At 44.1% G+C, this 70,675-nt stretch overlaps 4 protein-coding genes and 1 long non-coding RNA gene across 7 annotated transcripts; 3 read left to right on the top strand and 2 right to left on the bottom strand.

Moving 5' to 3' along the window:
• Window positions 1-1,987: 1,987 nt before the first annotated feature.
• LOC119167222 (arylsulfatase B) lies at window positions 1,988-22,724 on the bottom strand. Its single transcript, XM_037418669.2, has 10 exons — window positions 22,402-22,724; window positions 20,024-20,183; window positions 14,473-14,585; window positions 14,024-14,134; window positions 8,442-8,567; window positions 8,167-8,290; window positions 6,838-7,131; window positions 6,015-6,189; window positions 5,001-5,271; window positions 1,988-3,077 (listed from the first exon to the last, which is right to left on the bottom strand). Exons 1-10 carry the CDS (start codon window positions 22,609-22,611, stop codon window positions 2,952-2,954), a joined length of 1,710 nt encoding a protein of 569 aa, XP_037274566.2. The 5' UTR covers window positions 22,612-22,724; the 3' UTR covers window positions 1,988-2,951.
• Window positions 11,313-22,368, top strand: LOC142803922 (uncharacterized). Its single transcript, XR_012894369.1, has 2 exons — window positions 11,313-11,507; window positions 22,131-22,368. It is a non-coding gene; the product is annotated as an uncharacterized LOC142803922 (long non-coding RNA).
• A 3,670-nt stretch (window positions 22,725-26,394) lies between the features above and the next one.
• Window positions 26,395-31,262, bottom strand: LOC142769160 (uncharacterized). The gene is made up of 2 exons (XM_075872121.1): window positions 30,922-31,262; window positions 26,395-26,724 (listed from the first exon to the last, which is right to left on the bottom strand). The coding sequence occupies exons 1-2, from the start codon at window positions 31,196-31,198 to the stop codon at window positions 26,459-26,461; spliced, it is 543 nt and encodes a 180-aa protein (XP_075728236.1). The 5' UTR covers window positions 31,199-31,262; the 3' UTR covers window positions 26,395-26,458.
• A 9,574-nt stretch (window positions 31,263-40,836) lies between these two features.
• On the top strand, window positions 40,837-52,372 carry Rala (Ras-like protein A). 2 transcript variants are annotated; one of them, XM_075890246.1, is made up of 6 exons: window positions 40,837-41,026; window positions 42,433-42,493; window positions 44,351-44,480; window positions 45,585-45,793; window positions 47,423-47,597; window positions 51,105-52,372. In XM_075890246.1, exons 3-6 carry the CDS (start codon window positions 44,376-44,378, stop codon window positions 51,216-51,218), a joined length of 603 nt encoding a protein of 200 aa, XP_075746361.1. In that variant the 5' UTR covers window positions 40,837-41,026; window positions 42,433-42,493; window positions 44,351-44,375; the 3' UTR covers window positions 51,219-52,372. The 2 variants fall into 2 exon arrangements, with proteins under 2 accessions (XP_075746361.1, XP_037268465.1); XM_037412568.2 differs by lacking the exon at window positions 42,433-42,493 and having other exon boundaries at window positions 40,838-41,026.
• Window positions 52,373-55,898: 3,526 nt separating this feature from the next.
• Window positions 55,899-65,887, top strand: LOC119159728 (lanC-like protein 2). Of its 2 annotated transcripts, XM_037412569.2 has the most exons (10): window positions 55,899-56,034; window positions 56,372-56,451; window positions 56,640-56,760; window positions 57,781-57,988; window positions 58,723-58,870; window positions 60,308-60,448; window positions 61,410-61,592; window positions 63,305-63,481; window positions 65,480-65,552; window positions 65,618-65,830. In XM_037412569.2, the coding sequence occupies exons 2-10, from the start codon at window positions 56,374-56,376 to the stop codon at window positions 65,695-65,697; spliced, it is 1,209 nt and encodes a 402-aa protein (XP_037268466.2). In that variant the 5' UTR covers window positions 55,899-56,034; window positions 56,372-56,373; the 3' UTR covers window positions 65,698-65,830. The 2 variants fall into 2 exon arrangements, with proteins under 2 accessions (XP_037268466.2, XP_075746392.1); XM_075890277.1 differs by lacking the exon at window positions 65,480-65,552 and having other exon boundaries at window positions 65,618-65,887.
• Window positions 65,888-70,675: the final 4,788 nt, after the last annotated feature.

The raw sequence follows: 70,675 nt of genomic DNA on the forward strand, positions 1-70,675 counted from the left end.
CGCGCGATTCACAACAACATTCGCGTGCCTCAGAAACCAGTGGTATGCGCCATCGTACGGCGTCGGTGATTACGGAGGGCACGTTACAGTAAACTCTACAAATCTGTGTGGAATTTTTCGAGCGGCAGTACTTGTTCAATTGTTACGCTGCACAAATTATCGGTTAAGGCAAACCATGTTGACATAATAGCAGAGCGCTTCATCCATGTTCAGATGGAATTGTATAAGTCGGATCCGTCTCCTTCCTGTAAGTTTACTTATGACGTAGTTGCATAGATCCATACTAGCATTTTTCTAAGGGTTCAGGTACTTTAAAGAAGTTTCAGCCTGGCGATACTTCGTTTAATAAAGTTCACTTCCATTTAATTCAATCAGATTCGAAATGCGGCTGAATGCGCGCTTTCACGTTCTCGCGGACAAACAAAACAGACAGTAAGCTTGCATAATTGGTTACTTTCGCTGCACAACACGCATTTTCTTTTTCAAACTACCCGTATCTTGTGCAGGTGTCCAATTCTCGATAACTTCTATTTTTTTTCTATATTTTCATCATCTACGACTACTGGCGTATCCTGTCGTCTGAAGAACTGTGTCGTGCGAAAAATTTAACGCGGTAAACCACGTGTCGTCTGAGTGCGCTACCCAGCACATTTATAGATCTTGAAGCATTTTATCGCCTGAAAAGCGTGCACCACTGCGAAGTTATAGAAAGTGTGGCGAAGCTAACAAAAAAAAAAAAAGAACGGAGTAGACGGAATTTTTTGCGTGTGTGTGTGAAGTGTGGTTGTACGTCGGACCACCCATTTCGCAGCGAAGCTATATGTGCTAATGTATTGCCACGCGCTTATTCTTTTCATTTTCGTGTGGTTGAGTTTCATCCAAATAAAAAGAAAGAAAACTGATCGCACCATTCAGGGGAAGGCCGCGCAGCAATGTCTGGGATGCTTCGCGATTAGTTCAGATTGCTCCGTTAAGATCACTTGCAGAATGTGACTATTCGAGTTTATTCCAGAGCTTTCGCGAGTACCAGTGATAGCGCGGGAAGTTTCCACCACTGTATTGTATAAAACACGACGCGTTCCGGCGTTGATGCAGCTTACCGTGGCGGCGTGGTTCGGCAACTCTGACTGCCGCTATCACTTTACGACGTGTGTTGCTTGTACACTGACTTTTAATTTTCTGGGCACAAGTGCACCCAATCGTTTTTTTTTTTCTTTACCGGATGTGTTTGATTTTTTCACCGTCACACCCACGTGACAATATGATCGTTCTTCACGTTTTGTGAGATAGCCACATAAAATATCGTCCGCGATGAAGGCATCCGGGTCGATTGCAAATGAACCTAATGTATACACTACGATGGAACACTGCACGAGTATGGTGAGCATTGTGATGGGATTTATGTCGTATTATTAATTAAGCTGGTCATAATTTTGTCATGGTTCTGGCATATAAGCAACCCAGAACTAATTAGCGTCATGTTCTGCAAAAAAAATATCATAATACTGGTACTGAATCTACATTTCGGGCATGAGGTATTAACCAACGTGCTTATTAAAACAAGTTTAAGCAGTTGTAGTTTGTTTTTACTTTGTTAGAATTGCCGAGCCGTGATGGTCTAGTGGCTAACGTACTCGGCTGCTGATTCGCAGGTCGCGGGATCGAATCCCGGCTGCGGCTGCTGCTTAATTGATTGAGATTTGGGTGCAAGTTAAAGAACCCCAGGTGGTCGAAATTTCTGGAGTCCTCCACTACGGCGTCTCTCATAATCATATGGTGGTTTTGGGACGCTAAACCCCACGGACGTATTAACTCTGTTAGTATTTGTTTGTTTACACGTTTATGTTCATATAGCGCCATTACTTGGCAAGTTTAACCTTTTTTTTTTTTTTGCTCCAAAGTGTTGCTGCTGCTTCTGCTGCTAATCATCGCGGCTGCTTTCTAAGGAGGGGTGTTGCAGATGTATGAATCCTGCACCAGTCACACGGCAGAGTAAAGAGTGTAGATTTAATCTTCAAGAAAGTATACATGAACCACCAGATGTAACAGAACAATGAAATAAAGACAGACATGATAAGGTGTTGCTATTTAGGATCAGTTAGCCTTTTAGCAACTGGTAGTAATCATGGGGGAAGGAATGGGACACAGTTGTTTTTGCGTGCCTTTATTCGCATTACAAAGTCTTAAGCATCCATTTTCATTTTATGTCAACTTTTCGTTACAGCCTTTGTCTTTTAGAACTGAAACTGACGACGTGGGCTCGCAGACGGGTATACACAAGCACGAAATGAATTCTGGGAAGATGTTCCTTCTGATGCGTTAGTCTCGGCTGCTTGCGATAGTACAATGCGTCGTGGACGAACCGTAGCTGTCACTGTTACAAATTTACCCGCCATATGAGGGCCGAATCGTAGCGATTCAGTGCGGTAAACCGTCCACTATTGGTGCAGCAAGCTTGCCACGAAGTCTCTAACTCTTGGGTTTAACGAAAGAACGACAGTGCCTTTGTCTGTCATTTTCCGTCCATGTGTAGCGCTGTTTGTTCCCGTCTTAATCATGTACCAACCAGCCCAGTTAGGTGCCGTTCTTAAGACAATATCACGCGGCACCTTACGCTGTCATCATTAACGTCTTTGCTTCAGGAGTTACTTGACTGATCTAGTAATTGATTGTACGTTAAGTCCAACTGTCAGTCGGAACCGTAAATGTTAGAATCTTTACATTATCACCAGAATGGGACATCGTTGAACGGATGGTGATGCTGGCACGACGAAAAGAAAACGAGTGAAAGGGAGAAATCGATTTGGATCGCTCTCGGTGAATTTCTGCATGCGCAATTACGGTTTACACTAAGCGCAAACACAGCCAAAACAACTGTACTCCTCGGAGAAGAATAGACGACAAAAATGGCTTAATGAGAGCGGATAGGAAAGAGGCGCCCTCCAGCGTCGTCACTCCCAGGGAGCCCACACACCACCGTGCTGTTCGGGGAAGGCTTTCGGGTCAAGCGGTCTCAGCCTCGGTGACATGGACGTTGCTTCGTACTCTTCCAGCTTTCGCTTCAGCGATGCCAGCAGCTGCACGAATATGAAAAGGGGCAGTGAGAAGAGCGTTTTCGACGGCCAGCTTAATCGCGTGCATCGTGGTTCGCCGTCTCCACACTCTTCCTGGTAGCATTCTTTATTAGACTGAGCTTCGCTAGCTGCTGCCGCTGTTGTATACACCCATCACAGTTATTCTCTCGCTGCATTACGTACGCACAATTCTCAATATCTACAATAATGATCGCGTCACCAGTACTATCGTGAGCATAAAGATTGTGCTACAAGGTAATGAACCTCAGGTGAAAGATAGACGTGGTACATCGAGCACTCTGAAAGAAAAGCGATTAGGTTGCAATTCTGTCTGTTTTCGCTTCATTTATGTCCGCGTCGCGTCAAATCAAACTTTCTTTTCCTAGTTGAATCGCTATGCCAACAATCTCAATATTCGTTCGTGCTAAGTTTCATTGCAAAAAAAGAAGTGCTCCTGCCGATTGGCGAACACTACGACGTTTCAAAAACAACGAATGAACCAAGCGACAAGTTCATAATGCCTCGAACTCGTAACTAGCGTATTTCCCGTTTGCCAGCCGGCATCGCTATGTAGTGATATTTCCAGCATCAGGATGGGCTGAAACTCTATGTTATGAACTATTTCAACGTAAGGCATATCTGTGAATTTAAGCACACGGAATCGGATTTCACAAAGATCGTTTGGTTAGTAATTGTCCTTTTCCACTGGCCCACCACCCTTGCTTATGATATGTCCAGCATTACGACTGGTCGATCTCAACCGAACGTTACTAGCGTAATAAAGTCAGAGAAAAAAACATTTTGCAGGACCCCTAAGCTTCGCAAATAAGAGCGGAACGGGATGGCATGACCGGCACCTGTTTGGATCGCCTTAATGTTTTCATGACGTATTATTCACTCCTAAGTGGACACTGCAATTGTGCCGATAGAAAAGGAACGTCTGCGATCGTGACTTCGTAAGCTCTCCTTAGTTTGACCACTTCAAGTAGAGTCGCGAAATGCCCACTACGTCAAAATTTGTCACTTTGCAAATAAGCGCACTATTCATGGACTGCGCGTCCACGTATACGCAATCGGACTTTTTTTTTATGTTGCGGCTGAAGATATCTACGGCTGAGGGCTTTGTGATGGGAACTTTTTTTTTGTTTTTTCGAAACAGATTCAAGCACAGGCGTCGCTATGTGGTAGAATGCCTAGTTTTGATCTCGGCTCAAACCCCCTTGCCACCCCTTCCCCGCAATCTTTATTACTTCATTCTAAACAAAAAACATCGGATAAAAAGCCAGGTGCCTTTTTATCCCACAACAATATTGATCACCCGGCTTGCTTGCGCAATTCCTTTCTTGAAAACTCGATCGGTGCTGGCCAATTTCCTATCAAGAAAGCTAGGTCACGCTAATAACGCGCGTGTCGTTCGTGACCTGAACGTGCGAGACGCGTTGCGATAGTGCAAGGAAAGTAACGGCTATATATGGCTGTAGGGGGTGGGGGGGGGGGGGGAGTGCTTCTTTACTCGATCGTTTCTTTTAGTGTTGCCCCGCCGCGGTGGTCTAGTAACTAAGGTACTCGGCTGCTGACCCGCAGGTCGCGGGTTCGATTCCCGGCTGCGGCGGCTGCATTTCCGATGAAGGCGGAAATGTTGTAGGCCCGTGTGCTCAGATTTGGGCGCACGTTAAAGAACCCCAGCTGGTCGAAATTTCCGGAGCCCTCCACTACGGCGTCTCTCAGAATCATATGGTGGCTTTGGGACGTTAAACCCCACAAATCAATCAATCAAATCTTTTAGTGTTGGATTCACTGGGGTTTTCCGAGCCCTGAATTGGACATCGAGCTTTTCTCCGCCAACTTCGACACCGGAATTCCTGCGAAACGGGTTCTTCTAACGCTGTTGCGCTAATGTATGCTCCCCTCCTGTTCTTTTCTTACCTCTGTTTCGGTGTCCGCGAGGTTGTGCAGTTCGCAAGGGTCCCTGGACAAGTCGAAAAGGTAGGGCGGTGCCCCGCTGACGAAGTTGGAAGGTTCGCCTGATTCGTCACACAGCACCGACGCATTCTGGCGCCACTGGATGGACGCCACGGCGCTGCTGGCGTTGCTGTAGAGACGTCGCAGGGCATCGGATGCCTGGGAGCGTGACGTCAGATCGTCCAGGTCATCGTCGGACCTCGGACTGCCCGGAATCGGGGTGCGTTCGTCCGAGCTGCACGCAGGCGTGCACGTATCTCATTAGGCTCGAGTATAAAGGAATATATATATATTCAGTGACACTCTTTTGAAGATATATAATTGCTGGGCTCTACGTACCTAAACCACGAGATAGTCCGGATTAAGTTTGGCTAACTGGGGTTTCTTAACTAACAAGGGGGACAGGTGGTATACAGGCTGATCGTAAAGTATCGGCATTTTATGAAGCCAGATGAAGCCAGACTCCTACAGATGCTCTGGTGGCCAGCTGTATGTATTTCATTTTTTTCCACTCTACAAATTTAGGGCAAGGCACCAGACAGTCTGACGCCGTGTTAGTACGCATAATTATGTATTCATGTAGACCGTTGCCGGACCTTGCTCCATCGATATGTAGTCATTCAGAAGAGGCCCAGTGAGTAGACAGTCTAATAATACGTGAAATATGAGTCCGTTTTGGACACAGCATAATGAAAGGCCGTCGTCCCGGAGTCAGTTGGGATCCGCGTCCTCAGTGATCACGTGTGTCTAACTTGATGGAATTCAAAACGCAGTCTTGTATAAACCATCGCATAACAATGTCGTAACTACAACCGCCTGGCGAGCCATGTATACTGTGCTTTATCGCATCTCTATCACGTTACACTTCTGCGAGCAGGCACTTCGTTTTTTTTCCAGAATCATTTGCGTGGCATCTTCCCGGTACATAGTCAACATGATATTTTCATTTCTCTTTTGCTGTCGTGTGCATAGTTATACCTGCCAGCGGGCGGCGCTCCCAGCACGATCTTGTGGTCACCGTATCGCAGTGCAGCCGTGTTGCTCACGGGGTCGATGTTGTAGAGGATGTCGGTGCGCGGAGACGGAAGATCCTCAGACAGGTGCCTCCACATGTCGATGCCATCCAAGTGCTCCAGATTGGCTGCGTCACCGCCTACGTAGATGCGCGAAAGTAGGAGGATCACACTGCGCCGGAGTCGATGCGCTCGTAAACCACATCACAATTGCAGCACTGATTCAACCCTCGGGGCTGAACGATATTCGAAATGTCATTATTTTTTAAAATGTTATTATTATAATTTATTCGATACCCACAACGCCAGAGGCACTACAGTGGGGTAGGTATTTACAACACATTTGTACAGTCATATATTTTGTCATACATAAAGCATAAAAAAATGAAACGGTAATGATAGCTCGATAACATACGTTAATCAAGCAGTATACAATAAATGTGCGAAAACAATACAAGGCTGAGTCTCTTCAATAGGAATTGAAATCAGTTTTCTTCATAACGTGTAACGAAAGATAAGAACAAAACAGAAGCAGTACGCGTCACAAAAACGTGACAAATATACATGGGTCAGACAAAAATGAAAAAATAACAAACACAATAATTTGAGCAGGGCAAAAAAAGTAAACATGTAAATTAAACTGTCGCTTCAACCAGCGTTCCGGCAAGGCTGTCTTCGTCAGGACAGTGTCTTCGTCAGGGCAGGGTAACTCTGACGAAGACACCCTCGTCTTGATTGAGGCATTCCCCACTTCTATATACGTCATGGCATGCGTGCTAGATACACACCGGCGGCCGTGTAGAGCGTGGGCAGCCAGTCGGCGACGTGCATGAGCTGCTGGGACACCCTGCCGCGTGTGGCGAGCAGCGGCGACCAGAGGAAGGCGGCTGCCCTGGAGGCGCCCTCCCACAGGGTGCCCTTAGAGCCGCGCAGGGGCCAGTTGCAGCCGCGGCTGGCGTGAAGCCCCAGCGGGGCGCCACCGTTGTCGCTGCTGAACACGACCACCGTGTTTTCCAGCATAGCCGCCTCCTCGAGGGCTTCGACCACTGCGCCGACCGACTCGTCCAGCACGTCCACCATGGCTGCGACAGAAGAGAAATGATTCGATTTGCCCGTGTACATTCTTTGCCAATATGAGATTGGACGTTGAAATTGGATCTGGTTAAATGTCACAGAGGCTAAGTAGGCAGTTGGCATGTGCGAAAGCGTTCATGAAAATAAATGCTCAAGCGGGAAGGTAGCAGTCCAGCGCACGTCACATTCGCACCCGCAAATTGTAAGTAATCCTTGAATAAACACGAATGCAGTGTTCCTACTCATATTGCTCACGATAGATAGTACGTCTCCGCATACCGTGCGCTCGGCAACGTCTCTGTTCTTGTGGTTGGAAAATACTTTCAACTAAAGCTAGCTGTGAATTGTTCACAGAAATATTTGTGACAGGCTGAAAGGTCTTGCAATGGCAAGCTAATTTTTTTTTTTACGCTGCGTTGTGTCGTCAAACTTGCTCGTAAATGGCCGATTTAGCTGCAAGTAGGCGGATTTGCACTCTCAAGAGTGAAATGATTTGAACCCTCAAGAGTTGTAAAACTTTTAGACTTATTAATGAGGGTGTTAGCCATGGTATTTTCTACCAACTACTTCGTATAGATAAAACTCAGATAGTGATGTTTCTAATTACACTTCATACACGAGGGAGTAGAGCGTGTTCGAGGTATTTCTATGCACCTTAGTAAAGTAAAAAGAACTATAAGACACATTTTAAAGCAGTTGACTTGAGTAATGGCTAATGCCCTTGACTATTAATTAGTCACCGTAATAACATATTCATTGTTTCCCAGTTAACAGCGTTTGGCTAGGTACTTCCATTTATTTGTACCCTTTGCATATCAACTATGAGACACAGTTTAAAGCAGTCGACTTGAGAAATGGCTAATACCCTTGACTATTAATTAGACACCGTAATAACAGATTAATTGTTGCCCAGTTAACAGCGTTTGACTAGGTACTTTAAATTATTTCTGCCCTTTGCGTATCGTTCTTTCCTTGTTCGGTTGGTATACAGGCAGCGGCTTTTACAAAAGCTTGCGTATATTGCGACCGTTCGGAGGACTCACCAGCGTACACGGTGCGGTTCTCCTCTCCGATGTAGGAGAACTTGTCGATGTTCTCCTTGGGTGCAGCCAGTGGAACTTCGACGCCTCCGTGCGGCGCCTGGTGGCTCAGGTACATAAAGAAGGGCTGTACGCGTTATAGGCGAGATTGAACCTTCCTCAAACGTCGAAATCACAGTGTTCACAAATCATCATGCACGTGATCACGAACACGAGAGTGTCTGGATCTAAAATTTTCGCACACACGTTATTGTGACAACATCAACATAAAACCTCACCTCGGATGTGTTGTGAGCCTTGATCAGATTCACCGCCTTGTCCGTGAACAGAGTCGTGGAATAGCGGCCACTGTCGTTGTTTGAACTGCCGACGCCTTCCCAGAAGTCCAAACCGACGTGATCACCCTGTGCAAAGATGCATCAATACCGTAGCATTTTTGCGACGTGTGACGAAAGGCGATGAATCGATTTGTTATCTGTGTTTACTGCATTAAAGCAAGTTGTGAGGCGAACAGATGTAATTTTACTTCGTTTATCGCGTACATGGCGCACACCAATGTCTTCTTATGTATAGTCTTCTCTAGTATGTAAACAATATGAAAACTATAGTGATAGTTTTATCGCTATTATGAGATCACCACAAGGATCGCGCGCGCCGAAGATGTCCGCCGCCGTCGCCGGTGTCCGTAACAACTATCACGCAAAATAAGGGGAAGAGAGTAAGCAAATAAGATGCACCTGGGGCACAATAGAATTAAAAAAAAACGGGTCCCTTGCGTGCCAGCCCAGTATTCTACCACAGAACAACGCCGGTGCTTCAAAATCCGTGGCAAACTGACCCTATAGGCAGACTGGATGTCGGGATGGAATCGCGGTATAAGATGAATAATAAAACGTTTTGGAGCAACCAAGAAACAAACCGGCATCACACAATGTGGATTGCGTAACGAGTAGGTCTTCAAACGCTCAAACCTATCACAAAAGTTTTCATTGTCGTCAGCCACAGCATCGAAAATTTGCACAAAATTCCTTACAAGTGTGTAGAGGGTATACCACGCTTCTCCGAAGAATGATTGATTGATTGATTGATATGTGGTGTTTAACGTCCCAAAACCAGCATATGATTATGAGAGACGCCGCCGAAGAATGACTATAGGCATGGTGTGGTGGATGCCTTCCGACTACATTGGAATCACGATGAATATTGCTGTAGTGGGTACCCTGCAAGTGTGCTTGTAGCCGTTACCCAAAGAGCGTATAAAAAAGGGCTCTGAAAGGCCACCCTTCCAGCTTTCGCCGTGACTGTGCTGCGCGTTCCATGCAGGCCTGCATGGCGGCTTTTTCGTTCTGTCAAAGACAACACATGCTGCACTTACACGTGTACAAAAAACATGCACAATGCGCTATGAAGGACGCTATGTATAGCAGAAAGCAGGTTGAGCTAGTTGGAAGGGACTCATTGTGCGGCAAAACAGACGGGAATCAATTAGCCATCGTAAAAAAAAAGAAAAGGTCATGTTCAAACAGTTATTTCATAAATGTCCTACCTACACAAGAGGTACTCCGGCAACACATAACAAATACGAACGTGATCATGGGAGGTGTAGCCTGCCCTGGGAAGACAGCTGGCAATCCGCTGTGGCCTGTGAGGCCCCGTAAGAGGGACCCAACCCGCGATAAGCCACCCGACTGTTCTGTTTCATTAAAGTCAATTCTTTTTTCCGCACGTACACCCGCATGTGTGCCATTGGCGAGTGATTCTTCTATTCCTGAGCACGTGCAGTCAAGTTGTGTGTCTTATTCACCATAACGGTATTCACCATAATGTTTGCCATAACGCTATATTGCGTCATCGCCTACCATTTTCAAAGTCAAAGCTTAACGACAATTCTTGACTGTGGTGCACCCGAAAATTTCACTAATCACCTTGGGTGCTCCGATGTGCGCGAAATATTGAGATAACAAGAAACAGAGAGGACCCCAAGCATAAAGAAACCAAACAAAGTTTTAACTTCAGGCACGAAGTCCCTCCTTCATCTAGTAGGAATGCTTACAATGCTTGTAAAACAAGGTCTCTCTATGACGCCAGTGTTTGTCAACTGCACATTTGTTGGCTCTCGTTGGCACAGACGAGTGTGGGTAGTGCAGCTGGTCACTGTACCTGTTTAATTTCGCCGGAAATTTCCGGTTGCGCGTACTCTCGAGGCCCACAAAGCTGTGGACCGAAGACTAAAAAAAAAAAAAAAAGAACTCTCATTCTGTATAACGTCATGACGTAAAAGATCTCTCACTGCTATGATCGCAGTTATAATTCAAGCCGACGTCACTTCACCGAGGGAACATGTATGTAACTATTTTCTTGTTTCGCAGAAATTCGTGTGTCGGCGTCGTTAGTTATCAGCCAAAAATCATCTTATGCGTGACTAAAAAACCCGAGAGGGACGCTAATGAAAAAACCCTGTAGCAGAGTGCATGGGGACCAAACCAGGGTCACAGGTCTGTTGGGGTCTGAGTGGGTATCGAACCCGGGTCGTTTGCGTGGCAAGCGGATGTTCCACCCCACGGTCACGCCTCTTTTGTTATTGCTTTTTTTATTGAACACGGCCACGCCTTTGCTAGTGAAAACAGTGAAAAGAACTTCCTCTGCTTGGAAACGCAGTGAAAGTATCTTTTATGCCTCACAAACACACGCGTCCTGTGTACATGCTTCACATGCAACATGAAATATTGCAGTAATAATGCATGGTACAAGCGTCCGTTTCCAACGGGCGTCATAATATGTGATTATCATAATGGCTCCATGGTTGAAAGCCGGTGCCCCACTACAAAAGGCACACACGTAATGCGCCTATTCCCTTAAGACTACGTAGTGGATGCATATCAAATTCGAACAGGTTTCATGCACCAAGTGTTTGAAGTGCGCACTAAGAACAGTATGTCGCTACCGCGTTCAACTTCTGAAGGCGAAGCTTTAGGGCCCCCTAATTTTTGTTATTGAACTCCGAGGTCGAGAAACACGCACCGCTAGAACAATAGAGAGGGAGCCTGGAGGACGGCCAAATATCGGAGCACTCGTGGTGAAGTTATTTCCGCCCTGCCGCTGCAGGGGAGTCGACCGCGCCAGTTTATTTTCGCGGAAAGAACGCGAACAGACAGAAGCCACAACGTGCGAGGCAAGCGCAGCATGCAGCGCTCCGTGCAGGCGTTGATGTTTTCTCATTACCAAGGCGGCTACTCGAGAAGCGAAGGAAACGAACAAACTGCGTATATATATAGGCTCCATCGTCCGCCCATCGCGCAAGAAAGGAAACAGTGCCGCTGGCCCTTCGCGAAACACTAGCGCGCGTAAGTGCTTCGTTCGACTCTTTTCAGTATAAGTGGTTTCAGTATACCTTCCTTGGCATTATTGTCTGTTATATCTCATTAATATTGTGTACAACACGAAAAACGAGCCCTTAAATATACACGTGTTTCCCTTATTCATTAACGAGGGTCTCGTAATGGCAGATTTGGTGCCTCTAGGTTGTACACGGGGGACTATTGGTCAGCTGCCAGTTAGCAATAAGTTCACGTGCTACGTGACGCCAAACAGGCTCAAAAGAGTGTGCCACACTCGCCGCCATGGCCACTAGTGGCTCTGACTGACACTCCCACGTTTAAATTGACAAAGATACCCAATAAAGTGGCTGGGGGGGATAGCTGTCGTGGTAGCTCAGTGGTAGAGCATCGAACGCGTTATTCGAAGGTCGCAGGTTCGGATCCTGCCCACGGGAAGTTATATATATATATTTTCAGTGAAAGCTCGCTCCTGGATTACTTCACAGGGACGCAACGTAGTGTTTTCGGTACGCAAATGTTTTTAGTGATCGTGAAGTCGCGCTCGTTCAACGCGAGACTTCGTTTGATCACTGTTTCTCGTAAGGAGCAAGGATACGCGAATGTAAGCCGCAAAAAAAAAAACAAATAAGAAGTTTTTATTTTTTTTAAAATGTTTGCTCAGTCTACACCCAAATCGAACACTTATCGGGCGGTGCGGTGTGCAGGTGTGTGCGAGACGGTCCGGATTAGCATTACGTAAGGCAGCTGTGCTCAATGTATTGATCCGTGCAGCGTTGCAGGAGATAATCAAGGAGAACCATTTCTTTGAAAACCTTTTTTTTTTTTTGGAAGCACTGCTACAGTGACCGCGAGAGGCGTGGCCGTATACTCAGTTCATCCGTTATTCATGTATTCCTCCACGGAATTTAGACGTAAGAAAAAAAAAAACTTGGAGGACGCTTCAGCGTCCCCTTCAAGAGTAAAGCGAGATATATTGTAATCGGGATCGCCTTCTGCATTGCTAGCTTAGCTTACGTTTTCGTGCCTCAAAAGAAACCAGCGACTGGGCGAGTAACATTGGCCGTTTCAAAGTATACCTCAGAATGTCTACTGTCTGTAAGTGCAGTTTTAAGCGTCCACTACGCCATAAATATCCCTTTTGCGAATAAGCGAAAGGTGCACTTCGCGCACGTGAGGCAACCTGCAGACCTACGCAGGTGCTCACTCTGTTGATGATTTTGCAGCTGCTGAGGATGAAATGTGTGTAAGCGATTCGAAATAATGGGTGGGGCCTTAAAACTCAGTCGCACTCATTGCACATGTGTTGGCACGTGGCGTGATTCTACACGCATCTGCCACGCGAAATTATTCCATCCACTAAATAAAGCTCATATACTGTTTTTTTAAATAACTCTTGAGATAGCTTTGTGATATGACACCTACTTACCACACAGACGGCCGTGTTTGATCCTCACTCAAACCGAAAATTTATATTATTTATTTTATTTGCATCTTTCTCGATTTTTTTTTTTCGCTCACAACCAACGACACTGACAACAACACCGGAAGTTCGGCGAAATAAGCCCTTTAACACTATAAAGTTAAAAAGAAAGAAACAAAGAAACCGAGAAAGAAAGAACGAACGAACGAAAGAAAGAAAAAAAAGGAAGAAAGGAAGAGAGAAATAAATAAAGAAAGTTAGCCTGGCAAGCTACAGTGAGTTGGAAATAAGTGCGCATGATGCTTTCCGATGTGTTGAATAATCTGGCGTACGAAATCACTCGAATAATTATTTTCACTGAAGGTCTCCAATGCTGGTCTCCCCAGCTTGCACAAGCCGATGCAAAACAGTGCTAGTCTTGTCGTAGTGTTTTCTTGCTTCTTAATAGTTAGTCTAGTTAGTTAATTAGTTAGTTAGTTAATGATTTGTAGGATTTAACGTCCCAAAACCACCATATGATCATGAGAGACGCCGTGGTGGAGGGCTCCGGAAATTTCGACCTAGTTAGTTAGTTAGTTAGTTAGTTAGTTAGTTAGTTAGTTAGTTAGTTAGTTAGTTAGTTAGTTAGTTGAATCCTTCTGACTGTCCGTTCGACGGGATGGAACTTAACGCAAAATTAATGACACAAACCATTAAAAACAGTTCAATAGGAAATTTACGATTGATGACTAATTTATTCGAAACTGAACCTACATTTTGGTCATTTCAACGCATTTTTATCTGAAGGTATCGAGTGGCACTGCCACGGTGGTCAAGTTACTATAAGGTACTTGACTGCTGACCCGCTGGTCGTGGTATCGATTCCCCGCTGCGGCGGCTGCATTTTCGATGGAGGCGAAGATGCTGTAGGCCCGTGTGCCCTGATTTCGGTGCACGTTAAAGAACCCCAGGTGGTCGAAATTTCCGGAGCCCTCCACTACGGCGTCTCTCATAATCATTCGGTGGTTTTGGGACGTTAAATATCTCATATCAATCAACCATCTATAGCGGATTGATAATCCAGTGATGCAAAGCAGAAGGGAAAGTGCTGTATTGGTTATACCTCTCTGATGGTGTGGTTGAAGTAGTCCTCTTCGCCGTTGTAGTAGCCGTAGAAGCTGTCGAAGCCTCGGTACGTTGGGGTGTACTCGTCTTGCACGTAACCCAAGTGCCACTGCGAGTGCGTGCGAGAAGATACAGGCGCTTCTACACGTTGAATATATCCGGAGACAATGTCAATTTGACTCGCACGACGTTGGCTCGCCCTCATATTACTACGACAGGCCATCCTTAGCGATTAGAGAGATTTTGTTTGAAAAAAAAAATATTACGCTTTATATTGGGCTTACAATTTCAAATAGAGGTATAGGGGAAAAAAACTGAATTATCGATAGACCATCCTTTAACGGCGTTTTCACTATGACACTGATCCATAAAAGCGTATAAGCACGAGCGATGAAGTTTCTCTTCTAATACTTAGGTAATAAATTAAGCAAATGAAAACTCCCTCACCTTACCGACCATGTGAGTGGCGTAGCCGAGGTCTTTAAAGTACTGCGGCATCAGCTTGAACTGAAGCGGCAGACCCCAGGCTTCGGCCACCTGTATCACCAGGCTCTGCATCCCTGTGAGACGACACGACTATTTTCTCATATATCCAACTCACCGGCGGGCGGCATTAGCCGGGACGGCTAGCTTCTTTTATTTATCAAGGTGAAAACCTCAGATGCCTCGTAAAACGAAAAAAAGTGACGATAGGTGTCAACATAAGGGATGCGAAAAATCTTCATGCGTTGACGTCTCGCCTGCTACGTCATCGTGGCGTCACTTGTGGCCAAATTCTCTGACGTCATCATAAAATCGACTCAAACTGATCGAGAAAAAGAAAAAAGAGAAAATGGCTTTCACATTTCAGCCGTAACAGTCTTTCCACTTTTCCACTATAGATGACAAAAAAGTGTAGCCTACATTGGCATGAATATATATATATATATATAGATATATGATTGAAGAGAAGGACGCACGTACGAAATGTGGATTTATTAACGTTTCGGCTGGTGGACCAGCCTTCGTCAGAATGATTGCAGTATGTTACAGGCACTTAATATATAGGTAGGCGGATGTATACACAGGAACAGTGCACCACTGCCAGATGCTATGCGCAATGAAAGCAAGGTACATGCGCATGGTGGACACAACACCGCACTGTGACTCACAATCACAAAAACAAAGATATCGCGTAAAAAATAATAATAATCGCGTCACTGGCCAGTGAGATACCACGAGCACAGAACATATAAGAAATATAGGCAATGCGCCGAGCGTACATAGCACAAGATTGACTCTACAAAATAATAATAATAACGATACATAATGCACTTTTACGAAGGATTAAACATCCATTCACACACACACGAACGAGATAAGTCTGTCGCCGCATGAGGCCGAGCACGCACTGTATTCTACGCAATTATGCTAGCCAGTTTGCCCGCGTTTTCGTTTAAACCCCTAGAAGCCGTTCCGAACTTATGAATTAGAAATGATTCGCGTATCTCACGCTTATAATGCGACGTGAATCCCGCCTCCAATACAGTTGCCCTAAATGATTCAAAACTATGTCCGGTAGTGGCGACGTGCCTTGAAATCGGCAGATGAGGCATGGAGTGCACATGGGCCTTGTGATTGTTGAAACGGTAGCGAAATGAATTTTCAGTATGACCGATATACTGCAAGTGACAAAAGGAGCACTCAAGCAGGTAAACCGCATTATCTGTGTCACAGGTGAAATCGCCACGAATTTTTAAAGTGAAATTGTTTGCGGAGCTTTTAGCCACAGCGGTGGTTGTCATCTGTTTGCATAACTTGCATCGAGGTTTGCGGCATGGATGGCAACCAACGTGTGAAATGTAATTGTTAGTCCGTACTTTGGAGGACGTGAGGATGTCCTGCAAGTTCCTACAGCGACGAAACACGGCGCGGGGTGGCTCTGAAAAAACTTCTTTTAGGTGATCGCTTTGCGTCAATATGTTGTGATGTTTCCTAAGAATGGCTGCTACATTGGGTGCGGAAGCGCTATGCGTGAGTACTAGGTTAGCATTATTGAGGCTATGGGAATGTTTCTCTGCATTGATCAGTGTTTTTCGGTCAAGCATATCAGCACGTGCCACTGCGTCATCAATCATCGGTGCCGGGTATTTCTGCTTTAGAAGAGAAGCACGCAGTTTATCACAACTAGCGATGAAGTCTGCTTGCTCGGAGCAAAGGCGTTTAAAACGAACAGCTTGGCTATATGGTATGCTGGATTTACAATGTTTGGCGTGACTGCTGTTGAAATGTAGGTATTGTTGTCGGTCAGTAGGCTTTTGATAAAGCTTGGTGATTAGGTTGCCGTTTATTAGGCTAATAGATACGTCTAAGAAGTTTATGGTTTCAGTCGAGTAGACGTGCGTAAAAGAGATGGATGGGTGAACGTTATTGAAATCTGATATGAATGAGAGAAGGTGCGATTCACCATGAGGCCAAATAAAGAAAATATCGTCAATGAATCTTTTATAGCATAGCGGTTTTAATAGGCGACTGCGTAAAAACTCCTCTTCAAGCTTCCCCATAAAAATGTTGGCATAATTTGGCCCAATCTTAGTCCCCATCGAAGTGCCGCTGACCTGTACATAATGGACTTCATTGAATATAAAATTGTTCATGTGGAGAATCATTTCAAGTAGCACCGCAATGGTAGTGCTGTTTACTGGCTTATCATCGGAACATTTCTCATACGCTTCTACAACCGCGAAGATGCCATCCGAGTGAGGGATGTTTGTGTAGAGTGACGATACGTCCAGCGTTACCAGAAAGGAACCATTAGGCACGGTAATGTCGTTAACTACCGACAAAAAGTGGTTCGTGTCCCTCAAGAAAGACTGATACGTGGCGGGAAGGTGACGAATCAACGAGTCTACATAACAAGACAAGTCTTCTGTCACCGTTCCGTTTGCAGAGACTATGGGGCGGCCTGGGTTGTTCGGCTTATGAATTTTTGGCAGCATGTAAAATCGGCCAGCAGACGGACTTAGCGGGACTAGTGTTGTGGCTGCCTTATCACATATTTTTTTATCTCGCCAGAGTGCATATATCTTTTGTTTTAGAGTTTCTTTGAAGTCCATTGTGGGGTCTGCATCAAGTCGTTTGTAAAATGAAGTGTCATTGAGCTGCCGAAGAGCCTCCTTAATATAGTCTGCTGTGTTCATAACCACGATGGCACCACCCTTGTCGGCTGGCTTAATAGTGATGTCGTTGCGCTTCCTTAATAATTCGATCGCTTTCAGTTCTCCGTCGCGCAGATTTCGACGGAACGAAGTTTTCTGCCTATATGCTTGAATTACATCGCGCTGAACAGCATCAATATATAGATCAAGGTATTTATCGCGTTGTAATGGTGGTGTCCAACGTTTAGCTGACGGCAGCACCCCGGAAGCATGGCTACTGTTATTTCTACCGTGAAAGAACTCCCTCAATCTCAGGTTGCGTGCGAAATTATCTAAGTCACTGAGTAGCTGGAATTCATCGCAATGACCCGTTGCGGGGCAAAACTTCAAACCACGCGATAATACAGACATTTCATCTTTGGACAGACTACAGTTCGATATGTTGACTACGTTTGAAACATCATCCGAACGGGGTGTATTTTCGAAACGGGACGGCGCCGTACTTAAATTTTTAAGGAGTTGCGCGGGTGTGCAATGAGACATCACGCCGTCCCTGAGTAACTTCTTACATTTGACAGCACATATTTCATTGCGTTTCTTTTCTTCGAATATGCACAGCGAGTTAACCTCCAGAGTACTAAGCGGGGTTTGATTACACATATTCTTCTCTTCGTTCATCAGAGATTTCAAAGACGAGCGGTAATGATTAACAGTAATACGCAGAAGTTCTAGCGAAGACTTCTGTAGGGTGTCTTGCCACCTTTTTGCGTTATTATTTGACAATTGAGAAGTGGCAGGGCGTAGGAAAAGGTTCAGACCTTTTGGTGCAATAGAAGCAGCGAGGTAAGTTTCTAAAGTGGCAGTGTGTAGCTCGTAACGAACTCGTTTTTCCACTGCCCTTCTCATCTTTTGAAATCCCTTGGAACAAAGGTGCGAGGTAAAGTTCTCATTGGCATGCGTCGAAGCTAGTCAATTCTTCGAATTACTTTTTACAGCATCGGAAAATTTTTTTCGAAGTGGATACCTTGGGTGAGCAGTAGGACCAACTGCTTTCGTAGTGGGTCCTGCTTGGGTAGTGGCGATGTCTTCTGTAGCAGTTGATGCCGCGGCGCCAGTAAAGCGTCCCTCACTTTGTTGCAAAGAATGACCACGGCGGGACAGGATGACGGAAGAACTTGCAGTGGAACCACTCACGCGAGGGAGTGGTTCTATATATATATATATATATAGATATATATATATATATATATATATATATACACATATATATATATATATATATATATATATATATATATATATATATATATATATATATATATATATATATATATGTGTGTGTGTGTGTGTGTGTGTGTGTGTGTGTGTCTGTGTGTGAGCCAGACACATATTGTTCAGATTCAGAAAGTAGGAAAAGATTGTGTGTGCTGCTGATGTTGATGTCCGTGGGTGTCTCCTTCCTTAAGCCACTTAAAGCATCGTTAGATAGCACTCTGTCCCACTGCAACTTCCAGATTTGACATGCATCTATACCAGGTACTTAAAATGAACACGCTGCAAGTAGTCTTTTTACTTACGCTTCAATACACGTATAAATGCCACATGTGTACATACAAATGCATTAGAGGACTTGTATGTACACCCCTCCCGGCCTCCGCTCAGCATTTATGCAAGTAGGTCAGATGGGAGTAACATTTTATCGTTGGAAAGCAACAGAGAGACCAATATTGTCGCGACATGAAGACGGAGGAAGTATTTGAAGAAGCTGATAAAGCAGCAGTGGGTCGGTCTTTTTATTTACCGCGCGCCTGAGAGTTCCTCGTTTTCTCGTTGTTGCGTTCTGAATAAAATCGTGCAGATGCGCGTATGCACTCTCGCCTTCGTCGTTCTCGCAGGACGCATGTGACAGTTTGTTACGTGCCTTCCGTTAGTCCCCATTTAGGAAAGGAACTAACAACTAGTATAGTCAGTCTTTTTGTCGTTACCCTAAAATGAGTAATGGTCGTGGCAACGCTGTTACTTCCTCAAAGGAGGGATCCCTGCAACTCCTTTACTCTCTTTTAGCTTAGAGAGAATATATCCAGCTAATGTTATAGTGGTGATATTTCCTGTGTTTTTAACTTGGGGCGTTTGTTTCTGGTGCGTTCAGGTAACTTTTTTCATCATAGTCTTTTTCTTAATAATAAATATATTCTCTAAATAGAGCATTTAGCATTTTCATAGTTGTGGGCTTTTCATGTTTTCTTCGTTTAATATAGCAATAAATAGTCGCATCTTTACATTTTATTTTCTTGCATCCACCGTGTGCAGCGGAAGCTCTCACCCGCGCAGAGAAAAGGGGTATCGAGGATGCTCCTTTAGAGGAGTAACCAGCTCGCCACACCCATTGTGCCATTTCGGGTGTAACTGCGAAGGAGTAACCACGCTCTCGCAGTTTACTCTTCAAAGAAGCCACAGTTAGCAAAAGGGAAATCAGGTTTCGCTTGGCTTAGCCAACCTTTTGGAAGGCGTGCTGGCATTTGCCTAGACGCACACGATCGATGGGAAAGCATCACATTCAGAAGGAAATCTCAGAAAATTAGCAGCAAACACCCGGGATTCTAACTGCCGACCACTCAGTCAGCATGCGCGTACACTAACCCCTACACCACACCACGCTACGAAAGAAAAAAGTCTTGTGCAGGCATGGATCGGTCGTTTGCACACGGCGCGAACAATCCTGCAGTTTCTCAAAAAAACGGACGCTTTACTCCGCAAGGAGGAAAGCGCCCCTCCTTGCCGTGCCATGGAGGAGCAAAAAGGCCTTTTCGGGGGCAACTGCTCAGTTCCTCCACAAAGCTTGCGTACACATATACACGTACCGGTGTGTATGGGATAGAGTCCCGTCATCAGTGCTGCCCGCGACGGAGTGCACATGGGCTGGACGTAGTAGTTGTTCAGCACCACGCCGTCCGCAGCCAGGGCGTCCATATTGGGAGTCGGGATCTGGCTGGAGCCGTGGAAGCTCACGTCGGCCCAGCCCTGCAGAGAGGCGTAATTGCTCGGTCTATGAACCTCAGCTCGGCACTACTACCTCAGTGCCTGTTCTGCACAGACTCTCCTATGGACTAACCATGGCACTGCGCATACTTGATCGACTGACAGAATGAAATATCGTTATTGAGGTCCGTCTTGACGTGCTCCACAAAAAAATTGCTGTATTTCTACGTCCTTGAAGTGCCCGTTCTATTTTTTTATGTAACCGAAGAAATTAGGCTATAAATATCCCCCCCCCCAAACACACACACACTTTCCTGTCTCCAGGAAAAAAAACATTCGTGATTCTCCACCATTCTTAATGCGGGATGTGTTCTTTCAAAACTCGAAACAAGTGTAACTTTTGTTAAACTTGTTCAGACGTCTCCGTGTACAGTCTGCTCGTGTGGCATGGTATTGGTGGACGCGTAGATAATCACATACTCGGTATGTCACTCCTTTGTTACACCTGCACGTGCTTGCCGTCCGTCGCGGCTCACACAAACAAGGCACGATTGTGAGCTCTTAGGTCACTCGATAGACCTACAGCCTCACCATAAATTACTGATGTTACACGGCTGTATACGTCGCCGAAAATGAGCAAGTGTTTAGAACATATGTCCGACAATTTGTATATATAAAATACAATATATGGGAGAACAAGAAGATGGCCCAGGTGTACTGTTGTACCACAGAGACTAAAGGGGATGTTGCTTCAGAAGATGTGCTTAGTAACGATTAACAGTACTTTGTACACTACTACGGGAGGGTAGGGAGCCGTCCCACATAACGAATACTGTACTCGCAGTCACTACCATCACTGTGTGCAGAAAAAGTGGGTAACGATTTATAGTACATGGTACTATACAATGGGAGAGCATATAGCCGTCCCATGGGGCTATATTTAGACCATATTTAGAGTGCTTTGTACTCTGCTATGCGAGAGTTTGTTTATAAAAAGTGTTTAACGATTTAGAGTACTTTGTACTCCCCTATGGGAGAGCAGAAAGTCGTCCCGTGCACGTGCCACCTGTGTTTTCAAAAAGTGGTCAACGACTTAGAGTCGTTGACCACTTTTTCATTTCATTGCGTTTACCTTTGGGTTAGTCGCAATGAGTTTAGAAAAATTTGTTAACGATTTAGAGTACTTGGTACTCTACTATGGGAGAGCGTAAAGCCGTCCCGTGGGCAAGTGCAAAAATAACTGCAGTTCACTCGAGTATAACAGTTATCTCACGTTGACCGGCTGCGCTCAACATTCTGCTTGCATTCCCTACGTGGAAGAGCCTCCGCACATGCACTACCTTCTCTTCAGGTTTTGTCAGCGCATATAGCTTGGGACAATACCAACCACAGCATGAACCGCCAGCCTTGAAAACCTTTTCTGTGTGCTTAACATTCTCTAAGCGAACGTCACCAAATACAAAGTATGAAATGCACATTTTTTTTTAAAGATAAGGACCGAAAAATCGGAAGCCACAACAGAGGGCACTTCGATAAATCCCAGCCCGCGAAAAACAACGGAGCCGCATGTTTCAACTTCACCGATTAATCATCTGTACAAGATACTTGAGTGGTGAAGGCATTAAGGTTTTCTCCCCCTTACACTTTTTCAGCATTCACGTGATCGCACAGCGGCGCGCTCGGCGACGCTCCATCGTCAGACGTCTCGTTGCAGCAGTCGAGTCTGTCGGATGGTTCCCCCGCAGACGCGTCTCACATGTAGCCCGGTGACGATCCGCCCACACACGCAAAAAGGGAGACGCCCTCATCGCGTTCCATTCTGACCGACCCCGTCTCATAGGCTTTCGCCGAATACACTCTGGAATTTGCAAAGTGTCCTTCAATTTTGAACTGCTGTGTACAAGAGATGCGTTTACGTACAATAGAAAGCTGGTTAAGGAAAATGCGAGTGATGTGTACATAATTCGCTTTCTTTCGTTCGTTTTACAGGACATGGCACGATCTTCAGGCATCTCGATTCACCTCCGAGAACTGTGGGATATAACACCTATTCGCCAAAACATTCAATCAGTTAAGGGTGAGGCTCACGACGTTGTTGCGAGTGTGGCCTGAAAACAACGTTCCTGATCATGAGAGATACTGGTTACAACACAGGAGACGCTGAAAACTGCACACAAGTGCGAAGGAAAGAGACAAGACATCCAATAAAGAAACATCGTGGGGCGTATGTGGGTCTCAGTCAATATGTATACATACGCACCAAGTCGTCGGCGAGGATGAAGACAATGTTTGGTGGTTGACGTTGTACAGCGGCCACCTCCAGTGCAGCAAGGTGCAGGGCTGCCACGAGTGCTGTCACTATCTGTCGGAAAGACGACAGGTTAGAGCGGCCAACTCGCTGAACGGCATACGAATTAATTTTTGACACTGCCTCGATGCACGCTTCAAGATTACTTGATGGTGCCCACATGAACTTGAAGTAATAGGAGCAAAAATTGACCCCGGATTTCGCCTTCAAAATATTTTGCCAGGTCTCTTTTGATTAGTTCAGTGGAGAAAATGTTGCTTGATGAATGAAGGCTGAGCTATCCCTTAGTTTGAATTTCGCGCCAGCGCTGGTTCGACCTTCACTGTGACGCAGAGGAATTCAGTAGGTTCTTTCCGTATATGTGTGGTCTTTGCGCACGAAAAGTACTCGATTATTGCCGAGTTGAATGCTTCATTTGGTCATAATGGGATGTATCTTTTTCCTAATAAGCACGGTTTATAGTTACTGACGTCACTGAATGTCTCAGTTGGCGAGAGTACTGTACCACGGTAAAGCACCATGGTCGCCACTGTTGTTTCAAGTGTGAAGCACTATATGTGCTTCACACAGTGTGGCCAAGCTGTCACATGCTTTCTTATGCCGTCGTCGACACTTGGCATAGCGCAAGCAAAAGCACATGTAGCAGATTGAGCGCTCGCTCGCGCTAAAAAGAAGCCTTCTTCCACTCGTTCATCGAGCGCCTTCATGATGATACAAAGTGCGGACGTAACTTACCCGTCTATAGTTTACTCTTACATTACTTAATATATAGCTTACTCTACTATATAGCATCTCTGGACACAGCGATTCCTCGAAGATAGCTTGCACCCATCACTTCACCGTTATTGATAGCACACCCTGCTTCTAAGCATAAGATTTCCTGGTTATTAATGTCTTAATATACGCCCAGAGCAGTCTTTGCAAATGCGCACTTTTACTGGGCAAGCGGTATTACAAGTCCATCGTAAGGATGGTTTCCGCTCTCGGTGATGGAAAGTTGCGTGAGTCAGAGGAATAAAGTCTTCGCTGAGATTATATTTCTAACTTTCTTCGCCACCCTTCTACTCGCCACCCTTCTACTCAATCTCGGTCTTTTCTGCATATTGACGTACAACTGCTCACTTAGTCACCGGACGCAAAATAACGGCAATCGCAACCAGAAAAAAAATGAACGGCAGGTCAGTTTTTTTTTTTTTTACAAAAGATCTACCGTTAATTTATTCTCTTGTTTGCCAAGCATCTTTACAAGACAAAAAAGAAAAAAAGTTATTTTGCAATTTTATAACAGAAGTCATTCACGTGCTTGTGGCTCCACCTAATAATCCTCATTAGTGCCAATGTGATGCTTCAGCTGATGAGCGGCGTCCATTCACCTCTCAGTACCAAAACTAGGGTTAAATAACTGATTGCATTACACATGAGGAATGTGTGATAACTGCATGGCACGTCACAACAATGAACTGTGGGCAGATAATCTATTCAAGCATATAAACGCATTTGAACTCATGTTTTGAAAGTTGGAATATTATTATACGAACCTGGATCGATGCTGGCATGGTTGTCGTTTGAAAGATTCGTTCCCAAAACTCTGATCGTTCATCCGTAGGCTGCTTATATATACATTTACAGCGTCACTGCTCGCTCCCAGCTCTTGCAATGGATACGGTCACATGACTTGTCCCGTGGAGGTGACTGAACTCATCATTTGGCAAGCTCATATCTAAACACGAAATAATAGAAGCTCTGCAGCTTTGGCCCACCACGTGCTTATCTTACGAATGGACGCCGTGCTTCGTGTACGAGAAGACGGCGCCAGACTCGGTATTTACGGGTTCTGTACATTTCCCGATACGCAAAGCACTTCCGGGCTCTCCGTACAAGACCAAATTGGAAATCTGTTCAATTGCTATCGTCAGGGCATTTTTGGTTTGCTTTCGCTCCTCTTTTTTTTTTTTTCATTTTGAGAGGCCACCGGCACATGTTGGGACGTGCAAGTGGGCAGTGGGAAATGTACGAGTGACGCGAACTGGTGAGCGTCAAAACTAAGAGTGTACCTCAGTGATCGATCCCCTCCATGATCTTCAGAGTTGGCCACCCTTATATTAAATCAATATGGCCATGAGGTGAATATGGAACTGAAAATCTGGCACACTGTCAGCAGAAATCTCCAGAAAGCTCACTCGCTCACTCGCTCACTCACTCAATCAATCAATTCATCAATCAATGAATCAATCAATCATCAGAGACCAAATTTGTTTCATTATATTTTTTCTGTGACAGTAGTATTTGAGAATCTTGATGATCTTTGTGACTGTGTTACACCAGTGCTGCTAGGGTCGATGATTTGATTTATATGTGGGGTTTAACGTCCCAAAACCACCGTATGGTTATGAGAGATGCCGTAGTGGAGGGCTCCGGAAATCTCGACAAGTTGGAGTTCTTTAACGTGCACCCAAATCTGAGCACACGGGCCTACAGCATTTCCGCCTCCATCGGAAATGCAGCCTCCGCAGCCGGGATTCGATCCCGCTATGTGCGGGTCAGCAGCCGAGTACCTTAGCCACTAGACCACCGCAGCGAGGCGCTGCTCTTGTCGAGATTTACCACGTGTCGCCATAATTAACCTGTACGCGTGCTCATCGTCCCCTATGATAGAAGACGAGAGGACGACTGCAGAGAGAAGACAGAAAGGCACTAATTGAAAGGAAAAAGAACAAGTGAAGAAAGAAAAGAAAAATAGGGAGAGACAGACACTAAAAATATAGAAAAAAAAAGAGATCATGCATAGCCACGTATAACACAGTAAAGCAAAGGTTGGGAGAGAGAGAGGGTGGAGGTCTAGCCAAGCCAGGACCAGCTAGGCGCCCACCTAGCCTTGCGTGTAAAGCATCTAAAGAGCGTGACGAAAGCGAGGACGTCTTTCTTTTTTTTTTTTTTTTACGGCACGCTTTCAAAGTAGGGAAGCCATGTATGCAACGCGAGGTCGTTGCTCTTTGAACCATGACGTCGAACAATGTAAAAATAACACACAGTCAACAATAACGACCACGACGAGCAAGTGGCACTACATACAGTGATCAGGAATCGAGAATCTTTTTTTTTTCACCCTTTACACCTTTCAGGTACTGCTAAACTTCTATATCTCTCTCTCCACGGTTTTTTTTTTTTTTTGCAATCGCCATCTCTCTCACACACAGACACACGCACACATGCCATGGAGGGCTCCGAAAATTTCGTTCGCCTAAGCACATGGATATTTTCACCTACAACGATAATGCGGCGCCTAGCCGGCGCCCGTCATGTCATCTAAACAAATCACAGTTGCATTTAATTAAAAAAGTCGTAAGCACCGTTCCTTGACGGGGGGCCGCTCCAGCTGGAAAAAAAAAGAGATAGGCAAGAAGTTCTTGCAGAACTAAATACAGCTCGCTTTCATGCGAACAATTTTACTCGGTGATCTCATTCGTTTGCGCTAGCCTTCGTTGATGTCTCTTGTATAGGTGTGTACGTGTCACCGGAAGAAACGCGTACGCATCGGTGATATAGTCAAGCCACTTTGTATTGACCTGCAGATGGCGGGATGTTAGGCAGTCGAGATGACAATAGGCTTGCATCACGCTCACAGATACGAGTTGCGGCGTGGCTGCCCACAAATGGAGGAAGATAGAACAAAGGCTACGTTCGAAAGTTATAGCGCGAGAACAAAACGACGACACAGAGACAAGAAGGACACGAAAGACACGACGTGTCCTTCTTGTCTCTGTGTCGTCGTTTTGTTCTCGCGCTATAACTATCGTCATGCCATACCAACTAGCCCAAGCTGCCACACTTTTACGTTGGAAAGCTTTAAGCATCGTTATTAATACTCAGTAATTTATGTTAAGTGTATATTACGTGCAAGTCTTTGCAGTACACGTTCCTTTCCTCGCGAATGAACGAAGTAGACAGAGTGTCATCGCTCTTTATTGTTCACGCGTGGTTTGCAGGCGTCCTGCCCATCACGGCTCCTTCAACCATCTTGCGCTGCCGCGCCCTTTCCGTCCCGCGGTGACTCGTCGAATTTGCCGGCCGGGCCGCCGGCTTGCGGCAGCGGTGACGTGTGGACGAATTCCCTGTCGACGGAGCGCAGCAGTCGCAGCGTGGCCACACACAGCGCGGCCACGAGCAGCGCGAGCACGGCGATGGTCAGGCACGCCTGGCAAGTGCTCAGCTCGCTCGGCGGAAGGGTCCCTGGTACGCTCCGCGATGACTCAGCCGGGGAAGGTGTCATGGTGCCTGCGGCGTATGAAAGTATGTGGCGCAACTCTTAAGTATTAGGAGTACCATGATGGGACCAAGGAGGATTAAAGAAAAAATTGCTGGAGTGGAAGCTCCCGCAATGCCTTGCCAGCAGAAGTGGAGCCACCTTTCGCCACTGCCAAGATGGCGGAAACGTGCTCTTTTCCGGTAGTGCACACTTAAAGATCAAGTGGCTTCGATATGTTATGTAAATGCTACGTTAGTTCTATATTAAAGTATAGTTGTTCCCGACGAAACAACACACGAAAACGAGTATGGATGACTGAATCTTCAAAGAACTTTGCCTCCAATTATAGGCTCACTAAGATGGCCACCAAAGTCGCCATCTTGCCAGAGGAACGGCTTCACTTCTGCGCAATCATTTCCACTCCAGCAATTTCTTTAATCCTCATTGGATGGGACTACCGCATGGAGTGTTGCGGCGCGTGTCTCGCACTTGACTGATTCGATTTGGAACGGCCAGGAATGGACGCGCTGTAAGTGTGCTCCGGCCAATAAAGTCGCCCCGATTCCATCGAGTAGGCTTACTTTCTTCTACAACAAGTTCGCCGTTGCTTTGCCGAAGCTCGGTTTTCAGGCTACAGTGAGGCCATAACGCTACAAGAGAGTGCCGTGTGTCGTCGTCCCTGTAAAGTGTTTATAATATTTGTCCTCTTTGCGCTACGAAAGTATGCATTATTAATTGCCACAGCTTTGCCGAGCACTCGTCGTAAAGCATAACAGTAAGGTATTGTTTTGGTTAGCGTGAACCGTGAGTACACACGGCAGAGGTGTAACTGATAATTGTCCGCGCGGGCACTGATCTAGAAGGAAAAACAGGGCGGTATGTGAAGTGAAGCCTACAACACAAAAGACCTGTAGTCATCGCGTGCTTCTTACAGGGCATTAATAAATGTTATTCCATCCAATCATACCACTTGAAAAATATTTGTGTCCATAGTGCATACCACGCCTGCAAGGTCCGTCATTTCAGTGCATCTTATGTCTCTTGAACAGAGAAACCCTTAGTGATGGAAGTTAAAGGCTAAGATACGGTAGATCCTGATTTGCTGCCATCCAGGCAAGCCAATCGGAATCTTGCCTCGCTCGAAGCGATGACTATGACGATGATTATGATGATGAGTTATACATTATTGTCACCATCATAATCATCGTCAGTCATACAAGAACTGGATGCCGGAATTGTTTATCAACTGATTCGCTGTACATGAACTAGCTTTAAACATACTACCGTTATCCCAGATATATAAATTTTGCTTGGCAACAATGATCTTCTGTGAAAACAAACACGATTATAACGCCTTCTCAAATATTTAACCAGACAATTAAGGGGCAAATAATCTACGCACATCATCACTGACGGTATCAAGACCGAGGACTAACTACGACACCAAAACTTTAGATTATCAAAAACCTTTATTCTGTTGCATACTCATCCTTAATCAAACTGGTCAATAAAAACACGCATATTTCTCGTTTAAAAAACAAGCTACTTCTCTTTTTTCGTTTGAAAAACCAGTAGAGCTATATCTCTTGTCTCCTCAAACGTGTAATACATTTTCAATGATGTATCATAACATTCTAATGTTTACCTTTTGCTTTATATTGTGCATCCTTCATCTGCAAAGACTATTACTTCCACTATTATAGTTTTTATCAACTCTTCTCTTATATTAACACTTTCAGACGCTATGTACACACTTTTGTACACCACTCGTTTTCGTTATTTGCATCAAGTAGAGGCTAAGAAAGAGCAAGATATATCGTTCATTAGATGAATTGCACCTCTTGCATGATTGATTCGTCCTCATTTAACCTCATTTTGCAGTGAACTGATAAATATGATCATTTTTCTGAAGGCGCTATACAACGTTTGACGAGTCGTGCGCTGTGCCGCTTCCTGCAATCAATGCGAAAAGCAGAAATTTTCCTTGCTCACAATTGACATAACCAAAAATAAATTTGCACTATATTTCTAGTTTGAGACTAGATTCTATTTATGCCAAAAGTAAGAATCGATGACTTCAGGACAAATAGATATTTAATTGCAACTTAATTAGAACGAGTTACTATGACACACATATATTCAACAATTATCTCGTTATTTTTGTTGCAATAGAATATTGAGTACCTTGAAGTAAAACATTGTAGTGATTTGACACATTTGCAGACATTTCTTAATAGTTGGCGCCTGAAAGGGTTAATGACAAAGTGCTTCTTTTTATTTTTATTCTTATTTGCTGAATGTGTAATAAACAGTGTAATTATATTTGAAATGGTCTCACTCGTTGTACTCCTGCAGTGCTGTCGGACATGTAAGTTCAGGTTAAAGGCATTGTCAGTAAACATGAGTGTTCTTTTTTTACCTTACCTCATGGACATATTTCACACTGGGAACTGTGTACATATGCGTGAAATGAGCAAGCAATTGAAATCGAAATGAATTTATTTTGAAATGCTGTATAATTATGGAAGAAAAGGCGAACAGGACAACGTCCTTTGTTTCTGAAGCTGACGCATATATGCCTCTGCTGACAGCGCTTTCTCACGGAACTTGTTAATTCCGTCACTGTGTGTACCACCGCTTGTAGCGTCTTGCGTCATTACACAGCTTTTTACACGACTTGCTCAGCTTATTTTTAATTGGCTACTTTGTTAGGCACGATGCGATTTGGGAATGACCGTTTTAAGTTGTATATACATCTTTGCTTCGTAAAGCCAGAATCAATCCATTATGACTTTTTGACGCGACCAACAGAAATGAGGGGAAGAGGGTAACAAGGTCACCTTACCGAAAAAAAAAAAACATTTTGTCATTTATCCTGCAGTAACATAAACAAATTTACGACTCAGTGAGCGCGAGATGATTCGCTCTTTGAGGTTATTAAGGTGGAAGCGTGTTGTGGCAGCCAGCTGTTCACTTTCGTTTACAGCAGCTGCGACTTTGTCCCGTGACTTCACAGTCGACCGTGTGTGCGGCGAGTGGATGCAAGGATCGGATGTCTTGACGGCCAGCCCTCCGCGTGGAACCCAAACACACGATTCTGTTGCAAGCGCGTTATACGAACGTACATGTAAGCAACACGCGATGCACGAGAGCCCCCGCGGGTTGGCATCACGTGGTACGTCTACGAGGTTCTCTTAGTCCTGCGCCTGGTACTGTGGTCGTGCTTCCGTCTTTTACAATGCCTTCAAGATATCACTCCACTCATTCGCGCTGTCTTGCACTGTCTTGTGATAATTAGTTCATATAGCGTGTCGATCAGATGCATATATTGTCAATCGGCCCGCCGCTTATACGCTGTACAGTACTCACGGTTGAAAGAGGGCAATTCAATGATAACTAACCCACATGATTTCGCTTTCATTGTCTTTAGTACGGGTCATATTGACTTAATTTCGTCTCAAACACGTTGATCAGAGCCAACATTATCTCTGCAGAGACCAGATTCATCGCCACATAACATGGTTACTACGAGCAATTGTGCGTACCATTCGTAATACTATAAAATTTGATGTCCAATTTGAATTCGTGAGTACTGTACTGCACATGTAAACACAAAGATGGGCCAATATTCGATGCTTATTCGCAGCCATGCGATTATCAACTTTAATAGAGCCTATAGTTTGCGTGGCCACTGGACACTCGGACAAGTTCAGGCCAGAAAAAAAATACTGCATGAAAAGATAAATAGAATAAACTACACCAGGAATGTAACTGGTGTCTATTATCATGGTAATGCAGACGGCTCAGTATGGTGACTCGAAAGCTTTCCACCATCGTTGCCGAAAATGTGCTGGCTTGTTTAAAGAGATTATCGAGGATCGGCGTTGTGGAAAATGCGCCAAGTTTTCGAACCCACGTGCTTGCACGCGGGGTACGATACCTGGTGAGAAATGCTACGGTATATGAAACTATATCACATTAATGTTAAAAAATCGCCAGTTCTTTTCTTGTCTTTCGGTATATCTATAGGCACTGCAGAGCTCGAATTCTGCCATCGGAACATTTTTATATTTTGCAGTCAGAACGCATATGCGCTGTGCTTACGTCATTCGTGTCCGAAAGCGTGTGACATCATCGATTAGACAGGCATTACCCGTCCACAAGTCATTCAGCAAGCTTAACGATTTCTCTTTGTACTGTTAATTAAGCGAGTAGAATGAGTTTACCGCTCGGGTTCTCTTCGCAGCCGGGCAGCGCCGGCGGCCTGGCATCCGAAGCAGCGCGTTCGTGGACGTTGTTTTGGTCACAGCGGTCGGTAGTGACCACCTCCCGCTCGGGTGAGGAGCCGGACGACGTTATCGCGACCGGCCGTCCGGGCTCGTCGTGCGAGTCCCGCCCGGCACCACTTGGAGATTCGGGGAGGTCTCCACTCTGAACGAGAGGGAGACTCGATGGCCGACCAGTGAAGGCAACGTCGATGCGATGCTCGCCGCCTTGCTCCATTTCTTCTTCTCCTAATCGCGCGAGGCAGAAATGTCCATTGTCGTTGTTTCCCGGGAAAATGGCACAACACACCACTAGAAAGAGACAGGGAGAAAATCTTTTATTCCTGCCAGGGATCGGCAGTAGAACTTGTGAAAAAAAAAGAAAAAAAAAGGGGGGGGGGATATGCGATATGCATCTACGCTCGGAATCACCCACGCATCGTAACTCATTTTTAGCGCACACGGACAAAGAGAGGGAACAGCACCAGTGCTACTATCAACTGAAGGCTTTATTCAGAAAAGGAACACATGTATATCAATGTTGCCACCCGCTGCCCATGCACACCGTCGTACACTTTCAAATCCATGTCTATCGTACCGTATCTTGGTTGGTTGGTTGGTTCCTCAACACCTTGGGGCAACCCACCTAGGGGGATAGGCCATGAATGGGACGATGCCTTGCTTTTTAAATTAATTCACTTCTTGAAAGAGAGGGTTGGATTAATTAGGTAATATTGGTAATAATAAGAAGGTGTTAAATTTCTAAACAAAAAAACCTTGAAAAGAAAACATAATAAACATACAAAAAGAAAAAAATATACATAAAACAACTGAACTTACTTATCTTATGCGTTCATTATTTGCTTTACCAGCAACACTTCTTTTTGCAAAATTGTCACTGATGGGTGGCTGATACAGGATGATTGCCTAATGTGAAAAGTCTCCGCGATCTCTCGTGCGGTGCGATCATGGTGCCTAAACAAAACGATATGTATTTTAAAAGCGTACCACGCATCCACACTTTGCACAATGTACGGTCAAATGCGTCAGCGGCCTGCTCTTTAAAGATGACTGGTGCTTCTTTAAGCGAATGTCTATGCAGCGACCATGCAGTCTGCCCCACATAAACTCGTCGACATGTCAGAAAAACACAGTAAACAAGGTTAAACGCACATGTAACAAAACAAACCTTGTGCTTAATCTTGCAAGTTTGTGCGCCTCCTCGTCTGACAGCATCCAGCTTTTTTCCTAACCATGGGACAGAGCTTAGCCAGTTTATTCTTGGCCATGAAAACAACATTTAGCCCATACCTATGGGCGGTCTTTTTCATTCGGTGTGATAGCGCATGTATACGTACAGTATCACCGCTAACCTGTCACGTTCACGTTCGTGCTGGCTGGTTGTATACTTTGATATCATCTTCAATTACTGTAATTTACTTTTTGCCATCTCTCAGTTCATTGTTAACTACCCTAAATCAGTTCTTACTTCACTTAACGTCCACTTCATCAGCAGTCGTTAAGCGTAATGAATGGCGCGCGTCCAAAAGTTTCACCATCCATCGTCTTTTTGTATTTTGTATTGTCTGTGCTCACGCTTATAGTTACGCCACTATCAGTTGGGGGTGTAGCTCAGATGGCAGAGCGCTCGCTTAGCATGCGAGAGGTACGGGGATCGGCACCTCCACTAACTTTCTTTTTTTTTTTTGGTAACAAATCAAATGTTATTAAAGGAACCGTCAGCGTTATGCGATATGCTTCATTAGTAAATAAAAAGAAACACGCATCTCCACTCCATGTGTGAATCGTGACGAGAGAGCGAAGCACCTATCGTTCGATGCATGTTATTGTAAATCACATCGTGACATGGCACACTCGCGCACGTAGATGAGTGACAACGCGATCGGTCGAGTTCTATAGATTCCACTTTCCCTTCATTATTACTGCTTAGTGGTCCGTGAAATAGGGGGCCAACGGTTCTTCGAGTGGTCCTATAGGCAATTAATATGTTGCTGTTATCTCTTAAAGTTGTCTGAATGCTGCTAATATTTTCCTGGAATCTCGTTGGAGCAATGTTTCCAAGAGATATTGTCACAATCCTAGCATTGCGCAACATATTTTTTTGTAATCGGGCAATGTTGTCACCATGTGCGCATCTATAATGTCCAATTGAATTGAGAAATAATGGCGGCAGAGAAACGAGGCTCAAACGTGCTGTGTTTGACATCCGGCTTCAATAGGCCGCTTTTAACTGCTCCCAATTCTCCCCTTCCTGCAACGTGTATATCTGCGCAATCAATGCAAGACATCGACAGTAATTATGCTAGACCTTCACTCCCGGGAAAAACTTCAGCGGTGACGGCCAGCCAGTGCTTTTGTTGGTTGGCAGTCGTATAATGATCAATCGAAGTTTAATGGTAAATATTCGTACCTTAATTAGTAAACCAGTGAAGGACCATAGTACGTCACATATATCTACAATTAAGTAAAACGTTCTTTCCAAAATGTATTTCTAGTTAACGCGAAGGAACCCATATGGTTTCTTGGTAACAGGGGTGGCGCGAGGATAAATACCCAACAAAGGTGGCACGGGAGCGCCCCCTGTCGCTACTTCATTAAAGAATCAGATGCATAATTCAAAAGTTGGCATCCCAGCGACAAGAGGGATGCGCTTTTGCCCCCAATTCAAGCTTTCAGTATTGGTCATATTATTTACGGACTGTAGTTAAAAAAAAAACAATCATGAAGTATCTATGCTTTCCTTGGCTTGGTTGATTTTCTAACAGGAAAAAAAAAAGAACCTCCCGAACGATATTTTTCTTATAAAGAATGTTGGTCGAAAAAGCTTCGGAGGAAATTTTCGTTAAAAAAATTTGGCAGGTCACACGCACCTGGGAATCAACGTTATGCGAAGCGTGTGGAGGTAAGGTGACCGTGTTGCAATTTTATTGTGTGACACGTCATGAAATGACGCTAAATATATGTGCAAACGTTGCACGCACAGACATATGTTGAAAAGTTGCAGACGTTTATATAATCAGTTATTCACACTTACGCAACAATGCCAACTGGAACATACGTATTAGCAACACCAAAAGCTGCCCCGCCGCGGTGGTCTAGTGGCTATTACTCGAAAAATTAAATTGCTGCACAAACTTGAAGAAAAAAAACACAAGGGAGACAGGAAAGAGCGCAGTCCTGTCTCCCTTGTGTTTTTTTCTTCAAGTTTGTGCAGCAATTAAATTTTTCAAGTATGAACCAACTAGTCTGCAAAAAAGTATTGCTTCGGCTATTACTCGGCTGCTGACCCGCAAGTCGAGGGATCAAATCCCGGCTTCGGCGGCTGCTTTTCCGATGGAGGCGTAAATGCCGTAGGCCCGTGTGCTCAGATTTAGGCACACGTTAAAGAACCCCAGGTCGTCGAAATTTCTGGAGCCCTCCACTACGGCGTTTCTCAAAATCATAAAGTGGTTTTGGGACGTTACACCTCATGTGCAGATATCAATCAATCAACCCCGAAAGCTTATATGAAGCGCTGATACTCGCAAGGATGCTGGTCTTGAACATTGCCAAATAAATCAACTTAAGCGTATGGCAACTAACCACAATTGACGTTAACCCGACGTGACAGATATATGTGTAATGTTTATAAAATTGGGTAGGCAGCACTGCAAGCACTATTGACGTTTCACGAAGATTAACGTCTATTTGAAAAGTAGTTCCGAGAACTGGCATAGCTCTGTGGTAAAATGCTTCATTGCCACGCAGAATGTTTGAGTTCGATTCCAGCTGGGACCCCTGTCATTTATTCTTTGCATTCGTGGGGTCGACGCTACCGATTTTGGATATTTCTTAACGCTCGCGCGTTAAATTTGCCCATGTGGGTTCTCGTCGTTCTTGGGTATAGATACTAAGTGTCTGTAACTTGTGGCACATAACAACATACCAGCGGCACATAGTCGCCTCGTGGGTATGTGCCACTGTCTGGCGGGACGTGTTTGACGACGTACGTGACGGAATTGTGACTTTATTGACGTCTTGAGCAGCGCGTCTTATTCGTCAAGCCGTCTTACCCTCCCATGCTAATTTTGGTTCACGTCAAGTTAAGGGGGTGACCACGAGAGCATCCAAACGTAAGCGGCTAGATAGATAGATAGACAGATAGATAGATACGCTCAAAATTGCCGAAGTTCGCTAAGAAATGCTTCGCATTTAAAATCGCGGGTTTTACGTGCCATAAACTCACAGGCCAAAACAACCCGGAACACGCTGGAACAATTGCATTTCTGCGACTTGAGAGGCTTATTATCCGACCGAGATGGGACGTTCGGTGGATCACGTGACTGCAGCGGGACTGAATGTCTAACGACACGGAATGTCCAACCGAGGCTCTCTGCCTAACGAGTCTGAATGTCCAACCGAGACGGAATGTCCAAACAGCCTGAATGCCCACTGTTGGACGTTCCGTCTTTGTGGACATTCAGTCTCGTTAGACATACAGGCCGCAAGCACCTAGACAGAGGTATACACAAGACTACTCAGGTAGACAAGACTACCTGAGTAGTCTTGTCTACCTCTGTTTTCGCTTCGCCAGTGCACGTGAGCGAGGGACTTTTGAGGGGAAACATCCCCTCCAGCTAACGTCATGAGGCACAGCCTTTAACCCCCGAGTATTTATGGGAGCGAAGCAGTAGACGACACTGAAGAGAGGACGAGCCTGTTCATGATGGTGATAATTTTTCTATCTATACGACACACGGCCGACCTCGAGAATGACAGCTCTGCTGCAAGGACTTCTAGCGCGCGCCTTGAAAGCGTTGCAGGCGGATGTTGGTTTTTTCGGCATTTGAAAGCGCGGGTGTGCTATACCGAATATACCCCAAGAGCGCTCTGTATACAGTTCAAGCATAACTGACACGGAAGTTCCTCAAGTTTTTTGTAAAATAATTTGGAACCATGCAATGTGGTCAAAGTACGAAATATCTGCAATCCAAGACGCATAATGAGGGTTAAACCAGTTGTAGCGAAGCCTTTGAACTTAGGGATGGGTTTCACTCTCGAGCGCCTTCACACTTTAACGCAGTTTACACTTTAAGGCGTGTTTGTCGGGTCAATAACTAAAATTCTTAACCATAATAGTGTTTTCGCCGATCAAAACACCCATAGCAGTGTGCTGCCAACACTCTAAAAATCGAGTACTTGGGGAGTATTTCTGCCACGCAACAATAACCGACATCTACTTCGCGTAATTTCCTCGCGTCATCGCCACGGTTCCGGCAGTTCGCGGTCAGGAATTAACGGTGCACGTGTCATCAGTGTGACATAGTATTCTTGATAGGAAAGTGGCGAGCGCCGCTTTTTTCAAGGAAACGCGAGCAGGTCAGAGGACGATTATTGTGGTGGGCAGAACTACTCCTCAATTACCCCAATTTTTTTTCAGAGTGAATGGCGTAAACTTTCTTTTTACTTCAATACCGTAAAGATAAAGTAGACCCGTCAGGCAACCTGATGACATCAGCATAGAGGGCGCACGTGGCACTCAGCGAACTTTTAAGCAGGAAATTGCCAAAGAAAGGATCTATGATAATACTCGGGGTAGTTCTCTACTGTTTGAGGCCAGGACGGGAGTATTGCGAACCAAGACATATCGGGCCAAATACGAAGGGGTAGACACAGAATGCAGTGCGTGTGGAGAGGAAGAAGAAACTGCCGAACACTTGATAATGTTCTGTAAAGGGCTTCCCCCTATAGTTCAGGACGATTGCGCAGAGTTTTTCAAAGCACTGGGGTTTAGGGACAGGGAGGGCAAAATAGTCTTTAAGCGGGTAGACTTAACTAGAAGGAGGTTATCTGATTTGTGGCAAAAGTCAAGGCACGAGGGAAAATTAAACCCTTCACTGAAAAGTACCCGTCCAACTTTACTATTTAAATGAAAAAAAAAGAGATAAATCTAGTGGTTAGTTCACTAAGTATTACGGCTAGGTGGCGTTAGCCGCCGCCCGATCTTTAGTGTACAGCCACATACATCCATCCGTCCATCCATACACACAACATAGCATATAGTAATGCTAAATTCCAATGGCAGATCGCGAGTGCTGGGCCGGATTGCGAATGGAGCGTGCAGATCCGAGTGGGACTGCTCTCGTCAAATCTGCGATTGGAACGCGCGCGTCTCGACGGGAGCTGAAGGTGAGCGGAAATCCAGCGAGGGAGCACGAGAGGGTGCGAGGGAGTGCAAAGCGTTTTCTGGTCATGCATCGGTGATTGGATGAAAGGCGGGCGCACAGAATACGTCACTTGAACTTCCGGTCGAATCCGCCGATTTTGGCGGAGCAAGAATTGTTGCTCCACGGAGCAATCCGTGATCTGCGGTTGCTCTCAATTAGCCACTGGAACACACAATTCACGTTTCCAATCCGCCATTGGAATGTGGTTGCTCCACTCAGAGCCGAAAAACTTGAACTGGATCTGCCATTGGAATTCAACATAAAATACCTGGTAGACCGGTGTGTAGCGGCGGCGCGCTCGTGCATCATTTGGTATACTATACAACGCCGGTGGGGATATATGTATTGCTGTTCCTAATAGAAACACATCAAACATTAACAGGACACACATAAATATATGATGTGCTTGTATATAGGTGTTCCTAAAGTAGGCATCTTTCAATCTAAACTCGCCTAAAATCTAACAACTGATTGAATTAGCGAGTACCCATTACCATCTTGTACGTTGTTTTATGGCCCACATGTGTTTCGAGAAGACAACAAGCAGGCTTAGCTCCTGAAGAGTGTGTTGGGAAGGAAAGTGCCTATAACGAAACACTTCAACCTTTTAATTATATCTTTCAATCACGAACCAATGATGGCGAAATTCAGCCACTATAGATCTCAAAGAATAATTCGATAGTCGATTGATTCGCACCGCTGAGAATCAGCCAGGGCGCCACAAATGGCCGCCCCAGAAGCAACCGCCACCCAAGCCGAGCGAACGCGAAACCCCTAGATCGAGGGTATCAACACGTCTCCGCCATAATATTTTTTAAAAATTATTCTGCAGCCCCGAAATTCAGTCTCCGGTGGGCCGGTATGGTGAAGCAAGATGCCAGCTAGGGTTGCTACTTGACAGAAGGCGTTTATCTTATCTAAAAAAAAAAAATAGGGTTGATCGCTGACATGAAAAGAACTTGAAGTCGGGTTTCGAGAAGCATACCGATACTGACCTTCACAATGCTTGAAATCTGAAGGACGAATCTGATATATTAGCTCAGACATATTTATTATTATAAAAATATTTTAAAATGATATAAAGGCTGTTACGTGCGGGCCAGCCCGCATACGTGTTTGAGATCCCTGATTTTTCATGCTAAATAACGTTACTCTATATATGTAGAAGGAAGGTCTTCCAAAACCGCACGCAAAGCGGCCTGAGAGAGATGGTATATATGGGGCCTCTTACGAAAGGAAGATGACATTTTATAGGTGTGGACGATATCGTCTATCGTGTGGGGACACCTCAAAAAGTAAGAAAGACCAACGCGTCAGTGTTCGCTGAGCATGCAAATGACCTCGCGCTTTCCCAAGCGTCCCTAATAAAGTTGTTTAATGTAATACATTTTGTTTTAAAAAATTAAGCAGCTTCGCAGTAGGGATATGAAGACTCAACCGTGCAGGGTAGCCTGTTTATCTTCAGTTTTCTTTTTCCATCCTTTCTTTTCTTCTTATCTTTTCCCTTTCTCTCTCTATTTCACGCTACTTCCTCTCTTTTTATATTCGTACGTGGTTTTGTGCCTGCGTTACGCCAAACACAGTAGTTTTCTTTTTTTTTTGCTGGTGCGCATAAGTAATTACCATAAAGACGCTCGAAGAAGAAGAGGAACAAGACTTCGCTTTTTTTTTGTGTGTGTGAGCGGGCGCTCCCTTATCATCAAGATGCTCGAAGAACAAGGAAACAACAACAACAAAAAAAAAGACTTCTTGGCGCGAGCGCACGCTCGATGTGTTACACACGGAGCGTGACGCCAAGCGACGATGACAGCATACTGCAGCACACACACGACAGCGTACAACGGCCCGGCCCACTGAAGTGCTCCGCACTTACCAAAGATGTTCTGTGACCGAGTGACTCATATCGAGAGGTCTTGAACGTGGTCTCAAGTCCAAAGAGTCGTTCAAGTCGTGCAATTTACCGGTCAGGTCTACCAGACCACAAAAATTGTAACCCCGCCTGTGCCAACACCACATCACCACCACCATTGAATCCAGGCGGAAGCCAAATTAGTACGCCAAGGCGAGGGGCATAGTTCCCTGTAGGCGAGGGGAGATCATGACGCCTAATCGGACTGCGGCGCCGAGGAGGGACGTGTAACTGGCCCGACTACGGAAAGGGCATACCGATATATTCATTTCTGTGTCCAATGACTGTAAATTTTTTTCAGGATACTTTCTCCTGATGCAAAATGCACGAAAAAAAAAATGAAGACATCTACAATTGCTTCTTAAGGGCTGTGGGCGCGAAGGCATCGTATCAAACGTCATTTGAACACCTGAATCAGCAAGCAGCAGCCTGCTCTGCGAACACCGTTAACACTCGACGTTTTGCCAGGACGGGAGCGTCATGCCAGATGAAGCAGCAGCGCAAGGTGACGAAGGCCGGCATGCGCGCAGCAGCGATGTGCCTGAGTGGGAACTTCACAGCCTGCACCAGACTTGGACTCTAAGCGCACCCAGAAATTTGTTCCTCAATTTTTAATGCTAACACTGCGCGACGATAGCGGAAGTCTCTGTGGCCAACCTTTATCCATTCCGATACATTCTGTTTTTAAGCGTAGGTAAATATTTATTCGTAGCGAACACCGAGGCGAATTGTTAGAACGCTAGCGAGAGTTTGCGCGAACAAGGAAGACCCCGATGACAGAGGCGCGCCAAGGGGTGACGTAGAGTGCCTCGATGCTCGGGTGACGTGGAGCAGCGCGGCGGGGCCCTCTCCCATCACGCAACCCCTGGTGCGCGCCAGCGTTTCCTTCCTCGCCCAGAAAACATTTGTGGCAGCGAACAGTGGGCTAGAAAAGGAAGCAAACAAGGTCAAACGCTGCCCTTCCCTCTCTATCTTGTCGGGCCCGTTGACGATTTTCTTTTTTCACAAGGAATTATGCTTAGTTTCACACTTTCACAATGAATACATCGAAACTGTCTTTGTAATGATTGAACTATGAAGTTTGAGATAGAACTGGAGAAAATTTCTGAAAGTGTCCGCACCATGCAAGTATACGCGGTGTGGTCTTGGGAGTAACCACGCCACATCGATAGCACGCATTCCACGAGGTTTGCAATCCATGATTTGATTGTTGGAATACATTAACAACGTGTTTGGCATAATATTTTGAAATTTATTCATCAATGAGCCTGCATTTCCGTAGAGTACACGTGTCAGGACACCTCGATGAAATATTTTCTTTAGACAGTGGATGTGGTGAGCGGTGATACGTAGAGGCGCTCAGGCGCATACAACGAAGTTCAATATGTAAAATCTTCATACTATACAAACATATTCAGCAGAATGCAAACAGCGAATTTTATTCCAATAGCAATTGCACGTAAGGCTGAAATTTTTAGACAACCACAGCATGTGAATAATATGAGGGAAAGCGTAGTTGCAAGTCAGGGCTGTTTCCGTAGAATTTTTCTTCCTGTTTACGGTGCTTCTTTATTTTAATCCTAAATATGGTACTAACCACCACAGCAGCATAATTAGCAGCGCGCCTGATTATACCCCTGTTATGATGGCTAGAACTTCTTGCTTGCAACATTGGCTGCGACGACAGCGCCACAACTTTCTACCGACCGTCGCGCTCTCTGCTGTGGACAATCGCAACGCCTGCAATCTCCCATGATTCATAGTGCCCGTAACGTTCGCGGTTAATGGCGTGCAGTGTCAAAGGTATGTCGTTTGACACGCTGAATCTGCCGGCAGCTTAACACTCCTCCGAAGAAGCCCTTGACCGACTATGCGCTTACTGCCGTCACCAACGCACCTGTGATTTCTAACGCCGCTGAGGAGTTTGAAGGTACGTTTTGTTTCGAAGGTTTTGTACATGATTTCTTTCTCTCGGAGGCGTATCGGATCTGTCGTGCACGGGGATCTCATAACGGAAAAAAAAATTATTCTGGTTACTCCTTCTTCTTCGAAACCAGGATTCACGGTGGTTAGAAACGTGTGGTCGGCGACCGCGGTGCAACGATCGCAACGAAACTGAAACGGTCGCCCAGGGTGGTTGCTGGGCGTAGTTTCTGGTGCAACTGCTGCAACGCCCTGGCGTTAGCAGTCACCCGTGCCTGAGCTACAACTTCAAGCGCGCATCGACCTCCCAGCACTGGTTTATGTCACGAGATCGTCACTGCCAGTTTGCAACGGTGACGCTTGCGCATCCCCCGTACCCTGTGGCACGGCAAGTCCGTTTCCGGTGTAGCGGTTGCGTAAACTGCCCATTTGGATGATCCAAGTTACCGCGCGACCGGCTACCCTGGATTTGCCTTTGCGATCGTTCGCGGCTGCTCAGTTGTCACTCGGTTTGTGGATTCTTCTGCCGCTTATCAAAGTCGGCGGTCGCACAGCCTCATTTCTTCCTGGACTGGCCGCCTTTTGGCTTAGATGCCTTTGCCAGGTCAGCGTAGTGAGCGTATTCTTTCGCCACCCGAGTTTCTTGCGTGTGTGCCCATTTCTGCGCTTCAGTAACTGCGCGTGTACGCGGCTCTCACGGTAAGCGTGAGCAGCGTACTTTTATCGAATAATCGCGAGAGAGCGCATATCTGTCATTTTGTACCTGACGGCGTGCGCCGTGTCGATCGAGCTGTGCGCTGTTTGACATAGCTACATTTCTTTTTCTTTTCGTGTTCGTGTCAATGAGGTGTGTCAGGCTGCAGGATAACGTCGCTACATCTTTGCCAGATGCACGCCGTGTTGATTGCCGTCTTTCGAGTTAGCGGTGACACTGCTTTTGTTTGCGTGGTCCAGTCTAGCCGCGATGCTGTGCATTCTTGATACTGCTCAGTCGTCTGGACAATGCACTCGAAGCGGTCGTTCATGGCTATCTCGTATTCATTCCACATAACTGTACAGATTGCCGATCCTGCTTTTTCGTATGTTTGCTTTTAGCAACAACTGTGGGCTATTGTTCTAGATCTCCTTCGATAGAATCATGAAGACTATGCCTGATTGCTGGATGGCTCGCTGTTCCTTTTTTTTTTTTTTTAATCGGTGAAGTTTACATGTATGCATGTTAGTCCTTCCTAAAAGTAAATTTTTAAAACCTGGAAAACTAGGAGCTAAATTAAAATTCGCATGCTGAAACAAGCCCTCGAAATCAATGTCACCGAACATTAATATGTATGGTTTGCACCTTATTTCAGCTCCTATCCCCATCCAGATGTCTGGAAGGTGGTAGTGGCTGTCATGCTAATTTTTTGGCTGCAGTGAAACTCTGAAGGGCTTGGGCAGAACGGCAGGAACATCAATGTCCGTGGGGACCATCTCGGTTAGCAGAAAACTTAAGTATTTTTCTATACAATCTCTGATGCAGATACCTCATGATGAAACATTAGTCTTGTGTGTTTAATGTCAAATTGAACCTGCACTGAGCACTCAAATGCCAATCAGGCTGAATGAAATGCAACAATTTAGTTGTATTAGAATGTTGCAATGAATATGTAGTTCTGTAATGCGTCAGGGTGAAGCAGTCCCTCACATTCCATATACACGAGTGAGCTGATTGTAAACTAATCACGATTCTGTGTGTGATTAGGCACATGTAGATATAGTGAGCTTAAATTTTTGTTAAAAAATATTGTGTGAAGCTGCTACAAGTACATTATGATTTAGCTGTGCAGATCAGCACATTGAATTCATATGTTACAGAATAGGAAGTTTCAGAATTGCAAACATTACTCCAGAAATATAATTTCTATCAATGGAGTTTTGTGCACTTGGTTTGCGAAGGTCAGTAATATTATGTAAGTCCAAGTGGATATTATTTGGTAGATGCTGGCTCTCCAGTATCAAAAAGACCGAGGTGTGTTCATTGAAGTAAGCAGATCTCTGTCTCTTTCTCTCTGCTTGTTTGATACTGCTCTGAACAAAACAAGTCAATAGAATCTCGATGACATTTGAGGGAGATCCTGTTCCCTCCACAACAGAATGGTGCAGAGCTTGCAGGGCTCATTTTAGGCAGAAAACCATCCTTTGTTGCTAGGAAATGCTATAGTTTGACAAAAAGCAATGTTGCATAGAATCAATATAAAAGCTAGCACTTTACTGTTACCATACACTGCTCATATCCACGTTAATTAGCCTATGAATGTCATATTTCAATAACATGGGACTAGAGCAGAAATAGTTGTAGGGTGACAGAGAAGCAACCAAGTTCATAGCAGATATCTTAAATGCAGTCACAGGAACATGACAAAATGAAATGGGACGTAAGTGGTTAGTACAGTAAGGGTGCGACCACATGTGGCAGAAGTGCCGTTCTAACAATGGGATGTGTGTCTCTGTGGCAGCTAACTTGGGTGCTAAGTAATGCAGCTCTAAAGTGGTTTGCGTATGTCAGGAAAATGTTTCTGTGAATAGATCTTTTTGGGTTTTCTGTGTCTAAGAGCTCTGTCAACATTAATTAAATACAAACAATGATAGATGTTGAAATTGCTTGCTCACAGACGGTGCATCGGGTTTGAGTAAATTTGTCACAAGCAAATAAGTAAGGCGATTGTTACGGTGGCCTAAATGCTGCCGCTCTCTATTACCGAGTGCACAGTTACCAATCCAGCTTTGTCATAACAGCCGTGTAATTAAGATGGACAGGGTGTGTTTTATGAAACTCTACATGACTTGCATCTGTTGCTACATGACTTGCTTGAGTTGCACCTGAAAATTTGCTCAGTATTTCAAATAGTTCTTCCAAAACAAAGAACATTAACATATATGTATTAAAACTTGTAAGAAAAAGGATAGTGTCTTTTAAATCTTCAATAGGGTTGCGAGTTTACAAAGCTTTGCAAGCCAAGGGGTTGTACTTGTTTGAGGCATTTCATTTATACATTGCCTGTAAAACTTTTTCGTGTTTCACACGGTAAAGTAAATCTCATATCGTTTGGTAATAGTGTGTGTGTGCATGCATGAACATGTGTGCGTATGCATGAGCTTGTGCTTGTACTTGTGTAAACGAGAAATCCCTCTACCTATAGGTACTGAATGAATGGCTCATTGTGTGTCACTGTCAGTAGCAGAATCATTTAGTCAATTTTCTTTTCTTCATGTACCTGTGGTCTGACCATTCAGCAAGTGATTAAGTCTTCCCTGTAAGGTGCCTCTCGTTTACTTATGCTTGAACATGCAGGATCAGCTTCTGAAAGGGCGGCGCCATGTCCAAAACAAAGAATGCCCAGCCTGCGCTGCACAAGGTCATTATGGTGGGCAGTGGAGGCGTTGGCAAGTCGGCACTTACGCTGCAGTTTATGTACGACGAGGTAGGATGCTTTTGTACTGCATTGCTTTTTGTAAAGCATTAAGTGCATCACCTTTGCTAGACACTGCACAAATTGGATAAGTGACCCTTCTAGTGCACCACGCTAGTTTTCACATATTCTTGCTCGGTCACCTCTTGGTATTCAGGGTAGGTAACTGAGCACCTTTAGGCATTTGGAGGAAACAATTACTATCATTGCTACATTGAATCGCTTGATGCAATCTGGAAAGCTGACATATTGAAAAAAAGCTCTTTCTTGACTGTGCTTGGTGACAGTAAGTTGAGTCATGGTGTCTGGAATGTTAATGTGCTGTTCGTGAAAAATTTCATAGGGGTTTGTCAAGGATTTCTATTTGTGTAAATGAAAATGAAGTGCTGTCACATCTGATAAGCCAAGGTCGGCAGTGCTCACTGATTGGGATGTGACTGCCTTTTTTTAGTATAATGACTGCCATGAGCATATGACTGTCATCATCAGGTCAGGTCACTGAAGATCTGAACACAAAAGGTAATGCTGGCTCTGATGTAACTGATTGTGTGAAAATTATGCCGATGCGACACAAACTGTAGATGCTGGAAATGAAAGTTGTGCATGACTTAGTCCTATATTTTTACATTTTAATCTGTGAGTACTGTACGACCCTGTAAGGCTTGCAGAGAGATTAGGAGCTGTATTTCTAGATGATCATTTTTAGCAACATTAACGCTTTGCGTATTGTCCTGCATGACCAGGGATTGAAGTGACTTCTTGCCTGCCTTTCTTTAACCAGCTAACTAGTATGCATTTCAAGCAATATTTCCAGAAATGATCATCTTAAAATATGGCCCAAGGTGTGGACGGGAAAAGCGTTTAATACCACTGTTAACGAGGAAAAGTTAAAAAAAAAGATAGCAGGAAATTTTGCTTTTAGTACTTGTATGTTGTTGATTTCTGCACGTGTTTGAAAAGCATTTGCAGGATAATGCTGCTTTTACAGGACCGTAGAAGTGCAACTGAGTTTTTAGCTCTGTTTGTTTAGCATTTTTTCAAGCCAGAATATGTTGTGTATAATGTGAGCACTGGTTGAAAGCCTGACTGAATGCGTGTGTGTGTTGCTTGTTTCAGTTTGTAGAGGACTATGAGCCTACCAAGGCTGACTCGTACCGCAAGAAAGTCATTCTCGATGGGGAAGAGGTTCAAATCGACATTCTAGACACTGCCGGTCAGGAGGACTATGCCGCCATCCGGGATAATTACTTCCGGTCGGGCGAGGGCTTCCTGTGCGTCTTCAGCATTGAGGAGCCCGAGAACTTTGCTGCCACGACAGAGTTCAGGTACTCGGCCGATTGACAAACATTACCAGACGTTACTGGCACTTTAAACAGGCAACACTTTTCTATGTGATCATGAAATGGCCTTACTAATGAAGTTTGTTGGGTCAGGAACTGACAGCCGCAAAAATTTGTAGAATCAATAAGTGCGAGTGGATTTAGTGAGACTTGTCGCGTGCTTTGTGCACTTATCTCTTCTTTCATCCTAGCCAGCTCACTGAAACGTACACAGGAAGGGGAAATGACTAGGAGGCAAGAAGCTCCGTGCGTCTGCACCAGTAATGGCCTTCAGCCTTTTATTTTCTTGTTTTCTATTAACGTGTAGCTCGCTTTCAGTGTGCCCATGAAGGCATTGGTCAACATTGGTCAATAGAATGTGGCACGCCGCAGTAACTATGCGAGCTATGATGTTCAGATCGGCCAATGGCTGTTTCCTCTTATCAGTGTGTGTTGCAATCGATCTCGGATATATGGCATCATTTGCTGCTTATGTTATGTTGCTTGCTGGAATGGTTATTGCCAAGGTATATATTTCATTCTGCTTTATTTAAATTTCTCGTTCATTCATTTCTACTATTCCCATGCACATGTGTACTTTTTTACTCACCTCCTGTATGAGCCTGCTCGAGGGCCTACAGTATTGTTAAAAAAATAAAACTAAATAAATTTGTTGAGAGAAGGGTGAGCGATTTTGTTTACTTCCTCAAGTTTATTCTTAAATTCCACGTCACGTGCTGCACTATGCTGTTTGGCTGACATGTTCTTAGCAGCCTCGGCGACAAATTGGCAGAATTTTCTGACCATGTTTAAGAAGTGTTTGCAAGGCACCTTTGAAGGCCCCCCCCCCCGCCCACCTGTAGTTGATGTAAATTTCAAAAGGTGGATTAACTATTGCTGTTGTGCATGCTGGTCTTTGGTGTACTGGTAAACAATAGTAATACATGTACAAGAACCTTAACTCTTTCGTTACCACACCTATTTAAATCGATCATTGGTGATAGATGATTTGGATCGTCGATTTCGGCATGTTGAATTTGTTTCTCATGCCCCCACCATTTTCTAGTAGTTCGTCCAGCCACTCAACTTTCAGAATCAATTTGAAAATGCCTGTTTTGGCAACAATATGATCTTTGACAGACATTTGCGTGCACCAATGTGTGCGTGTTGTGGGGAAAATGCACTTGGCTGGCGAGTTTGACAGAGTCCGTGCCCCTCGTGGTTATGCTATAGTAATATTTAAGTTCTGTAATCAAAGGAGCCTTTACTAGTCAAATATTAAATTAAGGTGTCAGCTTCACAATCTGACTGTGTTGAGCAGTAATAATTGCCAGAAAGTTATGCCAGCTATTCAACAGGCAGCTGTTGCTAGGAGTCAGGAAAAATTTATTCTACAAAAAAATATTTTCGAAGGTCTGCACCTGACCCCAAAGCTGTCCCAGCCCTGCTAACTGTTTTTATTCGTGCTGCTATGAATCAAAGCTTCCAATATTCTTTGTCGTGGTTGCACAGTCAAACCGTACAACTTTTGGTATAAAATTCTATATGTAAAGGTATTATTTCTCCAACATTCATATCCAATTGAGATATGCCTAATTGAAATGAAGAAGACTGTGAGTGTGCTGCTATGTGCAGGGAGCAGATCCTGCGGGTGAAAGGAGACGAGAACATACCGTTCATCCTTGTGGGGAACAAAGCGGACATGGAGGACAGCCGCAAGGTGTCCGTTGAGGAGGCCCAGGAGCGGGCACGCCAGTGGGGCGTGCCTTATGTCGAAACCTCCGCCAAAAACCGCACCAACGTCGACAAGGTGAATCCCGTGTTTGGGCTGGTTCTTTCCCTCAAGCATTTCCTGCCTTTTTGAGACACAAGGCAATGAACCCGTAGCCAATATAACAGCGAAATATTGTGCCATAGCTTTGTTAGTCTGCCTAACTAGTACTGCACAATTAAGGGGAGATGCGGGTCGAAAAACGAGAATTTTCTAAAAAATTATCGATTTTTTGTTTTCACTTGTTTTGTTAAGATTAGTACCTCTACTATTCCGAAAAAAAAAAATCTATGTCGAGAATCAACTGGAAATGCTTTAAAATTGCGTCTGAAGAGCACAAGGTGGCTGTCAAAAGGCCGAAAGTATGTCATCTTCGAGCACCTTGCCGCTGATAATGCGCCGCTGCCCGCCATTGTCGACCGCATGAGGCGAAGAACCGAGCCTCACTCTTCAAATAGCGACGGTTTCCCGCGCTGCTGCAACGCAAGAAATAATAAAGAGAACGCGCTTTAGCCGCCTTTATCGAGCGCCGCGACTGGCTTTTAAATCACGTGGTACGGATCGGGAGCCGCCATTGGCCGCTGAGCGCCGTTGTGTGCTGTGAAGCCTACTTTCAGGATCCGTGTCTCGTCGAGCAGCACAGCTGAACAACGCTTTTCTCGATTGCTTATTCGTTATGGATGAAGAAAGCCGTAGGAAGCGCGGTCACCGGCCTGTGAAGTTTCACGCGGCGCACAAATTTCGAGGACGCCGGCGCAAATCAAAGCCGAACACTCAAACCACGAAAAGATCGTCTGCTGCCGCAAAACGTAGTGGCAATGACGCCGATGCGCCCGACGAGTTTGCCGCAGCATTCGAATATGTGAGTGCCTCCCAGAAAAAGATCGGACTCTTCGAAGACGAAGAAAAATCACAGGACGACGAGTCTTCGTTGATTGCTGATGTGACAGCACTGAACATGCTTGTTGTGCGCGGTGCAATGTGTCCGACGTGTCGCCATTTGGGATTACGTGTCCGGGAACCGGCCGACACGCGGAAAGGACTTGCGTCGTTCGTCGAACTCCACTGCCCAAACAGTGAGCGCCCCGAGACTATTCTTTCGGCGACATATACTTCGCGGCGAGTAGCTTCAGGCGGGGAGGCCAGCGTGAGCGTGGCGGGTGACGGACTGACCGCGAGGAGAACATACGACAGCGGGAGCTCACGCGATAGCTACGCTGTCAACGTGAAAGCTGTTGTGGCGGCGCGCTCTGTAGGCATGGGCTACGAGCAGCTAGTCCGATTTTAATGGCAGTGGCCACTACAAGCAGGATTTTTCTTTCTTGTGTACAAATTTCGTCGCATTCAATGACATCTTTGATAAAGAAACATGCAATTTTGACTTTAAAACTTCTTTTTCTCAAAACACAAATTTTGCCATTTTTGTCAATGTGCCCCTCCTTTTTCGGGTACTTCTGGTGCTCAGATCTGCATGAAATTTTCCCCAAATTTTTTCCAAAGTACGAGAAATGCAATTATCTTGTTTAAGTTTCAATATTCTTTTTATATAATAAAAAAAAATTATGTAAACTTTTACTAGGGTAGGAGAAATATGAACTTCCCACGTTAAAATTTTTCACGTCTAGTACATATTTTGTATGGACTTCCAAATTAGTTGTTTGCATTCCACACTTCATTTGAAACATTATGAACTATCAATTGTAAAAAATTAATGAAGTTTAGGTATGAAAAGAGGGGGGGCAAAGGGCTTAAGTTTTTCACTTTGTCATGTTGCAAAACTAAAAGTATGCAACTTGCAAGACAACTCATTATATATTCGAAATCAGCATAAAAAGTTCTATAAGCACCTCAAGTTTCATTGCTCTCGAATGAATATTAAAAAAAAAGTGTCTTCGACCCGCATCTCCCCTTAACATTGCTTTTCAAGTGGCATCTTCCTTGCCCCTTTCTTTTGAAATTCGTAGCATGCAGATTGCAAAAAACAGGCATACTTGGAAATGCATTCCTGAAAAACAATTATTAATTGGTAACATTTGATGTGTTGCTAAATTACAATTTTATTATACATTTTGCTGCTGAATTCTTTGTGAACAAAAGCAGTTGCAATGCACATGGGATCGAGAGGAGTGGTGGCCCACTGTGGCAACTGTGCTGAAGTACTAGCTCGTTTGTATAGTTCTTGGCATGAGAAAATGCTGCGCCCTCTCTTCTGGGACTGGCAGGTCGCCGGGCAGGCCATCACGTGTCACACTTGCCAGCTGCAGCCAACACTCCTCTCGTGATAAAAACACTCACTCACCCTGTAAGCTTTGTGCGTGCCTAAAGATAAGTTACCGAAATTGAATTTAAAAGGCAACATTTTGGCACTATCTTACAACCTTACTTTGGCATGAAGGACATCATGTGCAGTTTTAATACTTCGTCACGTCTATTTGAAAACATAGATTTCTTTCAAACAGCAAACCAGTATTGCCGAAACAAATGAAAATATGAGCAGATTTTTCCTTGAAATGCGAGTAGAAATCAGTACATTTTAAATTTTAGTCATTGCACTTAGTTTCTGCATCGCAGTCAGTGCTGATATTAGTAATCTCCCATAAAGTATTATAGCTTTCATGAAGTAGTAAAAATAATGGCTCCGAGATTGCTGGTGTCTCGAAGGAGTCAAACTAGCATGATTCAAGACTGATTAAGTATACAAAGGTGCCTGATGGCACTCAGCACATTGAAGCTTTAGTGTTTCAGGGGTGAAAACAGACATCCCTGTCTGTTTGGCAGTGCCATTTGCAAGTAGGGGTGGCCACAGGATTTTTCTGGGAGGGGATCAGCTCATCGGAAGTGCATGCTGAGCAATGGAAGGCTCGAACATGTCTTCTTCTTGGAAGAGGATATTTGAAAGTACACAATCAATAAAAAAAAATAAGTGGGGACAAAAGGTTCTGCAGATCTTTATGCGCTCTCTGGATTTGCACCCACAAAAGTGTTTTACATAGCTGGCGCTTCGACTTAATTCACATTAAAGAACCCTAGGTGGTCAGAAATTCTGGAGCCCTCCACTACGGTGTCTCTCTTAATCATGTCCTGGTTTTGGTATAATAAATACCTGGAATGATTACATCATAATAAATCCGTCACCAATTCTTCGTCTTAAGTCTTTGTGCGCTATTTCTCTTGGAAGTATATGTACCACGTAGCCAATGTCCCCATCGTGTTGCAAATATTTTCCCATTGACTTTCCCATGCAAAGGTATTTCCCATGCAAAGGTATGCGTCTACTTTGAGAAACGGAATATCTTTTTAAATGCTACCTGTGTGAGACGGGGCTTCAAAATTGTCCACTGAAATTTTATGCTACCAAAGGGCATTCAGTGGTCGCCATTCAACATTCAGTGGTCGCCATTGCAGCTTCCTCGTCGCTATTTGTCCCTGGAAAGATAGTTGCCACTTGACAAGCTATCACTTCTTTTTTTACAAAACAAATATGAAGGCTGATGTAAGTGATGTTCATTGATATTTCAAGACCTGCGCTTTTCCTTCTCTGCGCAGGTTTTCTTTGACCTGATGCGGGAAATTCGTAACAGAAAGAAGACTGAGAAGGCCGTCAGCAACGGGCCACGCAAGAAGCCACGCCCCATCAAGAAGAAGTGTACGATTCTTTAGCCATATCCACTCGCCCACCAGCGTTCTACTATTATCGTTATTGTTCTTTCTTCTTTGTTTTATTTTTAACTTAGCGTTCCAGCTGTTGCTTTATTGTTGACTGCACATAACATGCCTGTCGCAAAGCCTCGGCCATGTTGTCAGCACTTGTGCCACAATGGCACGGCTGTCTCCAGTTTTCTTCCTCTCGTGACCTCACTTCAGTTCTAGAGGCCGAACTGGAAAAAAGCAGCGGCGTTTGTTTAGTACAGTCACTAATACCTGCTGATAAGTGACAGCATAGTTCCTGTTGATAATTCGTTTCTTTGTTTTGGCCACGCCATTTCTGTGTTAGCTGTACCTTTCATGGCAGTGTACTGCTCCATTCCTTCTGTGCAAGATTTGTGGCCAGAATCTGCGGGCAAGAAAAACGTGGGATTGGGTGGAAGGTGCACCACACGATGGGCCACGCGGTTGCGATCGCAGAGATCTGCGTTTGCCTTTTGTGCCTTGAGCATCAATAGATTTCTCTCGCTCAATGTGTACGCAAATAATGTGGATCCTCTCATTAGTAAACAGCCACAAAATCTTTTTTTTTTAAACCGGGTCAGAGAAGTGGCCCATAACACACTTGAGCCAGTAATATGTTTAAAAATTTTGTGTGCGATTTGTTATTGCCGTACTTGTTTCTGTGTATTGCACCATTTTTAACTAGCTCGCACCCTTGTGCGTGGACACTTCAGAAGCAAACGCGTGTGAAAGGCACATCCCATGTTTAGCGGAGTGCCACCACTGTTGTGTTCAGTGCAGTAGGTGCAGATGTTGCAATTGGTATTGCTCGATCCCGGGACGCTATAATGATTTTTTACAACTCATTGATTGAGGCCTTTTGGAGGGCACTGCGCAAGAATATGTGCGTATGTATACATATTTCTTATGAGTAAAACTTTCACACGTATATCTGGACTGGATTGCATGAGAGTGCTTGATAACTTTGCTGTGAAATTTTTGTTCCGTGCCAAAAAATATCAACGACAAAAGAACCAGTGCTTTCGTGTCTCTTTGGAGATGAAGTTTAAGTCAGTGTTTTTGTGTGGCGCATGTGTGGGCTCATGTTGTGCAGCGATCGGCAGCATTCAGTATTTGACAAATAAAATGGACACATAAAACTTGGACTTCGGCTTCAGTTGACTTCACGACTTTCTTTGACTGTTATAGCTCTGTAATGTTGCATATGGCGACACCAATTCAAATAATAGCTTTATTTAATACCTTGTTTCAGGGAATGCAGAGATAATGTGCACGACTTTTAAATAGCTTTTTGTAGTATAATTGCTCAATATGACATCGTGGAACTTTTCTCCAAACTGTCTGTACCCTGAAGAAACTGAAGACACAGCTTTGCAAAGAAGCGTGTGTAATGTGGAGCCTCGGGGCATGTGTGCGTTATTTTGGCATTTGTTGCGTTCTCTATTTCTCTTAAAAGCCACTCACCAGCCATAACAAATTTTAGTCTGGCCATGGCAATAGTTGCATGTCCAGAACATTATGGCACAAAAGAAATTTCAAAAAAATAAAAGTTCATTACGAGCTGGGAAAGTTGGTATTTTGAAGCGGCGCCAAAGAATGATGTAAAGAGGCGAGCTCGAAACCCTTGCCGCCTCTCCGGCGTAACCTTCGCTAGCCAAATCTCTTCCCTATCCTCTCCGGCATCCGAGCAAACGGTCACGCGCATGACGTCTCCGAGCAAGCCCGAGCAAGCCAACCCCCGAGTACACAAGCAGCGTTCTTTTGGTAACAAAAGTTATTTCGTAGTCTACTGCCTGTTTCTCCGGAATGGATGCCTCAGTGCGCGCTCGTTTAACAACGCTGGCTTAGATGTGGTAGAATAGATGAGCATATTTAGTGCCCGAACGCGCAGGACTATTAATTTCCTTTTCAGGGCTGGCGTCAGCTCGATGCACTTACCGTGGGGACACAAATGCATGAGAAACGCAGGCACACTCGCCCTGCATCTTATCGCAATTCATGGGGATAGAAATTAAAAAGATGCACACATTCCCTTTGTGTCTATCAATATTCATCTCAAGTTTTATTCAAGGAAGAAGTTACACGAAACACACATGTCGTGTGAAATGAAATTCGCTCCGTCACGTGCTACTGTTAGCCATGCCAGAGGACAGTCGTCTACGTAGAGGGCCAACGTCGCAGCACTACCGTCCACATAGAGCAATTACTACGCCTACGTCATGCCCTGATTCTCTGGGCGCGCGCCCGTAAAAGGAAGGGAAAGCAGCGTTCATCTTGAAATTTGACCCATTTTTGCAGCACGTAGCATTGCAAATTTTTGCAGATGTGATTGTGAATGCCCCATGTATGCATGGCGCTTATCGGCAGAAAATTGCCAAACCTGGTGAGTGGACGTTTAATAAAAAAAGTCGTGCTTCTAGTATCGCATAATTGCTACATTTTAATACACGTGATAACATTGCCAACATATTTGTGTACACTGCTCAGTGATATTGAGACAATATATAAAAGTCCGTATGAACTTTCTTGTGTTGAAGTATTAGTTTGTGTATTATCGGTACAGTGACAACAATTCATGAACACTGTGAGGCACAGAATATATTGCATGTCTACATGAAGCTCTTAAGTTTTTTTTGAAAGTGAACATGGAAAAACAGAATTCAGTTTCTTGTCATCTGGTCTTATACGTGTAAGCAATTGCGAAAGCACCCCACGAGTGAAATGCAAGACTGTTGCACGGCTTTTTGAGGACATGCATGTACTTGCACACCAAAGAATCAACAGCCGACTGGGAAACTGATCAAGCTCAAGACTTGCAAAGTATACTTACAATAGTGGTACCAAACATTGTGCAGAGTAATAAATGTGATTGTGGCAACATTGTGCTGGTTGTAAAGTTTTTTCCTAGGTTCACATATGCTTTTTATGTATGTTTTGACGGAATGTGAATACACTCTGAAGGTACCTGAATTACCTTTGAGAGGGAATTGTTATAAGGGAGCACACAGCCTAGCATTGGAAGAAGTGCAATCGGAAACATGAAATTTAACCTATCTGGCAACTTTGGAATGCTTATTCTTAGGCAAGACTCACGCCTAAACGTTTCAGTGTATTAAACGTTGCAGGCCATTGCAGAAGGCAAAGCTTTGGCAGAAAAATTAGGGAATATTAGGGAAATTAGGGAATTGGGGAATTAGGGAATTGGGGAATTAGGGAAATCTCATGGAAATATGTCTAGAGGTGCTGAGAAGTAAATGGAATAGGCACCGAAGCAAGCTGTGAGCTATCAGAGTATATGTGGCTGCCAGGCAGGCTAACCACTATATTAGCACCACTGTTGAAGAGCTAATGTCAAGGATTTTAGTGTGGCATGCTCCTGAGTATCACTTACTATATCGGCACGGATTCTTTACCAAACATTTTTCAACACAATTTGCCTGAGTGGAGAGGGGGAAGTGTTAATTATATATCTATCTGGAAATTGTTCATCACTTTAGTCTCTAATCAACATTACGCTGCTGAAAAAAGTCCACTCTTTTGCTAATAAGTCATTTGGAGTAAATTTGCAAGATGTAGCACAGACCCAACATAGATATCTGGGTCAAGTTTTTCCTTTTATATTTTTTGAAAATAGTTGTGCTGAATTTAGGTGCTTTGACTGTGCCAATATGTTTTTTTTTTCATAGATGAATCACATGATGTTGCTTCATGAGGCTCAATGAAGATGAAATATTCATGAAATGTCTTGCAAAGTGTGTTGTGCATGATGACACGTGCATGCATCGAAACTTCTGAACTTGAAGGTTTGTCTTTTACACTGATGAAAGAACTTGACTGCTGTACACAATTATCTCATCACATGCAGATAAGAAACCTGATTATTTTAATTATTACACACCCTGCCTGTGCAAAACGAGTATTAATCAATTGACAGTAACATAGTAACATCACTTGTTTTAATGCAGCAACATTTCTTGCAGTCTCAGAAAATGGGGTTCATATGTACCACGTGGCTGCCAACTTGTGGAAACTAGCTGGTCGTAAAATTTGATACTGTTCAAGCGTATTTCATCAAATGTGTTTCACCTCATGATTCTCAGATAATAATGACATTATTTTGCTCTCTATTAAATGACACTTCCCTGCAGAGTTGCTTCTTGTTGCTGGCCAAAGTGCAGCTAATTTGACGTTTATTTTGCCGTGCGAAAATTTTTCCGTGATATAGACTAACAGACACAAAAGTTCTGTACAGCAGTTCATAAGCGTGCGCACTGGGGGGCAGGAGGGGCGCAAAGTCAGCGCTATACAGTGAGTAATAGGAAGGCGGCAATGCAGCTGGAAAGGGGGGGGGGCGAAAAATGAGCCCCATGTTTTGACTTCACCCCCCCCCCCCCCCTCTCTAAAGGCGACCCCTATGCTGCAGTTCCTTGATCCATAGAGTTCCCCATTGTAGGAAACGAATGATTTAAAACACGCGCGCTTGCGCCGTGACATAAGTTAACGTTATTATAGGCATATTATATGCCTGTAATGTTAGTTTGCCATAACCGCAATCGTGTCCATAACATTATAGGCAAATGCAGCTGTGTTTTTAAAGATTCAGAGATTGCATCTTGAAGGCATCTTGCGCATCACTATCATTAAATGACCTACCACCAGAACAGCAACAAGCAAAAATAACGCTTATTTTGACGTCTGGCCGCTTGTGGTTTGGTTTTCGTTCGGGAAGATATGGGGTTGCTGGTGTAATTTTCGCCGTAGACGTTCGGTCAGCGCTTTGTTCGTGTGGCTGCAGCAGATATTGGCGGTAAGCTTCAACTGTGTATCGGTGCTGTGTCGCATTCGATCGATAATTACTTGAAATATAAGCATTCAGCGTCAACACCTGACGAATGCTTGCCTTACGCCGGCGAAGCGTCCCTGACTGTGCGGCTCGTTTACGCATTTATTGGCTGTTCTGACTGATAACTAAAATAGTAACAATGATTGTAGTAGTTTTTTTTTTATCCTCTGCTGTATCTCAGGATGCGTAGCTCGTGCCCGTTTTCGTACCTGGATCTGTGCGCGATTCGAACGCGGGAAAAGTATGGTATTTGACTGTGGTATTTGCCTAAATATTATCCGGAGAATCTTTGGATTCGCAGGCATGAGTGATCGGGCGTTTGAAAACGAATTCAGCGACTATCATGCCGGGAAGTCGGATGTGGTGCTTTCTGATGGCAGGGTAAGTGTATGCAGTTTCGCTTTTCTATCAGGTGCATGCGCCTATTTCACGCACCGGGGGAGCTCGGACCGCTAGGGCTCTACACACATTTTTTTTTTTCTCGGGGTTTTGTTTCTTGGTACCACACGCATGTCATTTTTCAACTTTGAAGCGCTTCCTTGTTATTCAGTAGTTCCTACTTATTGCAGTGGACGCAAGAGTTTCAGAATGACATTCAGAGAAACATTGCTGACCGCCTTCGAGATTTGGAACGCAACCTCTCGAAACGCACCGATTGGTCAGATTCTTCGGTCTACACAGGCACAACAGGTAAATGCACGCGCTTAATTCTGTTTGTGGCCAGGAGGAGAGGGGGGGGGGGGGGAGGAATTAAAAAAGATAAGGTTTGAGGATGAGGAACACAGTGCTGTGTCTTTTGTATTTATCACATCCCATTATTTTGTTATCATTTCCGCTTGATGTAATATTAGACAGCACTGTTCATTGAGATAGAGAGTCTATAGTTAGGATGTCACATCTATTTATAATGCACTCAAACAGTGCTTTGAGAAGACACCTTATGTATATAGGGGGATTGCACGGGGGCGGGACCCCCGAGATGGCACCAGCATCGGATCGTCCATCTTAGTGGTTTCCGCGTACTCAACCACACTCTATTCGTACACACTGCAGCGTCATGCATACTGTCACACACACAGCCTCTCGTCGCTGCTCGCCGTTTCGACAGAACCGATTAAGCGCACCATCAGAGAGCATCTGCACCACCAAGGAGTACAGAGATGGGGGCGAATACCGCTAGCGCCCCAAGCAGATTACGTCACTTACAACCCCCTATACAAAGGCGTTGTGAAGGAGCAAATGAAATGAAAAATTTTGTGAGACATGTTGTTATGACATGGAAGGCAGAGCAGCTTGCTTCAGTCTACCATGCTTGCTATGCAGTACTAAAACTGCCTGTGAGAGATGCATGTAGGGTGTGTGGTATTTGTAATTATGGCATGGCAGCTATTGGTAATTCTTCGTTGCACTGTATGTGCATTACACATGCATGCCTAGGGTCCCAGTAATACACTTTACCGAGAAATGGGAGACTCTGATTTGGTGGCATGGCTTATGTCGTTGTGGTATGTATGCTGCCAGTTGACATGCATCCTTCTCTTGGGCTTTTCTTGGAGCTTTTGTGGCTTCCGCAAAGGATAGACTGGACACATCACGCGTCAATTGGTACACACGCAACTGTGTAACCAGTGCACCAACCTGTCATCGCTTCTGAAGATAGGGCTCAGTGTTATGTTTGCTAACATATCACTCTGTACTGCTCATATGCAGGTGTGGCTCTTATGTACATGCGCCTGTCTGACGTCCTGCAAGACACGTCTTACTTGAATCGGGCACTGCCATTGGTGGAAAGACAGCTTTCAAACCTGAAGGAGCGTCGCTTCTCCTTCCTTTGTGGTGACCCAGGGCCCCTGGCTACTGGAGCTGACCTCTACAATCGTCTTGGAAGGTCCCAGGACTCGCACACTCTGATTAAAAGGTACTTATTGGTGCTTTTCAGTGCTGAAAAGTGCATTGAACATTAAAGTAAGGTAGATGACCTTTGCCAAGAATAATAAAAAAAAACAATAGGCAGCAGATGTGCAAGCCTTGTGATGTGCGAACAGTATTTTGCTAATGCACAAAATATACTAGCACCATGAACATTATACGAGTAACTTTTAACCTATGCCTGGCGAGCAATGAGATTCCAGATGTCCAGCCACTGCAAGTCAATTCAGCCATGAACTTGAAAACTTGGTAAGTAATTTTAACAGGCATACTATCTATGAGCTTCAACATCTCTCAGCATTTTTTTTCTATCGTATATTGTTTCTCATTTTATTGTCATTCTATATTTAATTTTAATTGGCTATCCTAGCATATTAAGGTGCTCACAGATCAGCCCTGTTATTATCTCAGGACGTGCACATTAATAGCACTGTACTGCTGCCACATAGATTGTAGATCAAATATTGTGTTGTTATGATCCAGTGATATATAGGCGTCTTTGCGGTTAACATCACACAGGTTCGACAACACTGGAGGCACCGCATTGGCATGGTGGTGATGCTTTTCTGCTCTCGTGTGTGCACTAATTCAGTGTGACTGTCTCAGCTGCATGTTACTGTTACCATATTCCTTATTGAATATTCATTTAAAAGATTTGTTTGTGATGTTTGGTTTTGCACAGTTTGTGTTTATTTGTAACTTGTATTGTTCTTTAAAATGCAGGCTTGTGGGCCTAGCGAAATATGTGGTGTCCTCTACCTCCGACATTCCTGATGAGTTGCTGTATGGTCGAGTTGGCTACCTTTATGCTTTGCTGTATGTTCGTAAGCACGTGTCACCGACTGCTGTTGATGATGGCCTTATCAGAAATGTAAGGCACTGCTTAAGTACTTTCTGCATGTACTCTAGCTTGGCCCTACATGTTTATTTACATCATACTACTTTGATGTTTACCATATAATCCTATGCCCTTGTCAACAGTGCTTATAAAAAGAAGCTGTTATGTGTGGTTTCCAGTGCATGTCAAAACAGCTTGTACATTTAGATGGATCCAACTATCAGAGCGAGGCATCTTTCATAACTTAAAGGAGCCCCAGAGAACTTTATGAGCATTGTCAGAAAATGCTGCTGATGGGTAGTTGAGAACGTGTGAGCCAAACGTTATCGAGCAGCAGGCGGCCTGAAAGTTATAGAAGTCAGCTAGAAATCGCTCGTTTTGCTCTTGACAAGTGATGCCATAAACCCAATGTTCATGACCATTGACTGATTTGAACATTTTGAGCCGCGAAGTTGTGCCATGCACGTGATTGCGATCACACTGAATGTAAGCTGCTTGTTAGACGAAAAAAAAAAAAGTGCTCAGGGTCTTGACACGTGCTGACAAACAGATGTAGTTTGTTGCCCTTTTGTCATCGCCTTCCTGGCATAGCTTTCAGTGCCCTTGCTGCTACGAAAAAAGAAAGCGCTTCATGCGTGCGACGAACCCCTGTTACTCCTCTGGTACATGAGGGACTCAAAATCTGTGTGGTAGTCTGTTCGTGAGGCAATGAACTTCTTCAATAAAGCCGTTAGATGGTTACTTTGAAAAGTGTTACTGGGCCTTTTTACAGGGAGATATGGGCCTTTAAGCTCTTTTTGGTTGTTTTTGAAACAAGTTTTATAAACGTTGTAGGGATGGGCATAAAGTAAGATTGAGGTTTGAAACAAAAATTGATTTGGTCGAATAATTTCTAATTGAATGGTTCGAATAGTATGTATCTCATGATAGTAAAAAAAAATGAGCATTTTTGTCATGGCCCTACTAACTAGCATTATATTTTTAATTGGAACTAGGCATGTGTGAATGTCATTTGGTTTGAATAGTAACAAGAATTGTAGAGCAGGAGAGTACAATTTATAGCTGGTACCATACGTCACATTTTAAAAATTCATTTAGTTGGAGGACGTAAGCCCATATAACATGCTCTAAACTTAAAAATGATTGAGGTGAAGGTAATATGTACATTTAACCTTGAAGTGTGGCCTCGTGTGACTGTGTGACTTGAAGAGTGACTGTTTCACATTTCACAAAAGATGTGCTAGGTTCTGCACACTTGGCTATAGAGGTGAATGGCTCAGCAGTGCATTGCTCCTATTAGTTTTTCACAGCTTACATGTGTCCTATGTGTATAGTCCAAACAAAGACAGACGTTCGGGGGAGATGGATACTCGAATATTTAAAGCACGAGCACTAATGATGCCCCATGTTCACGAATTTTTCGCCTTCATGTGTATAGTGGTGTACTGTGACCTATTGTGGTGTGAACAGGTGGTGCAAGCTGTCCTGTCCTCGGGCCAACAGCTGTCGGCTGAGGAGAAAAGCCGCAGCCCACTTATGTACCAGTGGCACGATTCCTTTTACCTTGGTGCTGCCCATGGTCTGGCGGGCATCTTCTACATGCTGCTGCAGGTATGCCTTTCATCCTTTCTTAACTATTGCACTCAGCGCCTATTGAAAATGCAAATCATGCACTTTCAAAATTGCTTTGCAAAGGATTTTTCTCGGGTATGTGTGTTGTATTTCGCTTGCATGATTTATTTTGCATAGTAATTGCCGATGTTACAGTTGGCATGGAAATACAGTTCCACAATTTGAAAAAACAAGTGAAAAGTTGTGCGGTCTTGTTTGTGTCGGCATTCTAGACCAGTAGGCTGGTGAGCTTTAGTATCTACGAAGGCTGAGTAAACCATATTTGACCTTCGTGCAGATCTTGTATCTTATTTTTTAGTATGAAAAAAGACTTAGTGGTGCTGTTCTGCTGTTCTTAACATGAAGTTCCAAGTGCATTATGAAAAAGTGTGCGAAGACAAGAAGCAGTGGCACAATGATGGGGAGGGAGGACAGTTGGGGGTTGTAAACCCCCACATGACTGACTTGACCACTCCCCCCTCACTGGTACTTTTCATCGAGGGTCCACGTATACGTTCAAGGGTTGCGTTGACGTTACAGCATATCAGAAAGTGGGGTTTGAGGCCAAATTTTCCTGATTGATCCTAGAAACTTTTATCATTCACTCCTGAACCGAAGTAGTGTAAACCGTGTACTGTTATAGATTAACATTTTTATTGCTGTTGGATTCCTTGAGCTAAAGCAAGGCACTGGCATATTATGCAAGATGTCCTTACTTTTTCATTTAATCTCTTGTTGAAATGGCCTTAGCTTAATTTCTTCAGTGTTTCAAATTTACTGGTTAGTAGGACCGATATATTATCTTGCACCACATCGACAGTCAAGCATGTTCTCACCTACACAGTTGTTGCTTAAAATAGTCAAGTTGCATTAGCCATTAGTAGGAGAAAGACACCAGTACCCCAAATGACTTGGCATTTTTGACGGGGCATCAATTTACGGGACATCTTCTCGCCTCTAGGTGCGGTCTGTGCTTACCGAAGCTGAGCTGACCAGGCTTGTGAAACCAAGCATCGACTGGCTGGCTGGACTTCAGTACCCATCTGGCAACTACCCTTCTTCGATTGGAAGCAGCACCGACAAGCTTGTGCACTGGTGCCACGGGGCTCCCGGCACCATCCACTTGCTGCTTTTAGCACACTTAGTGCGTCTGATCTCATCCCTCTTCTTTATTGTTGTTACACAGCTCGTACAGCATCCATTTTTGGGAGCTAATGGCCCAGCCACTATATTGTAAAGGCACTAATGAGCTTCCATGATGCTCCTCAGTGACTCTTCTCATGAGAACTTGCTTGAGAACCGATTGTTCGTTCTGTCATCACGGCACGTTGAGAAGACTGGTTCGGAGACTGCTTAGGAACATTACTATATATTAAGGTGCAGTTCCCTCTTCTGCAAAACTTCATCCGCACTGGTTGAGATGCACTAGTGGCCCTAACTGGGCTGGTAGTATATGCATAAAATGGGAACAAATGGTGTTGAACGCGGGGCAGTAAAAGAACGACAGACAAGATGCTGACAAACATCAGCGTCTTGTTTGTCGTTTTGTTACTACTGTGCGTTCAGCACTGTTTTTTCCCATCTTATCTGGTTGGGAAGAGGTTAATACAGGCCTAAATAATGTTGTGCCCAGTTCTTTGTGCACATTAATGCTAAGATGTTTATTTATTTCTTTTTGAATGCGATAATTGTATGTGTTGGCTATATGCATGAGTCTACAAATGTATGTATTAGGCTTGTGCGAATAGTAGTTTTGGTCAAATAATTTAGAATCAAATTTGAATTATGTATATCACATGTTATAAAGGGAAATGGGCATATTTGTCACGACCAAACTAACCTGTTCAATATTTTGAAAAATTGAAACAAGGCCTATGCAAATGCCATTTTTTTTTTTTTTGCATCAAAGGAAGTGGAAGCAACTTTGAATAGTAGCAAGATACGACTTTCAGTATAACGAAAGTGATAGCATGTAAAATATGCTATGTTTTAAAATTTGCTATATTTAGAACATGTAATTCAGTACAATGAGCTTTTGAACTGCAGAACTTATTGATATGGAGTGGTCGAGGGAATTTGGACCTCAACCGCACCACAGCAAAACAGTTAGAACAGAACGGAATCGATGTAAGGGCAATATCTTCATTTAACCTTGAAATAAAGTTTTGCGGCAGTGTGGATTTCTTTCGGATATGTGTTTTCACGGCTCAGCACCACTTCACTGCACTGAAACCACGCGAATTTACCTACACGTGAAGAGATGTTTTCATGGCATAGCACTCCTCCACTACAGTGAAACCACTTTTACAGAGTGTTACATGTGGATTTATTTGTAACTATTTGTTCGTCTCGAATAATTTGAAACTTTCAATAACTTAAATTTGATTCGAAACGAATTCAAATACTGTGTTATTCTTTCTAATTTTTGAAGCATTCATATATTTGCACAAGCCTAGTACATGTGCGTTTTGGTGAAAAATAATTACTTAATGCTCTATTTGTTCTTGGAAGATACTCTGCACCGTGCTTCCTTAATGTAGTGCTACATTTATGCAGTGTTAACAATGCAGTAGAAAGCACCGAGCTTACTTTCCATTATTTCGTGTGATGACATTTTTTAGAAACAACATGTCCCGTCACCATAACACGGCACTTTCATTATTGATATGTTACACTTGAATGTCGGACATCTTGGCTTCTGCTTGCAACTGGCAACGGCATTTATTTCAATGTCTTGTCTTTTCCTGTGACCACGTCATATCAGCTACAAGACTCAGTGATGTCTTCGGATTTGTAGGGATGCTTTTCCTGCATGTTAGTCTCAGCGACTGCACTGGGCTTTGCATGTTTGCGCAGGTGTTCAAGGAGACCCGCTACCTGGAGCAGGCCAAGAAATGTGCTGATGTCATCTGGCAACGTGGCATCCTGAAGAAAGGCTATGGCATTTGCCATGGTACAGCGGGCAACGGTTATGCCTTCCTGCGAATGTACCAGGTCACACGAGACTGCAAGTACCTCCACCGGGCAGCCAAGGTGAAGTCGTGTGGCTGGTGATTGCTGTCGTGTAGGCTCCAGTGCATTAGCTTTAGCTGAGCTTTCATTCATTTATTTTGTTGTACGTATACGCTCACAAAGTAGCCCGTTTAAAATGTTTCAAAAAACAATGTTATGTCCTGTAGTGCAATTCTGCTCATTGAAGAAATAGCAGTAATTATTTAGCTAATTCATGATCATCAATCTATTTGTGTCTGCTGAAATGCAAATTCTCACAGTTCTCTGCCAGCCTTGACTGTGCTTCCCTTTTTTTAGATCCCAGTATAATAAACGATTGCCTGTCGTAAATTAATATGTCGTTCGATACCCAATTTAGAATGCAAACATTAGGCCCCGTCACTGTCTTGAGCATTGCCCCTCGTCTGTCGCCACAACCGGTTGAACAAGCACCGTGAAAGATCTCCTGGCTTGTGTGCTGATGGGGAACCTTTTAGAGTAATTCAGCATTCAGAGTGCTGTGTGGCTAGATGCGTACAAGAGGGGAGGAGGGACATTGCTCGACCCAGGGACGGGTACCTAAGAGCTGCACTCTATAACAATATCGCCAAGCTCGCACATCTCAGGCCTTCCAATGCTCTGTTTCTTCTTTATGTCAGCAATGATGGTGCAATACCAAGCCGACTGTGGCTTAGTGTCGCTTTCACAAAATTTTGCCCTTCTATATCGACATGGAAGGCTGTGGTGCTTGCGATCATTGCGGTAGCAATGAAATGATAGAGTATGTTCTTTGTCACTGCCGTCGCTACAGCATGCACAGACTGCCACCATCTGCTGCGTTAGCCCGCCTTGGTGACAGACCCTTGTAAGAATGATTGGTGCTCGAATGCCGACACGATCCGTCTTCACCCAGAAAGTCAGTCAGGGCTCTATTCAACTTTTTACATTGTAGTGGCCTGTTGAATAGGCTATAACACACTCGCTTTTTTTTTTTGCTTGTCTAGCTTTCTTTTCACTTTCCTTCTCCTATTTCTTTGCCCTCCCCTTAGTGCAGAGTAGCAAACCAGATGCTATTGTTCTCTCTCTCTCTACCCACACACTGCTGTCTCAATGTACTTCTAACGTTATTTCTTTCATTACTTGTTACACCATCATTAACTTGTTCTCAAGCTTCTCCAAGTAGCTTTTTGCCCTATAAATTAGGACGCTTCGATTACACACATTTATTTCTGATGGTATGTGGTAGTCTGCTAGTAATATAATAATGTGCGAGTAATGTGGTAGTCTGCTAGTGGTCTCATTGGTGATGTCTGCCATAAATTCTTTCGTAATTTTCCCTCGCGTGATTGGGATCTTTAGTGAGTGATATGTACAGAAAGAGGTACTCATGCACAAATCCACGTGGTCGACTGCCACCCGTGAATTCTCATTTGATTGCAATGCTATTAAATATTGCTCTCATCTTGTGAATATATTAGGTCATTTTTTATCCAGCTTTGTTAGAACAGCATTGGTTAAGGTCATAAGACATATGTTGTACGATAGCAAATGATAGCAAATTAAGGCCTAGTTAATGAACCATTGGACTGAGTGCTGTGACATTGTTGGATGCACACAAAATTATGTTTCAATTTCAAGCCATCTCTGCACAAGTTATGCCAGAATGTCCCAGTTGTGCCATGATATACATAGCACCCACTCTCCTGTATGTTTCTTGGCATGTTATGTCGAAACAGTGACACAGAGTTCTTCCATTCCGTTGCTGATAAGTTTGTAGCATTGAACAAAACGCACCACAAAACGCTTTCCATGTGGAACTTGAGCATGAATGAGCCAGCAGCGACTTACTCAAAGTGCTGTTTGTACAAGACAGAACTTTTGCAGCATTAGGCTCATCATAAATGTTCTAGCTTTGTGTAATGTATAATTTGAACTTACATAACACCTCTTGGCTGCTGCCAAACAGTAGCATTTTGTCTCTACAGACTGTGTTGTGGTTCAATTGTGCACAAATATGGAAGAAATGCCCGTGTAATGCAGTTCTGCGAATGGTGCTTCGACTATGGGCATCACCAGTGCCGCATCGCAGACAGACCATTCTCCCTCTTTGAAGGTGAGATGAGGTTTTCTTCGCGTGCTGCATTGCAAGTTACCGATGAACTCATTTTTCCCGAACAGGCATGGCAGGCACTATCTACTTCATGGCCGACATGCTGGAGCCAGAAAAGTCTGCATTCCCCGCTTTCCAGCTTCTCTGAAGTTCCATCTGCATCATGGTGTGTGTTCCGCTACAACAGCTCATCTAAACGTAATTGTCTTATGGTGCCATTGCTTGCGAAAAGTGGAGGAATAAAAATTCTTGTGGTGCGTGAAACACCAAGAAATGAGGAACGTGACGGCTCTTGTCGAATTACTGATACTGAGTGGCATTGAGCAGCACTTGTGTACACAAGTCCACTGCATCTTTCGTGTGCATTTGTATTTGGCTGACAGCATTGTAATGGTACCCCCATTTTCTTTTCTTTTAACCATCAGTTTTGCAACATCTGCGCAGCTGATGGTTTAATTAAAATGGTAAGCCGTAGTCTTTGGAAAGCTTCTCCTTTTTTTTGGCTTTTGAAACATGCTTCCAGTTTCAATAAAGTTGATCATTGCTACATTTTCAACCGAAATACGTAGTGCTAAGCCTTTGCAAATCTATTTTGTATTTTTAAAACATTCTTCTCATTTCCATAAAGTCAATCATTGGTGTATTTTCAACTGAAATAGTAAGCTTATAGACCTTAGAAGTCTGTTTTTAAGTTTTTGAAACATATTTCCCGTTTCAGTAAAGAGATCGGTGTGTTTGAGACCAAAATGGTAACCAAATGGTAAGCTTTTGGAGGTTAGTTTTTCAATTTTGAAACATTTGTCTCATTTCAGTAATAGTTGATCATTGGTGTATTTTTTTTTACTAAAAGGGTGAACCTATAGAAATCTTGTACTTTGTTTTTGAAAGTTTAATTTCATTTCAATAAAATTGATTGTGGGGTGTGCTTTCAACTGAATTGGTAAGCCTACATATATTTTAAAGTTTTATTCTTTCAAAATAAAATTCTTCTCAGTAAATTTTTCATCAATAATCTCAGCAGCAGTGCACTTGATTTGTTCGCAGCAATGGGAAAAAAAATTAAATGCTGAATGCTTGCAGCTCCCATTAGTATGTTTGTATTTGCCATTGGCAAGTAAGTTGTTCACATGGGTTGGTGCCACCCAGGAGTGTGTTGTTCTCTAAATATCTAATGCAACATTTTAAGTATCACCGTGCTTAATGAAGTTAAGTGGCTTTGCATCTAGCATGTACACAGTAAAGGCAAGCAGCAGTCGAGCAAGCACCTTCAGCCATCGGCAATCTTCAAAATAGGTTCCTGGATACGTAACAGCAAAGGGTACAAAATGTAGGAAGCTGTTGTGCCGCGACGTGCACGCATATTTTCTTATGGGCATAAATTAGAATGACTATTGTGTACTAGGTTTACAAGGTTATACCTTTGGGCCAGTTGGTTCTTTGTATGTAGGAAACAATGCTATAAAACGAGACGAAACAGTGATCTGTGTTCTTTCATTTCATCTTGACTTAAGCATTGTTTCCTGCCTAGACTAGACTTAGCTACATATTACAGGGGTCCTGCAACACTTTTAGGGGCGAAGCTGGTTATGGTGTGGGTCTGTCACTCTGCCATATGTATGTATGTATGAACGTACGTACCTAAGTACTTGGCCACCGGTGGCACATACCCACTCTAGAGTGGGTATGTGCCACAAGGGTTGCGAGATGGGAGATCGGAGTACTTGGAGTGTTCGCTAGATGGACTCACGGACGGACAGACCGGCAGACTAGCAGATGGACGGACATACGGATGGACGCACGGACGGGCTGATGGACGCTTCGCCCTACTCATTATGATTCACTGCGTGGATATGCTGAGATTTTTTTAGCAAGGTTGAGAAACGCCGCCAATCGGTAATCGAGGCTACTGAGAGCATGCGAGCCAATTATTATAGCGCAGCACACGGCCTAGAATTACAATTATCAAAGTCTGCTAATAAAAATTATTCCCTCATCTCTCGACAAATGATGCCATAAACCCAAAGTCCATGACTGTGGGCTGAATTTATAAAAACACGACGAGCTGCATAGTTACCATGGCAGCCGCGGGATAGTGCGACCTGCCCGAGCTTTTCCAAGCTGAAAGCAAGTTGCACATTCGAATAAAAAAAAAAATGTGCACATGGTCATATTGCGCATGTGACACGACTTCATCCTGTGCTGCCCTTCCCCGCGCACTCATCATGCTGCCATTTTGCCCCACTCTGTAAAATGTTTCTTCAAATGCAGACCAGTAGGCAGGGTTTACCATTTATACATCTAACCTGTTGTTGTTTGGAGCCAGTCAGTTTGGGGCAAGTACAGTGCTATTCTGAGTGCACTGCACAAATTCATTCAAGCAACTAAAAGATTATGCTACTAGTGTTACTATCCACAGAAAATAATTTTTTTGTCTCAATTTTTCTCCCTGTAGCATTTTGAATTCTTTTTCCGCTTACATTTCCGATTTTCGAGTTCCCATCTTTTATTTTTTTTATGTGACATAGCATTTACATTTACTTTGACAATCAACAGTGGCTAATCTCCCTTGTGGCTATGAGCCAGTTTCTAACAGAATACAAAAAACAACCTCGTCAGGACAAGAAAACTGAGACAGTGCTTACAGCATGCCCAAAACCCTGCAACTCTGCCTGTACTTAAAGGTTCACTCTGGAATATTTTGTGGCAGTCAATTTGTGAGGCAGTACTCTTTTAATGAAGCGGTTAGAAAAGTGCTGCAGGACCTTTTTAAGGGACTCAAAATTGACAAAATCAATCCAGAACTACCACAAAGGTCTGCTTAGTTTTTCTACATGGACCAATGTTAAAGCAGTTGCGCATTGCCCACACGCCTTCATCATCCTGGCCGGCATTTTTGAAAGCGGCTTCGACCATGCGCCAATGTCGCTGATGCAAAGGACTCTCATTTGGAAAGGCTGCAAGGCAGGATCGTCGCCGCACTCCAATTATTGTAGCCTTTTGAAGAAGCGAGGCCTGTTGACCAACAACTTCGAATTGCGAGGTTTCCATACTGTAGTGCAGCGCTTGGAAGGACAGCAGCATTGCCTTGCTTCCCTTTTTCCTCAGTGGCGAGTGCAAGAGAGGTTGTTAACCTATTTTTCCGTGCCAGAACTTTTTTTTTGAAACACACGTCCGCGATAAGAGTCTTTCATGCTTTAATAAACTATGGATTAGTACGAACTAGACGGTTCTCCGTGCTTGCCAAGAATTTTTTCGATGTACTCAAGCCTCTAGATAATAAATTATTGGTTATAACGAAGTACGTGAAGAACAGCTTTGTCATACAGTGTAACAAATAACTGCTTATAACAAATCTTTCGATATAGTAAAGTATTTTTGAGGCAGATGTGACATTTATATGTCGCATCTGGGACTGCTAGGACTTTACATTTCTTTTACCCAGGAAAGCCTGGTGTATTTGGAATTTATTGCCATCCTGTCACAATACAGCATGTTTTTTGGAGTCCTAACAAATGCAGCTGCAGCAGTTAAAAAAAGAAGCAATGCTCACACATCAGAGTGTTCATTTTTTAATAAACATAAACTTTGTCTGTAAATGCAAAGACACGAGATAAATTACACAAAAACAGAGGCAGGGCAATTATCGCAAACAAGGGCTGCATTCTATTACAAAGTCTGTGTGTATAAATACATGTTGATGCATGAAGTGAGATCATGGGACATCATAATGCCTTCGGGAGGGTTGGGCTTTGCCTCAATGCACAATTTTCAATGAGCAAATAAACTCGGTCATTTCATGACAACAATCTAATCAACATGCACAATTCATTTTGTCTTTGCTCTCGCAGTGTGCCACAGTTCTCGAATTTGTAACAACGCGACCTTGCTTGCCACACCGGAATTGGCTCCTGCCGATTTGTGACATGCTGGGTGGAGGCAGTCGGTTCCTGCGTGTTAGTTGCTTTTGGAACATAACCAGAGCTAGCAACATTGTGAACCTAGTGATACGGTTGTATCTGTGCTTGCTGCTGGACACAATAGCTTTCATACCCCTTACGGCATCAAAACACAGCAAATACAAAGTGATGATTGGGCAAGGAAATCGTGGTCTTTTCTGTCCTTTCACTATTTCATATAGTTTTACGTCCTCTTACACCTCAACACTTGTATGCTATCCACGCCATGCCGAGCTGAATTCCAGCAGCAACCCACGATGGCAAAAATAAGGATAATTATCGAGCTTGGCTAGCTATCACACTATGCACACTATCCAAAATGTGTGTTGTGCCCTTGATGGAAAGTGGCAGTGTTTCCAATGAACAGGCAGGCAATGAGAAAAAACAAAACATAAATGGCAGTGTTCACAGATGTGGTGAAGGGATGACATTTTGCACTGGGAGCATGTGTGATGCCGCTGCAGCTATTTCCCGCGCGTGCTCACGTAAGGGCTGTCTTGGCTGTGTGTGGATGCCATGCATGCACTTGAGCACGCAAGTCTCGCAATACTTTTACACCTTTTGCGCATTTTTAGAATTAAGCACAGATTATCATTAGGGGTTTGAGCAATTCTGGGTGTGTGGCCTTCAGTACTACTGTCTCCACCGCAGCGCTTGTACACTAAACATTTATACACAGCGCTTATACACTTGGCATAGCTTGTGTGTATAAAATGCACGTTCCAGCAAAGCAGTCTCGCAATATGATGACTAGCTTGCAACATCTGCAGGCATTTCCGAGTAACGTCTGCATGTAATATTACAGCCCTAGGTTGTATTTCACCTTCAAGTAGTAAATCCTCTGTGCAGCCCTTACTTGAGCACTTGCAATACGACCAGGACCACACAAAACAGGCAACCAACAAACTCTACACTCTGAACCTCGCTACAGTACGCTCTTCCTGGAAACTTAGAAGTGGAAGGTGCCACAGAACCGTGCAAGGTTCCGAAATTTACGAGAAACCTTGCCATCTACATCAGCGAAGCCGGCCTTTGTACATATGCCGACCACACGCTCAGTGCCACATGCCAACTCGTGCGCTCCTTCAAAACTGGCAGAACTAACTTGCCACATTTGACGAGAATGCACTTTACACTCTTGCCGTGCCTAGCTCAAAGTCAAAGATTTTT

The sequence above is a fragment of the Rhipicephalus microplus genome, chromosome 1 (assembly GCF_043290135.1).
Source record: "Rhipicephalus microplus isolate Deutch F79 chromosome 1, USDA_Rmic, whole genome shotgun sequence".
Taxonomy (NCBI): domain Eukaryota; kingdom Metazoa; phylum Arthropoda; class Arachnida; order Ixodida; family Ixodidae; genus Rhipicephalus; species Rhipicephalus microplus.

Excerpts from the sequence above, each read along its gene's own strand:
- Rala (XM_075890246.1), top strand. The coding sequence starts at position 44,376 with ATGTCCAAAACAAAGAATGCCCAGCCTGCGCTGCACAAGGTCATTATG. Across the intron at positions 44,481-45,584 it reads TGCAGTTTATGTACGACGAG|TTTGTAGAGGACTATGAGCC; the intron begins GTAGGATGCTTT and ends TGCTTGTTTCAG. Across the intron at positions 45,794-47,422 it reads GCTGCCACGACAGAGTTCAG|GGAGCAGATCCTGCGGGTGA; the intron begins GTACTCGGCCGA and ends TGCTATGTGCAG.
- LOC119167222 (XM_037418669.2), bottom strand. The coding sequence starts at position 22,611 with ATGTGGGCACCATCAAGTAATCTTGAAGCGTGCATCGAGGCAGTGTCA. Across the intron at positions 20,184-22,401 it reads TCATCCTCGCCGACGACTTG|GGCTGGGCCGACGTGAGCTT; the intron begins GTGCGTATGTAT and ends GCCTCTCTGCAG. Across the intron at positions 7,132-8,166 it reads GAACCGCACCGTGTACGCTG|CCATGGTGGACGTGCTGGAC; the intron begins GTGAGTCCTCCG and ends CTTCTGTCGCAG.
- LOC142769160 (XM_075872121.1), bottom strand. The coding sequence starts at position 31,198 with ATGGAGCAAGGCGGCGAGCATCGCATCGACGTTGCCTTCACTGGTCGG. Across the intron at positions 26,725-30,921 it reads CTGCGAAGAGAACCCGAGCG|GCACCATGACACCTTCCCCG; the intron begins GTAAACTCATTC and ends CATACGCCGCAG.
- LOC119159728 (XM_075890277.1), top strand. The coding sequence starts at position 56,374 with ATGAGTGATCGGGCGTTTGAAAACGAATTCAGCGACTATCATGCCGGG. Across the intron at positions 56,761-57,780 it reads GGTCTACACAGGCACAACAG|GTGTGGCTCTTATGTACATG; the intron begins GTAAATGCACGC and ends GCTCATATGCAG. Across the intron at positions 61,593-63,304 it reads TGCTGCTTTTAGCACACTTA|GTGTTCAAGGAGACCCGCTA; the intron begins GTGCGTCTGATC and ends ATGTTTGCGCAG.